At 31.5% G+C, this 72,089-nt stretch overlaps 4 protein-coding genes across 5 annotated transcripts; 3 read left to right on the top strand and 1 right to left on the bottom strand.

Moving 5' to 3' along the window:
* The first annotated feature begins 5,732 nt into the window (after positions 1–5,732).
* LOC108328695 (adenylate isopentenyltransferase 3, chloroplastic) lies at positions 5,733–7,024 on the top strand. Its single transcript, XM_017562589.2, has one exon. It carries the CDS (start codon positions 5,844–5,846, stop codon positions 6,759–6,761), a length of 918 nt encoding a protein of 305 aa, XP_017418078.1. The 5' UTR covers positions 5,733–5,843; the 3' UTR covers positions 6,762–7,024.
* Positions 7,025–21,245: 14,221 nt separating this feature from the next.
* Positions 21,246–21,973, top strand: LOC108327563 (uncharacterized). Its single transcript, XM_017561254.2, has one exon. It carries the CDS (start codon positions 21,362–21,364, stop codon positions 21,821–21,823), a length of 462 nt encoding a protein of 153 aa, XP_017416743.2. The 5' UTR covers positions 21,246–21,361; the 3' UTR covers positions 21,824–21,973.
* Positions 21,974–42,661: 20,688 nt separating this feature from the next.
* LOC108326774 (DUF21 domain-containing protein At4g14240) lies at positions 42,662–48,434 on the top strand. 2 transcript variants are annotated; one of them, XR_008246759.1, is made up of 14 exons: positions 42,662–43,048; positions 43,145–43,221; positions 44,137–44,220; positions 44,316–44,429; positions 44,811–44,894; positions 45,062–45,133; positions 45,711–45,778; positions 46,462–46,549; positions 46,639–46,712; positions 46,790–46,902; positions 46,976–47,159; positions 47,329–47,375; positions 47,483–47,579; positions 48,083–48,434. XR_008246759.1 is itself a non-coding variant. In XM_017560327.2 (13 exons), exons 1-13 carry the CDS (start codon positions 42,814–42,816, stop codon positions 48,089–48,091), a joined length of 1,419 nt encoding a protein of 472 aa, XP_017415816.1. In that variant the 5' UTR covers positions 42,663–42,813; the 3' UTR covers positions 48,092–48,434. The 2 variants fall into 2 exon arrangements, 1 of the variants encoding a protein (XP_017415816.1); XM_017560327.2 differs by having other exon boundaries at positions 42,663–43,048; positions 46,790–47,159.
* A 17,649-nt stretch (positions 48,435–66,083) lies between these two features.
* Positions 66,084–70,627, bottom strand: LOC108328907 (probable glutathione peroxidase 5). The gene is made up of 6 exons (XM_017562807.2): positions 70,389–70,627; positions 70,203–70,279; positions 70,009–70,070; positions 69,730–69,848; positions 66,549–66,716; positions 66,084–66,353 (listed from the first exon to the last, which is right to left on the bottom strand). Exons 1-6 carry the CDS (start codon positions 70,440–70,442, stop codon positions 66,321–66,323), a joined length of 513 nt encoding a protein of 170 aa, XP_017418296.1. The 5' UTR covers positions 70,443–70,627; the 3' UTR covers positions 66,084–66,320.
* Between the last annotated feature and the right edge of the window lie 1,462 nt (positions 70,628–72,089).

Raw genomic sequence — 72,089 nt, 5'->3', positions numbered from 1 at the left:
ACTATTCATGCGAATTTGAGAGCGACGATTTATTAATGCATGGTTGTTTCTTTGAGCTGAAATGAACGGATCATCGAGGACGGATTTGCGGGACGCACTCCGTTTTCATCACTCGCAAAATTGAAGAGATTTGCGTGGATTGTTGATGAAAAGTCGTGTGTGCCCCCACTTGATACGCAACACAAGGGTGGCGTAACTTGTTACAGGAGAATCGTAACCGGTTACAGAAGAATCGTAACCGGTTACAGGAGAATCGTAACCGGTTACAGGAGAATCGTAACCGGTTACAGGGGTATGAAGCACATGGGAGGGTGGCGTAACCGGTTACAGAAGCATGTAATCGGTTACATGAGCATATGAAATTTTGGTGGCATGCGTACGCGTAACCGGTTACAGGTTTTTTCTTTTTTTATATTTATTATGCAAACTTCTTTTTCAGTTTTTTTTATAATTATTTTAATATTATAATTTAAAAAAATCTACATCTTAATAAAATTAGGTATATTATATTTTTTAATTTATTAAAAATAAGTTGATTATTTAATTTTTATAATTTTTAAACATTAATTTTATAAATTATTCATAATTTTTTTTCTTTACAAACATTTTTACAATTAAATATAACATTTATAAATAACATTTTATATTATTTTTATAAATAGGGGTATTTTAGTAATCTTTAATTTCTACCAATTAAACTCATTTTTAAAATCTATCACATCAATCAAATCCTATACTAATTCTCACAAACTTTACTTCCAAATCCACTCTCAATTACTCACAAATCCACTCAAAAAAAAAAAAAACAAAAAAATTACCCTAAAATCCACTCAAATCCATTCAAACCATCTCTCTCAAATCACTCTAAACGAACAAAGCCTAATTAATGATATATACATGTAACATTATTACTATCAATTTGATGGAAGGGACGGTTTTTAATTTTTATTTTTAAACTAGATAATTAGAACATTCAAAATAATCAGATAAAATTGAAAAAACATCATTGAAATTGAAAAGAAAACTTATTTAACCTAAAATTTTATATTTATTGATTTTTTAACATTTTATAAATGTTAAATTTGTGTTTCATTTCATTAAGTGAATAATGAATATTAGTAATTATTAATTTATTTACAAAAGAATAAACTGAAATAAACTAAGTCCATTTCAATAATTTAAAATTGAGATGAGATATAACGAAAATGTTCTTAGAATTTCATGTGGATTCAATTTAAAAGGGTGATACAACTTATACCTATTTGTAGTCAATCTAAACTTTTACATATACACATACAAACACATATTTCTACTGACACACAAACTATCACCAAAACAAATGTATATATAAAATTTCTTTTATATATTTAAATATTTACTATAAATGTAATTGGTGATACGATTTATGGTTTAGAGTTCAACTAATCATATTAAAATAAGTTTTGATATAATTTTATAAAGTAAAATAAACTCTGTTAACCCTATGAATTGGATTTTCTGGATTTGTACACATTATCTTACTATTTGATTATCTTAACCTTTTAAAATATTTACACACTATCTTCCTATTTGATTATCTTAATCTTGTAAAATTGATTATTAAACAATATTAAGATAATATTATTTAAACAAACATTGTTTTGAAATTTAACGTAATTGCTTAATAAAATAAGTCTATTAAATAACTCTATGATAAAGGGTGTGTTAAAAGCTATTCTAGACGTTAAATGTTATTCAATCAGATTTTATCTAAACGCTAGTATATATAATATATTTAAATGCTTAAGAACATATAATGTTTTTAATGTCTGTACGATATAGTAATTTATTGTCTATTGTGCTATTGTGTTGTGTTCTCCTTTTCTATGCAAATTATTAAAGTAGATATTTTTACTTAAAAGTTTTGCATTGGTTCATAAGAACGTTAAGAGATAGGAAGATATGTTGGGAATTTTTTCCTAATACCTTTTATGTGACACTTTCGTACAAGCAACACAATTGGCTTTGCTAGAAGTAACATAACATCTAACTTCGCACCAAAAAGCTACACATATACAAGAAAGTCAATGTTATGAGTAATAAATCTTTTATGAAGAAGTCTAGATAAAGAGGATTGTATGAAGAAAAGATAACAAAAATCAAAAATTATTATTGTTCTCACACAATCTTTATTTTCTCTCAAGCTTACATCGTTTGGATTTTTGCTTTGCAAAAAGAAAATTTTTGCTACAAAGTTTTCAAATTTTTATTTTATTAAAATTATATCTTCTCTAAGAGAGTAATCATTTGGTCTTGTATTTCAAAAACACTATGTTAGTTTGTATATTCATAAGTGAATTAAAATACTTGTTAGTTTAATTCAGTGGAGTTAAATGATATAGTCAGTTGGATTAGTATAAAACCAGGAGTGGTGAAACTTGTATAACTAGTTAGATTAGTTTGTAAAATCAAGAGTGGTCAAATTCGTTCGTAATCTTTTAAATATTAGTAAAACCTCTTAAGAATGCTTAAAAAAGAATTGGACGTAACTTAGTTTAAAGTGAACCAATAGAAAAATGTGTTTTATCCCTGCTTTCTTTTTAAAAAGCTTTTCAAATACTTATGAAAATCTTTTAGTGTTCAACAATACTTGGAGACTTTCTAACTCTCTTAAGAGTGTCTGACACTTAGTTGGGAAAATTTTTTAAATTCTATTCAAATCTCTCATTTTAAAGTTTATACGTGTTTTGGACAATATTTGTATTCACTCACTCACTTTGTGTTATTATTTTATATGATTTTAATTCGTACAAATATTTCATAATTTTAAATTCATCATATTTTTATCTATTTTTTTATTACTTATTTTTATCCAAGTTATTTTAAATTTAAAAATTGAAAATATTAACAAATATACGTTAATAAAAATAAAAATATTTTCATTCAAATTATGTTACTCAAAATATTACTATTCGATGTAATAGATATAATAGAGTTATGTCATAGATTAAATATAAAGAAAAATTATAATTCATTTTAAAATAAATCTAATTCACGTTCTGTTTGAATTAAACTTATTTCCATTTTTTACATATTTATATAAATAAAGTTAATTAGTTATGGCTGAATATATAAGATGGTGAGAAATTGTAGCGATCTCATAGTGAAAAGTAATTTTTTAGCAAAAATATATTTAACATCGTCTGAAAAGACTCAACAAAACTATTTTAACATGAAATTTTAAGAGAAAATACTAAGTCTTTTATACAATATTTACAATCATAAAATAATAAATCTTCTCACAAGTAATATTCAAATATCAAATTTATTAAAGTGTAATGATAACATTCAAATTAACTTTTGTTTTAATAGTAATTTTCTATTTTCTTATATTAATCAATGCATAACTTTGATGAATATCCATCATAAATATTGTCAACTTTAGACCATCCCTATAAATCTAATCTTGTTGAGTAAAGAAATATGGTAACAAGTGATATGTTATGTGTTTATTTATGAAGCACTAGAAAAAGGTTATATTTTGTAGTCCATTGAGTTGTGTTTGTAACATGCACAATGATATTTAGGAGTAAAGCAATCATTTAAAAAATAAATTTTTATTTTTATAAAGAAAAAGAGAAATTAAAAGATAGTCTGAGATGAGTGTAAAAGTCTTCAGGGTGTTAAAATATCATCTTGCTTGTAACATTTTGTGCTTGTTTCCAAATCCTGCGTTTTCAAACGGGGCCTGATCTCAAGACAAGCGGTGCTACTATCTCTGTTCTTCCCCTGTTCCGGCGACAAACCATGTAACAGTTATACTCTGAGTCAAATGAAGAATATGTTTGAGGTGAGAAAATGAGTCGAAGAGAATGTTGAAGCAAACCACGTTGTTGTGTTGTTATAAACTACACTTCTGTCAGTTGGAATACTGGGGCCATCCTGAAACAATTGTGGGGCACCATGTATAGGAATGTAACATGAAAGGCTATTGTCCCAATTTAACTATTTCGGTGCCATCATGCAAAAGTTCACATCTTCACTTCGAGCCTTACACACATGTGATTATGTCCCAAAAATGTCTTGTAGACCGCAAAATTTGGTTGGAACATAAATTTGAGTAATAGTCAACTTGAAAAGAGATGCACGTAAATTTATATATAAATAAAATATTTTTATTGGTAGAAGGTTTTTTTTGAAATAGTATTAAAAAGTAAATTTGTGATAGACAATGTTTTCAGCCAAATGAATCATATATAGTCTCACGTATATCTATGTGTTGAATTTCCCGACATTAGAACCAAAGACTTGATGGTTGATGAACTTGTGGTTTCCTTGGTAACCAAAGTGCATCTCCCCGAAACAGAAAACATGTTCCACTCACATTGTCTCATTTAATACCAAAATCATGCTCACGTGCTGAATATAGAATGCAGATGGATGAATGAAGTGTGTCTTTGCCTGTAATATTTCTGCACGGATAAGTATCTGTTACTTCTTGTAAGTAGTAAAGTAATGAAATCACAGTTGCAACTGCAAAGGCTATTTAGGACTTTCTGTGTACCATTTTGATGACTAGCCTAATTGTAATCGTACTTTGATCAGAACAAAGTCTTGCAAAGGCCATTGTTTTGTTTTACAGGATCACTGACTGATCAATCAATTCAGTCATTTGTATATTAAAACTTGTTCTTAATACAGTTAATTAACTTGCATAAGCAATTTCCTGCTGCAGTAGTCATTTGGGTTTTCTCATTTTTATGAAGGAAATTCTAATTTGGTGTCTAAATTCTCTTTATATGTGAAGAGAAATTTCATTTTGTAACAATTGAGTTAACCTGGTTTAAGAATTCAATAACGTGTCTAATAGTAGCTCAATAATTGACTGGATCACTGTTCCTAATCGTTTAAAAGTTATTCAAAATATCAACGTCGTAAATGTATCATAAAAGAAACGAATGTCCTTAGATAAATATTCCATCCGTACTATTGAATTTTACTTGAAATCACTTGAGCTATAGCTAGGTTTCTTCCGACATATTCACCCAAAAAAAGTGGTAACTAAAGTATTTCTGATTTATATAAACGCACAGTGTTTTGAAGTCTATCGAATCTGTGTCGTGATCGAGTAAAAGGCCATATATTTTAAGGCTATCTCGGTATAATCTTTTGAGATAGGAGCAAGATGCTAAGCAAGCTCAAACTCCTATACGTGTATAAGAGACAAAATCTCCAGATAATAAAAGAAGCGAATAACAAGATCTTATCACAACAATTTTATGCTCTACTACTTATACAGCCCCACCCTATAGAAAGAAAGAAAAAGAACCTTGTGCTCTCACGGTCCACTCATGTTGTTTTTGCAGACACCTTAATTAGCTACCTTCCTCCTCAGAGAACATCACATTTTGTTTCGTTTCTTTCATCTCACCACAAATCAATGTCTCTCTCTCTTTGTTTTTCAAAAAACAGGAAATAAATACTTTTACCTAATAATATCAGGCTTGAAAATCTCTGACCTTATAACAACATGCAGTTGAAAAGGGAAGATATGGGTTTGACCCGAGAGACCGCGCCACGAATTTAAACATTGGAATATATTGTGATGACCACCATATCTTCACTGATAATTATTCCTAGACCTTCTTTTACAATCTTCAAAAAATCGGTGCAGAGAGTGATATTTCATCCCTTTTACACCTATAAATACAAGCAACAACCAATGTTTTCAATCTCACATTTCATGACTAGGTTTCTTTTCAAAAACTTTAAACATACGTGATATATGCAGTATAAAACTAAATAAATTTATTCTTCTTCTTTTCTCACTCTCACTTAGTTTAATTTCTGACCCTTTTACGAGCATGACTATGTCAGTGATGTGTCGACCAACACATCAGGCTCTGAAAAACGTTCCTTCCGGTGGACAAAGCCAGATGATGAGGCCAAAAGAGAAGGTGGTGCTGGTCATGGGAGCAACGGGGAGCGGGAAAACCAGGTTGTCGGTGGACTTAGCAACATGTTTTCCCTCAGAAATCATAAACTCTGACAAAATGCAAGTGTACGAAGGGCTTGAGATTGTCACCAACAAGGCCACCAAAGAGGAGCAGCGTGGGGTCCCACATCACCTCCTGGGGACGCAGAACCCCGACACCGAGTTCACGGCCTCCGACTTCTGCGACGCCGCTTCACGCGCCATCGAGTCCATAACGCGCCGCGACAAGGTTCCGATAGTGGTGGGAGGATCCAACTCGTACATGGAGGCCCTGGTGGATAGGTTCGGGCCGCGGTTCGAGTGGTGCTTTCTGTGGGTCGACGTGTCCGTGCCAGTGCTCTATTCCTACGTGGGGCAGCGCGTGGACCACATGCTCCGATGTGGAATGGTGAACGAGTTGAGACCGTTTTTCAACGTGAACGGCGATTACACGCGTGGGATAAGGAAGGCAATTGGGGTTTCTGAATTCCACCCGTACTTCCGGCGGGAGACGACGGCGAGCGGTGAGACGAGGATGAGGCTGCTGCAGGAGGCGGTGAGGGACGTGAAGGGGAACACGTGCAACTTGGCACGCAAGCAACTTGGGAGAATCCACATGCTCCGAAGTGAGGGGTGGAAGATCCACCGCGTTTGCGCCACGCCCGTGTTTCAGAAACGTGGCCGCGACGCCAATGAGGCTTGGAACAACATGGTGGCGAAACCCTGTGCCTCCATTGTTTCTCAGTTTCTCTACAGTTCTGCCAATTCTGCTTCTGGGAGAGTCGCGCCTTCTATGCAACCAAACTAATCAGTTAAACCTAATGCATCATTTTCTTTCGTCAACGTTTCAATCTTCATATTTGTGTGTACGAAGAGTATCAGTTGAAATTATTTGATAGTCTGAGATTGTCACATGTTCATGTTCTTGGTTGATCTCAACTTCACACGTAACCAAATTCATACCAGTTGATTATGTGTTTTGTTGAGATTTTCTCTGGATCATTTTAGTCATTTTTTGTCTTTGCTTCTGTATTTAATCTCAGAAAAAAGAAAAAAATACCACTTCTGTTATTTATACTCCAGATATTATTGTGTTCATAAAACATGTCAATCAATTATATAATATGGATTGAATGGTTGTCTCAAGTTATATCATCTTCCCACTCATCTGTTTTGTTTTATCTGTTGGAAAAACTCTTGTTATAATTTTTTTTAAGATAATAAATATATTTACTTTGCTTTCAGTTTCATAAATATAATTGTACTTTTGGTCTAGATCACGCATGCCATTTTAGAATCTAAGGGTGCTTTTGTTTGATGAAGGTCAAATCTATTATTCCAGGAATATAAATTTGAGAATGTAGTACTCTTTAATTTGTCTGGAGTTCTAAGAAAATATTCTTGGGTGATGGTCATTCTCGAGAAAGTGAGATTATAACAAGATTTATTTCGATTTTGTTCTCATGGTGACACTTCGTAAATTTCATTCTAGTGACTAATTATATTTTCAATGTTTTAAAATTTCAAAACATTTTTAATCTAACCAAGTAACTATTCTAAAATTTAGCTAAAAACAAAGTTTTAAATAATAACATTTTGAACACAAACATTCTCTTAGGGATAAAACTAGTCTTGAGGGTATCGAAATTAAGAAAATAGTAATTAAATAGAAGAGAAATAATAAAGAAATCAAAGAAAAGAGTAAGGAATGGATGAGTGTATAGGATATTGAAACAGGTCAGGAGTGGAAATTATGAGATAATTGAAAACTCAAAGTGTATCAAAATATTCATGAGACAAAAATTGAAGAAGTTACACAAAGGAAGAGGAAATATTAAGTAAAAGCAACTGCGGTAGGCGTGGTCATAACAGGCATAACTGATGCAACGGGATGTATTTTTTTTTTTCAATTATTCTAATTATTATGTATTTCTTTTTTATTTTATTTTGACTTAAATGTAAAAGAAATGATAGGAAAATATAAATAAGTTATTAGTTATGATAAAAAAAAGTATAACAAATTATATTTATAACAAAAATATTCTAAAAACATCACAAAGATAATGATCACAAATAGAATAATGACAACTCTAGTCATGATAATTGTAACAATTTGAGTCAAATGTTTTGGTTAATTTCTTTTATCAATTTCTTTTTTTAATTTTTGACAATTTATTTTTCTTACATTTTACCTTTTTTGAATTTATCTTTTTGGTTTACTTATTTTCTCGTTAAACATATTATGTTTTAGTTCATCTTTGACATTATTTTCATTCACATCAATTAATTATCGGTGAGAAATACATAAATTCTAAACTAATATTCATATAAAAAGACAATTTAGTGAATTAAGTATATTCTTAAAATTTTTCCATAATGTAAATAGTTTTTACACCTAAATTATGTTAATAATAAAATCTTAAATTAAAATATTCTAATTTAAAGATTAAAAAACAGTTTGTTTGCCACTTCTATTATCACAAAAATCCACATCAAAGTTATTTGGTTCACTAAAAATACACTAAACAAGCATCGAATCAAATCCTCAAAAAGTAATTATAAATTCAGATAATTAAAATTTTTTATTAACACAATTAAAACAATACGAAAATCCCATCATTTCAATATTTGATGGGTACAAATGTGATTAAGTCTTCTATAAACATCATAATAAGAAAACATCATAAAAGTATATAACATAGCGTTGATCGATAAATTTGTATATTTAAAGTTTTCTTTTTCAATTTTACTCATAATTATGAGGAAAAAAAGTGATTTAACAATCTCCTTTCGTTTTATTATTACTTCAAAAGTTAAACGAACAGACAAATAAACAGAGAAAAACACGTATGATTTAGCTTTTTAGAGGTGGAGTTAATCAACTAGTTGAGAATTTTACTCTACTTTTCCTATGTTAATTCGATGGCTTTTTCTTTAGAAAAAAAAAGATGCTGTAAATGAGAGGAAAATGTTTCGTAGCACGAAAATTAATGTATATTCATTTCGGCAAAATTCAACCTTTTTGAGTACCAAGTATGATTACTAGAATCCTGCCTGATTGGTCAAATTAATATTACAAAGTTTTCATGCAAATGTTTTTTCTTTTTTAACTAAATCATATGACATGGGAAAAGAGAAAAAATAATTTAAACTTTTCTTTTTCTTTGTTTACACTGTGATCCCGACTCTTTAATTTTTAATTTGTGAGAATTTAAGAGTCTTTAAAATTATTTTTTTCTTTTTATTTTAAGATTAATTACACTATTTATCATAACTTTAAGAAGATAAAAAAATTCAGGTTAATATTTAGAATCAACTTGACGAACCAATCGAAAATTATCCACTAAACAATATTGGGTTTAATTAATCAATCGGCATTAGACCTATTTTCACACAACCTCTTATCTTAGTCCATTATAAGGTTACAAAATAAATATATAAACCTTATAAAAAATAGATTATTTCCACTTAAAGAATTTAAAATGTTACCCATCTATTAATTATGAAATTTCACTAGTTGAAACACCCATCAATGTTTCATAATATACATAATAAAGTTATAATACTAACCTTATAATATTTTTTTAACCAACAAGTTTTGTATCTTGAAAATTCTTGAATTAATTGTCTTAAACATCTTGATCAAATTTGGAAGAAAAACACAATTTTTTGTCTCTAAAAAATGTGTTGCATCTTATTGAGAATCTTTACAAGTAACTATCGAAAGTTTCACTTGAATTTCACAAGTAAAGTTACACTCTGCTTAGATCCTTTGTCATAACATTAACAAAGTTTAACATTCATCATTAACTTCATGACCCAATTGAAAATGATCCTAATAGACTAAACAACATTGGCTTAATGAACTACCACATTGAAATAAACAATTTTCTATCAGTTTATAAGTTTTATTCTTTATTTACATTTTTTTATATATTTATAACAATTTGATGAGTCTTTTCCAAAGTTGAGAAAAGAATAATATACAAGAGGTTAAGTTTCCAACACGCTTTGGAAAATGTTTTCTAAGGTGTTTCAATCATATAGCTTACATTTCAAACAAGTCAGGGAAAGTTTAGTCTTTATTTTGAATTACCAATAAAATAGATGTTGGAAAGGTTTTTACAATCGGTAAAAAGGTATATTTAGAAGAAAAGTTAGAAAAGAAGTTCTGTCACAGAATACTTTTAGACTTAAATGTACGCTCCAACATTGATAGTATAGCATGCATGTAACTTAAAGCAACAAAATGGGTAAAAAAGTAATAAAAGAAGAAACAAAGAAATCGGCGTGGATTATTGTTAGGCCCATTACTGATGAAGAACCTCAAGGCCCAACACAGGATCAAGAAAACGTGGACAGAGGAGAATTACCCAAAAGAATCAGAAGGAAACCCACACACCTCAACGACTACGTGACTAATTGATGATTTGACAGTATTATGGTTCTAGAAGGATTTAGGATCATAACTAACTTTATTCCTTTTGCCATTTTTACTTTTTCGTGTAGTATGTATGCTGTTATATAGAGGTACACTAATGATTGGAAAGGCAGCGAATATACAACAAAATTCTGTTTTCCTCTAGAATTCTATTATTCTCTCTGTCTGAGCATTAATCTTCTCTCTTTTCTGTTGAGATATCTTTCAATTATCTACCGCAGCTGACCATTGACCACTTTCTGTTTTTCTTATTCTTCTTATATTTAGTTATTAATTTACATTCAAATGTAATTTACAGTAAATAATTCTAATTATCCTCAATTTGTTAAATTTATTCATACAAAGTTATTCTTTTTTAGCATTACACTAATTTTCCATATTAGAAAACATACCATGTGTCGTGATTAAGGAAAGTCCGAGTTTTTTTATCAACAAATATATAATAATAATAACTATTACTATTATTTTATTTTACATTTTTTTACACCCCAACGTATGTATAAATCAATCTAAAAATATTGTATACATATAAGATTGTTATCTTCTTCAGAGATATCCTTCAAGTATGAACTTTGAAAGTAAGGATTTTGATGCACATTTCATCTACTTATCATAACATGCTTGTATATGTGGTGGGTTGTGTAAATAGTATGTTAATGGTATGATGTGTATGATTTATGTGTATCATATTATATGATAATTCTTTCTAAATTATTTCATCTCTTTATGTGTTTGTGCGAACTGTTATATTCCTATATGCGATATAGGAAGAGATAATTTTAGAGGTTGTAGTGAAGAGTTTTTTCTTTTTATTTTTTAGGCCATCATTTTAGAAACTTTTATATTTTAGTGTTGTGTAATATAAATTGTGTATGTAAATGATGTATGATATGGTGTATACCCACTAGTGTCACACAAAATACAGGCAAATATATCTTAGTCTAAAAATTAAAGTCAACTTAATACGATCAGTTTATATATGAATATTTAATTTTGGAAACTAAAAAGAAGTTTTTAATTTTAATTTGGCTCTCTTGATGTTGATAGTCATAATTAATAGCAATATGTTATGGTATATAACTGCCACTTCTTGTGTATATGAATCTTGTGCTGGAACATGTGCTTGATTCAAATATTGTAATTTTAATGAATTCTTTTTCCAATAAAAAAATACCTCGAACTGTTTTCTCTTATGAGTTGAAGAGTAAATATAAAATAATTTAATAATATTTTAATTAAAACGTATTTATTTACAAAATAGAAAAAAAAGGCCTGCAAATATATGGGGTTTTAATCTGATATTAGTTATTTCTACACTGCAAAAGGTTACAAAAATTCATTCTTTTCAACGGAAATAATTACACCTGATTTATTTTTCAAAACATTAAAACTGAATTTATGTTTACCTAAACAATTAATTTTTAAGGCCTAATATATATTCTGTGTTGAAATTTGACCGAATGTAAAGGTTTTGTTTTTAAATGTTTGTTTCATAATAGACCAAGTACATCATAGTAATAATTAACATGTGAACAAAAACATTATTATTAAGATTTAAATTCATCAACCCACAAAAACTTAAAAATTAATTACTCTTTTAACTGATCAACAAAGGTAAATCAAAGGTGTCTTTGTCTCCCAGGTCATAGATATAAAAGGTGACTAAAGGTACATCTGTTTATGGAAAAGGATTTTTAACTGGGTGACAAATTTATGTGTTTTGGGACACATGAAGGTAAATTTGTTTTATTTTTCCACCGGGTGAAGCTTTGAGTATTTTGGAATTAAAATGAAGAAACATGCATCTTTTTGTTCCTTTTACCAGTTTAGTATAAAGTGGCTAACTGGTTACATGTTATGATGTTGATGTCCCAAAACTGCTTTAACTATACGTCTGGTTTAGGTAGTGGTACCTGAAATATGATGTTACTTTTGTGGTTACTATAATTTCGACGAATTAAGATAGAGAGAATATATGTCAAAGTATTTTGTACATACAATCAAGATGATTATTACTTGATTACTCTTGACTTTCTTTTTTTTCATAAATTGTGACTCTTGACTGAATATAAAGAAGATTGATTATTGTGTAGTTGAATTATGTATGATTCATTCACTTTTTTTCTTTAATTTAGATGATGAAAAGTGAGAAAATAAAAATTAAAACAAGAAAAATTGTAGTGTAGGTGGTCAAATATCCCTCAACCCTATTAACTATGACCTTAATATGATTGACTAACCAAATACATATCAAATACTTCATGTTGAATATCCTATACGAGATACTTTATATTCAATAAAGGTCGCATGCTGGTTACCAAATACTCTGTAAAGGATAAGCTTACTATTGAAGACGAGGAACTTCACTTTAAAAGAGTAAGCTCAATATGTCTTATAGCGGGTATCGATGGACACCGAGTGTCAGGTTCTCAACCCAAGACTAGGTGTCATCCGCTGATAGACGCGCTTCTCACTGGAGTCGAGTGTTGGCTACCGATACCTATCTCTGCCTGCAAAGACATCAACATACCACGTAACTTAGTCAAAACTGACTGTAGAACGCCACAAGTAAAATGACCATTGGAACAATGGGCCCATATTCAAGACTCATCCAAGTAAAGGTCCATGGTCAGTGAAATATTCTTATAAATATTATTTTAATCAAGTTTTGACTTCATTATTTTCATTAATCATACTTTAACTCCAAACACTGATTTAAGCATAAAAAAATCTTATGTGAGCACTCTACCTACTCATCTTATAGAGGACAAGTAAGGAAGAACGAAGAAAGTTTGTAAGATAATATTGAGTAAGAAAAGTTTGTGACTTTAACGAACGAGTACCAAGATAACGAGGAAAGTTTGAAGGACTAATACTGAGTACGATAAGTTTGTAAAATGAAAAAAAAAATCTTTACAGAATACCTTTTGTAAGTAAAAAATAATTATAATAAAAATTAAAATTGTTTAGGTTAAATAAATAAAAAAGAAAATTAAAATAGTTCATTCATTATTGGATATTGATTTTAATTATTAATTATCATTACTATAATAATATAAAAGGTGATTACTTATGTGTTCATTAGTAGGGGTTTTAAAATTCATCTTAGAGCGGTGCTCCCTGCACTTCACTTGTCTCGCCCTACACCTCTCAATTCACAGTTTTGTCCTTCTTCATTTAATAAAATAATAATTGTGAAAATCCTCCACCCCTTTCTCTTCTCATCTCCTCTTTGTCGCATTTCATCTCTGAAAACCTATACCCCCTTTTTTTTTCTCTCTACTGGGGCTTCTCCCTTCCTCCCCTCTCCCTCATTTTTTACCATTTCTTTTTATGGTTATTGAGTCAGACATATGGAAAACTACTACTCTGTCGTTAACTTGTTGCAGTGTTTTTTCTTTGTGGCATTTTGAAGACAATTAAAATGTTTTGTTAAAGGTGAGATTTTTTTGGAACAGGTTATGAGGGCGGGGTGCCGGAGAGAGGCGGTAGAGTTGGAGGAGGAGAATAGGGCATTGATGGAGATGCGGATTCAACCCGTGTCGCTGCGGTTGGAGTAGAGGGTGTCAGCAGAGATCGAGCTATTAGGTGGCGTGTAGGAAAGTGCGGTTAAGAGGGCTGCGGTTCGTCTTCGCTGCACGTGGAGCTGTGATTCATCCTCTCCTTCTCCACACTTGGAGTTGTGGTCTGTCTTCCACTTGAAGCTACTCCACACTTGGAGCTACTAATGGGATTGGGATTTTGGGTTTTTTATTGCTTTTCTTTTTTTTTACTTTGTTATATTTAATTAAATTTTTATTTGATTTGTTTTAAATTTAGAATTTATATTTTAGATATTATATATTATTTAGTATTTTTTATATTTATTTTTAATATTAAATTTGTTTAAAAAATATATGTATGAAATACTATTTTAGTATATTAAATTTAATTTTGTTAATAAGATGAGATGCATATAGGAATTAAAATAGAGTTAAGGATAGTTGATGGTTGAAAAATTATTATTTTATTAAATGGAGAAGGATAAAACTGTCATTTGGGAGGTGCATTTAATATAGTTGAGATATAGGGAGCAACGATCTTCTTATGTAACGTATGAGAGATTGTCTTTGGAGCAAAGCAGTGATGACATAGGTCTCTTCCGGGGATGGGAGGTCATCTGCACACTGCATCCACTTCCGTGCCGCTAAGTTGATCCATCTTCTGACGCCACCAACACGGCGTTGACTTGCCGCTGAACTTACAAACCGCTCTGTCACAAAATTTTCATCTTAATTCTAAGAAATTAATCTTTACATAATTACATTTATATTCTTCTTAGAGATAAATAAATAAATAGAGTGAAAGTGTAAAATGATTACAAATGACATTCGATGAATAAATACACGTAAAGAGGATTTTAAAACATTTTCTAAAAGGGCCCCAAAAAGTAATGTTAATCAATTATAAGATATAATGAATTATGATTATATATATAGTGAATTATGTTAATCCCATTGTTAACACTTTTTACGCATTTCTTTTATATTTTCTGCAAAAAGTTTTGGTGTCTCTCTTTCTTGTTTTATAAGCTTATGTTTCACGAAACCAAACAAGAATGCCTCAACTTCTCCGAGTTTTTTGTTCTTCTAACATGAACTTTGAAGGGATGCAATTTTTTTATGTAAAGTCTGAAAAAAATGTATAATATGTATCACTCGTGTAATAATAGTCTTAATAATTTCTATAGTTTTTAGTTTGTTAGTTTCATTATAATGAATAATGAGAATGTTGGTTGATTATTTTAATTAGAGATGACAATGGTATGATAGTGTCCATATGTTACCTGATTCGTAAAAAAAAATTAATATATTACCAAATATTTTATTTATTAGAATATTCTTTAATTTTTTAAAAACATAAATATATGTAGATATTTGTAAATATTTAAAAAATATATTTTATAAATTTTTAAAATAAAATATAAATGAAATTAAAAAATATAAAATATAATATAAATTATATTTAATCTAATAAAATATAAATTAACTTTTAATTTTAATTAAATTTAACTTAATAAATTTAAATTAAATTTTAATTTATATTTTTATGGGGAACAAATATCTATAGTACAAATAATATGATACTACTCTAATACATCCATTAATCGATATTAAAATATTTATTATTCACATATGATATATCCACGACTATTCACCACAAATGTTATCTAAACGAAAAGATGAGTAATTTTGTCTACTTTAGTTTTTTCTTTTTTTCTAGATAATTTCTTTTGTTATAATATAAAATTGATATTAGTGATTATTTTAATATTATTTTATTATTATCTAAATTATTAAAGGTATATATATATATATATATTGTATAATAAAAATATATATTTTAAGATAACCTAATATAAAAAATATTTTGTGTTCACCACGGTAATCAACGTATGATCGGTAGTATTTTTGTAAATAAATATTAATTATGTATTAAAATTTATATTTTTCAACTTCATATGATTAATAAGCGTCAGAATTCCCAATTTCCGACAATATGATGTTGAAACCCTTAGTTTTAGAAATAAAACTAGATTACATTTATTGGTTTTATGTTTTTCAGGTTTGATAAAACTGATTTATTTATTAAAAAAAACAAATGAAAATGATGTGGAAGTGCCTTTCTGGACTTCATTTAGCATCTAAAATAATAATTTTGAAACGTTAATTAACATAAAAAATAAACATTTTCAGACGATAATTAACATCAAAGATAATCATTTTTCGACGTTTATAAATAGTTATTTTCAACCGTTAATATCTCAAAATAGTCATTTTAATATTAACTAACGACTTTCGATGAGTAATTTTTGGACATTAAAAATAAAATTACCAATGTGATAGCCATTTTGTATTTTATATTATATATCTCATTAACTAAAAATATGATAAAATTATATAATATAATTAAAATCCAGAGGTTAATAATATTAATTTATAAATTATTTTTAAAATTAAGTTAAATTTAAAATCCAGACATTAATAATATAATAAATTTAGAACAAAATTTGATGTGGTCAAACATTACTGCTATTCTTGGAGGACTTTGACCAAGATAACTGCATTTTTTTGTAGACAACGAATGATGGTGAAGAAGAAAAGAAACGAAAGAGAATTGGAAACAATTGAAACCAAACAGGATCTATTTAAGATTACGAGCCACCACTGCTTTACACCTTTGTCATCATCAAAGCTGCAAAAGGAAAAACGCCATATTAATGTAAACAGAGGTAATTAATGTTGTTGTGTCGACCTCATAATTGTAAAATGGTTGTCGGTGTAATTTCATAAATGCTTGAAACGCAAACGAATTAAGCGGATAGTATGGGAATGTTGTTGCTAAAGTGCCAACCAGCTTTTGGAATTTTTGTTAATTGTACTCCTTAGTATTATTACTCCTTTTTTTTAGACTTAAGCAAGTTCTTTTAGATATTTTGATTTATTCACATGGGAATGTTCTAAGCAACAAAAGGGCTTGCCGACTGTTGACTACGGAGAGGGTAATGGGCGGTGGGTGCAAGTGACTCTCAACTTTCAAGAAATTTTAAGAAAATAAATCAAAATCTTAACCACCATCTTTAGATTCTACTCATTTCTAACTTAATTGATTAATGAGACTATTTAGATTGACTTTAATAAAAGGCCAAACTCGTATTCTAGGATATCTTAGCATTCAGATTGAGGTAATAATACTTATCATCAACACTTTAAAATAGAAGAAACCAAAAGATACACTAAAAAATGGCTCACACAATCAAGGAGAGATTTTTATCTTAATTAACACTTATTAATTTAATAAGTCAAACATAATAACCAAGTTTTTATATTGTTCTATTCCATTATTATTCAACTATACATGCATCATTAGCCACTTCTATAATTATTTGTTTGAAGGAAAAGATATTTGTTGATTTTGTTTGTTAGAATAACGTGAAAAACAAAATAAATATTTATGTGTATGTCAACACCTAAATTACATTTTCAAGACTTACAATGTAAAACATACAAATAAGAATAAAAAATTACGATAAATTATATATATTAATTTATATTCTTTTTCTGTAATCACTGATTTAAATATGATAAAGTGGGTTACTAGTCACTGACTGATATGTCATCTCATTCAAATTTGACTAGTCAAGATGACATTTTTAACTTCAGTACATTTAAACTTGTCTAATATATTAAATCTAGACGACTTATCTATTTGTTTTAAAAATTAAAAATTAAAATAATATTGTATATCATATTTTTAAATTTATAAATATAATTTTATAATTTAAATCTTAAATAACTACGAATTTATTAATTATAGTATAATATTTTAATATTTAACTTATTTTAGTAGAGAAATTAATTTAATAATTAAAAATTTAGAAAATATTTATGTGATGAAATATATTTTTAATATATATATATATATATATATATATATATATATATATATATATATATATATATAGTGTATGTATAAATTCTAACATTAAAAAGTAAAAAAGAAAAGGCTTGGTGTCAGCCCATCCTATTTTTATCGTCCGGACCAGCTCCTACCCCTAAATTTGTTATTGTTAACAATTAATTAATATCATATTTAGTTTTTTTTTAGAATAAGCAAATCGGTTTGGATTGGATGAGATTAAGTTACATTAGAAATTCATGAAAATAAGTAAGAAAGTATTATTATTTCAAGAAGAGACATATACCTTTACATTAATTTCGTAACTCATTTTAAGTCACGAGTATTTAGGGAAAAAGAAATCATTGCCCTACAATGACAATTAATAATATGAAAAAAAAAACTTTAGAACTTAGTAATATGCGGTGCGCAGTTGAAGTTGGTGCAAAGTTAGCATTGTTTAATTTATTTTTCTTTTATAATCAGAAAAGTTTGAAAATGTTTATTTTATAGGTTAAAGTTACTCTCAAGATAAACATAACACTAAAAAAATACATTCTATACAGTCAATAATTGATGTATAATATATACTTTATATATTTATTGTGGGTATAATAATTATAGACTGCAGATGATATGCATTTTTCTTTCGGAAATAATTCAATATCAATTATGTACTTAATCGATGTAGAATATCTATATTATTAAACAATATGAAGTGAATGAAAAAAAGGTGTTCATAAGTTACTTGCATAATTTTATTCTAGAAGAACTAATAAGATGTTTAATTTTAAGGTAAAAAAAAAAAAAAAAAGAGCAGGCCGGCCTGCAGACCCACGAGTCAGAGCTATACGGGACAAACTAGAAAATTGAGTTCGCTTTTTCTAAGTAGGAGAGACCAGTCCAACCTGTTTTTTTAGGTCAAATATAAAAAAACTTAAACAGAACGGGCCGGATTGACTGCATTGCAACCCTTAATTATTGTAGTACACCACCACTACTGCTAGTGTCATCAATGCTTCCATTACCACGTCTGTTTCCAAAATTATTTCAGGTGTTTTGAAAAGCTCTTTCCAACATGAAATTTGTTCCAAAATATATGCGTTTCATAAAGTTTGTTCTAGAAATTTCATTTATTCCGAATTGCACTTCATGTGTTTTGAAAATTCTATTCCAAAAGTCACATTCTGAAAATTTCAAAACACTTGTTCATGTAATTTAGAAATCACTTTTACCAATGACCGATTTGAATATTTGAGGAGGTGCACGAAAAATTTGTTGAGATGGAGATGTAAATGTTTTGAATAACAATATAATTACTTTTATATTTACTTCTATTTAAGGATACATATGATTCGTAGTTGACTCGTTAAAAATGAGTCGGTCCATAAACAAAGCTAGTTGAAGACTAAAGTCCTTCTTGCAACTAAGCGAGCTATTCGGCTAACTCGTCAATTCTTTCATTTTTAATATGTGGCTTCTTCATACACTTTATTATTTTATTCTTACACCTATATATTTTCTTATCCTTCCCATTTTACCCTTTCAAATTATACATTAAATAATGTAATATATATATATATATATATATATATATATATATATATATATATATATATATGTAGGTAACTGAATTTTAGAATCCAGTAAGCAATTATCGAATCTAGATATACACTCTGAGTTGTGAAATCTGGTGGCTACACCATCAAATTCACACAAACTGGATTTCTAAATTGAAGTTGAGCCACGTGAGGAAACCCCTTTTGCAAAAACGTTGGAGCATTAATGCATGAGGTTGAGCAACCCAAGAAATCCCTCCCAAGAAGGAAAGGTCAAGTGTTGTGTACCAGACAAGGGACTGAGTTGAGAAGAAAATCCTCCATAGAAGGAAACTCTTATGGCCGAGCACCAAAAGTTGGGTTGAGCACCATCCAAACTTTTTTTATAAATAAAGACATAATCTCCTTATAACATGCATGAAATGGATACTCAAATATGAAGACAGAGTAGAAATAGGTGTGTGAGGCTAGAGAGAGATGTTCTTATTATAAATTTATCTGTAAATGTTGTTAGAGTTGTTATTCTATAAGTAGCTGAATTATCTTTTGTTGAGTTTAGATATAACAAAATTCTACTTCTTTACTCCTACTTCTTAGGTACTTTTGTGATTTGATTTATACTTAATGATGAATTTACAACTCATTCATTTAATTAGTTTAAAATGAGTTGGAAAATTGGTTTCAAATTGTGGTCGAATCAAATCATCACATTCTAGCTAGACGCTTCCACATAATCTAGAGGGTATGATGAGTGAAAGAGTCTTGCACATTAAGTAAGAATTCATTCAACCAAGAGTGGAGGAATCACACTAGATTTGAAGTCTTTAGGTTCTAGGCTACAAGAATAAGCCTATATCTACCTCTAAGAGTTCTCTCAAAATATTGAATGATTTGCATATTAAGTAAACAAGATAATAGTGGTATAGTAGATGAGGTGAAATCCAATCACATTTTCTACTTCACTGAGTCTATAATATTTGCTATATATATTTACATGTACTCTATATTTAAAAAATCCAAAAACCAAAAAATTAATTGTAAATATACTTATTAAATTCTCGTGGATTCGACTTTTGTTAATATTATATATTATCAATGCACTTTCTAAAAATTGATTGTTAAGAAAATATTATTAAGTTTTCGACGTCGTTGTCAGATATCTATAGGTCAAGTATTTGGTAGTTCTAAGTCGTCTTTTTGTAAATATATACATATGTTCTAAAGATAGAGTTTGTATATTTGTAAAGTTTGGTTCTGTATTTTTGTAAAGTTTTATTCTCCATTTTCTATTTTGCTTTCACACATATCTCAAGAGGTAAGTTAAAAAGATACACATTTTTTTAGAATTTTGTGTTTTATTCCGTTAAAAGGAGAACTCACAAAGGATACAATAGGGTCATCAATCCTATGAAAATATGCAGAACAGTTCTTCATAAATTTATGTTGATTGAAGGAAGAATTTTGTACATAAAATCCGCTCCTCAATGTAGAAATTGAAATCTCACAAATCTGACATCTACTAATATGAAAAATCTGACTTATAAATGATTTAGAATTACTTCCCTCAAATCCTAAATAGTTTTTCTCGTTATGTATTCTTTACATATCTACATATTTGCAACTCCTTTTTGTTATCTCATTAATTTTGCATGTTGATTCTTCGTGCATATTAATTATCACAAGCACCTTTTAACACACAACAGTATAAGATTAACTAATCAAAAAATTGTCCAGGAAGAAGGTAGGTGGGTAATTGGAGTAACCATTGCCCTGTCACCTACAAACTTGATGATCACACAAAAGACATGATAAACTTGAAACAAGGACAACACTCTTGGAGAACACATTTTATAATAGCAACACCAAAAGTAAAACAACCCGTCAGAAACAAGCACAAAAGATCCTAGGAACACCACAGTATATATATAAGCACCTTCCAAGGGTTCGTATCATATCACATGAACATTCGACATGATGGAGATTCTCAACCTAATAACAGTGGCTCTGCTCTTGCTAACGTTAGTGACAAAGACGGAGAGCCAACTAAAACCCCCACTCATTCCTGTGGCAAAGGCTCCACGCCCACTCTGTGGATCACAATTTGCACTGGTGAACTATGCATGTTCCAGGTTGCCGTTCCGCCATGGAGCGCCACCAGCTGATTCTCCTCCATCCCCAGACGGCGAAGATGGTGACGGAGAGAGGCACCATAGTCACAGTCACAGACATAACCACAGACATGGACACGGTCACCGACACCACCAGACCCCTGAAGAAGATAACTGTTGCCGGTGGGCCAAGGAAGTGGACAGCCAATGTGTGTGTGAACTTCTGCTTCGCTTGCCACCCTTCCTTGTCCGACCTGTGCACCAGTACACACTCAACGTTGGAGACGCCTGTAACATCACCTACTCTTGTGGTTCACCAATCTGAGTCATTGTCTCAGTCAAATCTTGTCTTGTCTTGTGTTTTCTCGACTTTTTAAGGATTGATACTATATTTATGCTTTCTTTGTTTCTGGTTTTAGTTTGTGTGTTCTGGAAAACATTGTTTTTTTAATAAGATTTAATATTATTATTGGGAGCTTCTACAGAGCCAAAAAGCTTGGTTTTTGAGCAAATTGATGATAATAATAGTAATAATAATTTTAATTATATAAAATAAATATGTAAAAATATTAATATTTTCAAATATATCAATAATTATAATGTTTCTATAATTAACTGGCACACAATTAATATTAAATGTCTTTTGGTGAAAAGAACCCATAATAATTTGAAAATATTGGATTAAAAAAAAAAATCCGCCAATTCTAGTTTTCATTTTTTCTGAAATTATAGTTTTTCCCTTGTCCAAAATTTTTTATGAACACCTAAGAACTTTGGGACATTTTAGTTTTTCCCCACTTTTTGTCATTTTCCCACACTCACATCACTTTCGTGTGTCCTACAAATGAATGCACCCCCATAAAATCTAATAACCCAATTTTACCCTCATTAAATGGACAATAAACAACAAGGTGGACATACTCTTTAAGAGGGATTAGAAAATTATAACTCATGGGAATTAAAGCGCTCCAGGCAATTTATTGTAGTATGAAGGAAACGAAAATTTGAGAGAGAGAATTTTTTTTAGAAATTACTCATTTATATTTTTTTAATCAAACACTACTAAATTATATAAATATTATGACTATTAATATTTATTATAATTACTAATATGTTTAAATATTTATTTTACATAACTAAAATTATTATTAATATTATTTTAATTTATTCAATTTTTTATTTTAATATTTATTTTACTATTTTATAAATAAAATTTAAGTCTAACCTAATTTAATAAAATCGATTTATAAAATGAAATTTACATTTATTTATATATTATAAATTTATTTTTTGTGAATTTAAATAAATAATAAAATTAAAAAATATTGATGGAAACAATAAATCATACCAAGAAATTAAAATAAAAAAACGTACAGAAACAACAAAAACAAAAGTGTAATATATGCAAACAATAAATATAAAAAATGAAACAATGATGAAAATAACCATGTTTTTGGCTTATCAAATTGTCGCAGAAAAGTGGAAAACACGATAGCGAAAATAAATATTTAGAATCAAGCTTAAAAAGAAGAAATAGATTTAAAAACAAAACGAAAAAAAAAAATAGGAACAAAGAATGTAAACAAAATTTGAGAAACAAACAAAAATATAAATGAAAAGTAAAATATAATTAAGATGTATGAAAACTATTGAAAGTGAAGTCTCAAGTTTCAAGTCAAAATGTTTTGACAGTGATTGAGAGATTGATTGAGAGATGAAGATGTGGATTATGTGTTTTAGAGTTTTTCTGTAATTGATCAAATAGATCCTAAGAGATTTTAAACCAGTATAACTGAGTATCCATTTTTAATGAAATAAACCAGTTAATATATTAAGTGTTTTTAATGTTTTTAAAATTTTAACCGATTATAATATTTCATAATTGATTAAATAAACTTACATCATTAAATGAATAAAGAATTCAATCAATTAGATATATGCTCCTTGATTAATTAAAATGAAAGCTTTGTAATTATTTTTACAAATATATGAGTTGATTATATGCTTGATAGAATAAACAAAAGTGTCATTTCTTATTTTAAATAAGCGTTTTCAAACCCTTGTTAGTAGATATTCAATCTAGATATTTCAAATAACTTTGTTAATCAATTTGAACAAATTATATCATGATTAACAAAGTTGTTTCATAAAAGTTGTTTCATATTTTCAAAAGTATTTTTAAGCTTCTAATAATTAAAGATTGCATGGAGTTCTAAAATTTTTGTGATCGTTTTTGTTTTGTTTTTATAATTCTTTTTAATTAGTTATTACTAATTTTTTCAATATTGTCTTATGGTGGTTGTACCAAGAGTTGATCTTATATTTTCTTTAAGATAATATTCTCTTTAGTGTTTCAATGTTGATTGTTATATTGAGTTTGTAATTATTATTCGTTTTCTACAAACTTCGTTTGATAGCATAACCATTTTTTTTAGATGAGAAACTAAGAATTAATATAAGACTAATTAACCTGAATCAATATAAATATTTTGTGTAATCTTTTTTATTGGTTTATCTTTGTATTTATTTTGCTTTCTAGTTCTTATATCTATATATACAATGCAATAAAGTTATGGAGATAATATGAAGTTGAGATTATTTAGGTAGTCGAGTTACACCCATTCAAAGTAACAGTAATCTAATGCTAACTTAATACTATCACTTAATGATACAATTAAACAATATTATGTTTAAACAACCAAAATTATGATTTGTAGACATTTTGGTATTTTTTCGTAATCTGTGCACGTAAAAGTCCATTAAGAGTAGTATAAATAATTGAACATCCCAAGCTTAAAAGATTGACTTTTCTTATATATAATGTTTATAGAACTAACCTTTAACCTTTTTGAGATACTAATTTGATTTTTGGAGTCACTTCATGAGTACCATACTTCCAAAGACTAAGAAGACTAAATACCAAGAAGACAAGATGTAAGGACCTCATTTTCTTAGTAGTGGGGACACCCACTTCTTGCATGATTAGGAGTGCATTATTGGAGTGCAATTAGAAAGGAAAGGGAGAAAAGGAGAGGAGCATTTTACGGGGGAAGCTTGGCAAAAGAAGGGTCTCATTTTGGTACGGGGAGGGAAAGTTCACAGGAGAGGAACCCATTCTTCCTCACTCTAAAAACTGCATCTCCAAAATCCTCTCGTTTATTCTCTTCACGGGGGAGGAACTATTTGGTCACGGATGCTTGTTGGTATGTGGGGGTGATCCAGAGAAAAGAAAAGGGAGGTATCAGCAGGAGAAAAAGGAGGAGACCTGAAAGAGAAAGGAAGGTAGAATAATGTATTGAAGACTTGGAGGAGCACTGGAAGTTGGGACTGAGAGGAAGGCCAGGAGGAAGCAGCAATCAGAAGGAGAAAGGAAAAGGGAAAAAGGGAACCAGAGAAGAAGGGAGATTCCACCGGAAAAGAACCAAAGAGAGAACCTGTGATGGAAGATCAAGTTCTTGAAGGAAGTCTGCAAGAGGTAAGGGGAGCTAGATTTTTCTGTTTAATTGTTGAATTTTACTGTCTTTGAAGCAAATCTGGGAAATTTGGGGATGAAAATTTGGGTTTCTGGTTTTCTGGGTTTCTGAATTCGCGATCCTGCAGAATTCTGCAGATCGCGCGTTCGTCCAAATTGATGAGCCAAATTGGACGTTCGTCCAAGTTGCTCGTCCTTTATTTGTTGAGCGTTCGTCCTTAGGTATCCAGTTGAGCGTTCGTCCTTAAGTATTCAGTTGAGCGATCGTCCTTAAGTTAATAGTATGAGCGTTCGTCCTTAGGTATCCAGTTGAGCGTTCGTCCTTAAGTATTCAGTTGAACGTTCGTCCTTAAGTATTCAGTATGAGCGTTCGTCCTTAAGTATTCATAGAGCGTTCGTCCTTAAGATATTGAATAGAGCGTTCGTCCTTAAATATTGAATAGAGCGTTCGCCCTTAAATCTTAAATTGAGCGTTCGTCCTGTCGAGTGTAGCGTTCGTCCAAGTGAGTGTTCGTCCCAGTGAGCGTTCGTTCCAGTGAGCGTTCGTTCCAGTGAGCGTTCGTCCCAGTTAGCGTTCGTCCCAGTGAGCGTTCGTCCCCGTAAGCGTTCGTCCCAGTGAGCGTTCTTCACAGTGAGCGTTCGTTCCAGTGAGCGTTCGTCCAAGTGTTCATCCAAAGTGTATTCAGGTGAATGAGCGTTCGGCCTGGTGTGGAAAATAGCGTTCGTTTAGTAACGTTCGTCCAACAGTGTTCAGTGAATAGTACTCGTCCAAATAGTATTTTACAAATATGTTGAATTTTAAGTTCCTTTGCTTTTGGATTGAATTATGTGTACCAATGTTTGGAATATTATCTATGACATGAATTATGTGAAAATATGTGAATGTATGAAATATGTTGGAATTGTTGGGATAATATGGTGGTATCTGATTATTCATAATTGAGGTTAAGGTTCAAAGTAACACTATAATTCATGGACGTAATTCCATGAATCTCAAGGGAGATTACATGGTGGTGCCCTATTTTATTGGACGTAATTCCATGATCTTCAAGGAGAGGATACATGGTGGTGCCCTTATTGTGTGTGGGATGATTTGCATGGGAGCTCAGTCTTGGGGGTTATCCTGAAACTCCAATGGTCTGTCATTCTCAATTAGAGAGGATTGATTCATGTGGTGAGGAGTAGCAGGAGGTCCTAGTCTTGGAGGCTTCCAGTATGCTCCAAGGTGAGTAATAACGGACTAACCTCGTGAGTGTGGTAGGGTGAAACCCATTGGCAATGGCTTTGCAAAGCAGTAGAGGCCACCACGAGTGCACGACCCACCATAGCTCGACAATCATTCTAGTCCGGACGAGTCGGTTTATAAAGCAACAAGTCGGGGTATAAAGTAATAAGTCTAGTGATGTGAGTTTACTAGGTTTGGATGACTTTTACATGTTGTATGAGTGAGTGGAATTATGGTTTAATGAACATGCTCTAATTGTTCTTTTATACGAATCTAAGTATGATTATATGAATTACCTATGCTATATGTATAACATGCTTTTATATCTAGCTCACCCTTGCATTGTTTTCGTTATGTGTTGTTTGGGTATGTTTCTTTGGCGATGTGGGAGCAGATCTTGTCGTGGAGTTTCCTTGGATCAAGAGCTGGAGGTTGCTGATGTTGCGGAGTAGTCTTCTTAGAGTTTTCTGATTAAACATTTGTAGTGTTTAATCCTCTCAACTGTTCAAGTTTAAATTTTCAGTTTCTGTTATTGATGAATGACTGTAATTTCATATTTAATTACCGTCATACTCCGACTGTTCTCTATATTTGGATGTTAACGTCTTTATTATATAATATTGGTTATTGTATAATCGGGATGTTACACAAGATATTGAGAAGATCATAGATCGAGAATACTAGATACCCATAAGGCCCAAGAACTCCCACCTAAATGTTGGGATAAACTTAAATTTTAGGGATTCATTAAAATCTTATTTTATTAGTTTTGGGTTTAGTAATATTTGATTTGATTTTGATAGAGATAAAATAGATATAGGCAGTTTTGATTTTCCATTTATTTAGGAGATTATTATTTTATTTTATTGATATAAGATAGAGATAGATTAGGTAGATTTTATTTTAAGTTAGTTGATATTCTATTGTTAGTTTTTATTATTTGTACTTGGCCCAAGGCCCTATTGTTGTGACTTTGGCAAGTGTACCAAATCGTTCAAGTAATAAAACCGGTAAGACCGGATATCGTTTCCCAAGAGACTCGTGTCCTAGACAATCGTATAATATCTAACTAATTTAGACTAAAGAATGATTCCATGTTTTTGGGCTTTTCATGCAATTAAAGTAAAGATAAAAAGTAAATGGTAAAAGTGATCTTTGATAACGCAAACACTTAGAAATGGAAAGATTAGAAATGATATGGAATGATATTGTTGGGGGTTGATTTCACCTACTTCACTCTTATGTATAGAAAATCACTTCCCCTTCATTAATTAGCCAATGTCAATCTTCTAATTTACTCAAACCCAATCCCTTGGTAGAGAGAGCCTAGACTTACTTCTTAAACTCCAATCCCTTGGAAAACCTAACAAGTTCATCCGCTTTAAGAATTGAGATTCAAGACAACCAAAGGTCCTAGTTCTATCCCTAGATACAATTTCCTTTAGGTGTTTAATCCAGTTCTAGATTCACCCAATATTTCCCAATATCAAGCAAACCCTAAAATCATGATATGGTTGAATTACTCATACAAGCTTTAAGTAGAGGAATTAAACACTAACAATCAATGAAAGAGGCATATAATCATTCAAAACAACTGTAATTACATAAGAGATCCGTGGTTACATCAATCCCCAACAAGAATGAAACTAGCTCTCCATGAATGGAGAGCTTGAGCTTACAACAATGGTGGAAATGGAAGAAGGAGGAGGACCCAAGGATGAAGAAGGGCTGTTCCCACAGCTCCTAGCTCGCCTCTGGACGCTCCAATTGAGAGAATTTGTGTCTGGGATGCCAAAGATGCAAACCCCTTTGCGTTCCAGAACTAAATAAGTTGTTTCTGCCAGATCAGCAAAGGTGACGCCCGGCGGCCCGACAGACAGGCGCCAGGCGCGTCCTCGGTCAGCATTGTCACGCCCGGCGCCGCCTAGGTCAGTAGGCGCCTGGCGTGACTCTCTGCAGCAACCTGGGTTCTTCATCTTTTCAGCTACTCTTCTCTCTTTTCTTGGGTTTTGGCAATGTTCTTTGGTGAGTATCTTCTCCCAGCTTCTTTGAATGGGGATTAGCCATCAAAAGGGCTAATTACAACTTATGATGTAATCACTTACAAATACAAGAAATTGAGTTAAACAAGACTAAAAGTAAAGGAAGAGTTGACAAATTCCATCAATTTGATGTTGGATAATGAAGTAAAATTGGTCATTATCAACTCCCCCAAACTTAGAACCTTGCTTGTCCTCAAGCAAAAGGTAAACTATTCTAGAATACAATCATTTAAATGCATTGGTTTCAAATTTGAGATAACCTTTAAGTTCAAGAAGTGAAAATCTTGCGTTAGCATCTAATAGAAAGAACATAATGGATATATACAGCTGTCATCAATCAAGCACAACAGAGGTGTTCACCTATCAACAATTATGATCACAATGCAAAGGGTGCAAAAGAAATCAACAACCATGACAGAGTGTTTCACTTGATGTATGGAATCAATCCTCACCTGGAAAGTGTTTCACTCTAATGCACTGGTGTATAGGGGTGTATAACGCTCACTCTACAATCATATTATCACACAATTTAACTTTGCCTTTCGTTTCAATCAATTCAAAACAATTTACACGCAAGTTGATGTCACAAGGACTTTGATTGGCTTGTGTTGTGGTTGGGCTAAGAAAGAATCATGGTTTTTCTGGAGATCAACGGTTCTTGAGCTGAGAAATTACCTAATTCACTTCATGCATATAAGCTTCTCCTTTGCTCCTCATGTATCATAACCAATTTCAAACTTACACCCAACTGTTTTTCATTCAGTACTTTTCTTTTTCTCTTTTTCTTACTTTTCCATCTTTGTCTTTTTCTCAATACACCATCATTTCCCCCAAACTTGGATTATTCTGTTATAATGCAGATGCATGTTCTATTCAGCTCAAGGTAAAAGGTTCAGGGAATTTTCAATAAGCTTAAGGTACAAAGAGGAAAGATCTTTTTACAATTATGGTTGAATGGCTAATGTGTATGTAAGGTGAGAAAAGAATACCTTGATCAAATTCAACAAGCAAGTAGATAGTTCAAATTATAGAAACTCAGGCAAAGTCAATTGTGATCTAGCATGATAGCAATCACACAGCAAAAGAATATGAGGCACTAAATCTCACCCTGTTAATTACGATTCCATACTCTGCTAAACACAATGTCATGAATTTTGACTGCAATCGACTCCCCAAGCATTAGCATAACTCAGTGAACACATCACAATCAATGCTCAATCAAATAAGCTATTTCCACACGTTCAATCACGTACAGAAAGCATAACAACCAGATTTTCACACAACAACTCATACTGTCAAACCAAGTGCATAAAAGATGTTTATGAACCTAAACGTAAAATAAAGACTGAAAACAGAAGAAAAAATAAAGAAAAAACGACTCCTGCTGTGATGGCTATCAGTCAGTCTGAGTTCTCGTCCTCGTCTACCTCGTCATCGTCATCATCCTCCTCCTCGTCGTCATCGTCATCCTCATCCATAGCAGCAGTGCCAGCCTGAGGTCTACCCCCCCCAGCAGGAAAGGACTGGTCCCCAGGCCAAGCAACGAAGGCGCTGTATTGATCCGATGTCATGAAACCTGGATGGGATGCTGCATAAACATGCCTCATCATCTCTGCATGCGCCTGGCCAATCCGATTTACCGCCTCCAACTTTGCATTAATCAATGCAAGGCTCAAGTCTGGCATCTGTGAAGGATCAGCTGGAGGTGATGGTGGTGGCGGAGGACGTCGGGGAATAGGTCGCTGTCTGACATGTCTCCTCGGCGATCTCGGTAGTGGACTGGCAACTCCATCATCTGCATCCAAACAAAATTGGGTATAATACCCCATATCAATAGGTCTCCTAGGATGCTCGAATGGTGGAATAGTGATGTCCACTCCTTCTTGTTTACAGAGATGGGTGATAAGAGAGGGATGTCCAAGGGGAGCTTTTGTGGAATTCGCACAGTTGCGTATCTCATTTGCGATTAGCTTCCCCAAGTTCACAGAGCGTCCAGTGAGAATGGCATAAAGGATGACCGCTCTGTTGACCGTGACGTCAGAGACATGCGTGCATGGTGAAATGTTGGAATGCACTAGAGGCATCCATAGGCGGCTGAGAGAATGCAGGTGCACTCTCTTGATATGAAGAGGTTGCTGCTGCCTATTTCTTTGAAATGATCCTCCTGCAATACATAGGGTCTGTTCAATCTCTTCATGATCTAACTCAGTCGCCATCAGCTCGGCGTACCCGCATAGCTCATCATCATCTTCCCACTCTGTGTTTAGGAACTCATTAATAGCGTCAGCACTAAATGAGATCCGCTGACCACGCACATAGCTCCAGAAAGGTTCTGAGTCCGGAGAGAAGGATTTTGCATTGGCATAAAACTCCTGGACAACTGCAATATTGGCGGGCTCTGGGTACGTGCATAAGGAGCTCCATTGCCTCTCCAAAATCTCATTGGAGAATTCTGGCACATCTTGAGGGAGGAGGGTTACTTTTCTCTCCATTAAGAGTTTTCTGCTATGAACATTGGAGAAGTGCTTCTTATGTTCTGGGGTTAAGAAGATAGCAGAATATATCTTCTCCTTCCTTTTGTTTTCCCTAAGACCAGCAGTAGTCTTGGTTCGCTTAAACCCAGATGAAGAAGCCATAGCTGCAAAATAAGGTAGAGTTCAAGAGGATAAATGTGTTTAGATTCATGAGTAAATTCATCATTAGCTTACATCATGATGTACCAAATGCTTTCAATGGTATGCACACAAACCATACAGTCAAAACATATCAAAGAAAAGCCCTGATCAGTGAAGAAATGAAGCCAAAGCAGCAAAACCACAAAAATTCTGGTTGCTGTCAGAGGTGGTCACGCCGGGCGCCGCACAGGTCAGTAGGCGCCGGGCGTGACAGCATTTTATGCAGATTCTAGCTTTATGGCTTCTCAGCTGCTGGCTCAGTTTGATTGTATGAGATTAAGTTTAGATGATGTAATGATGCATAACTCAGTGAAAACAAATCATCAATAGCCAAGGCACAAGCAAAACTCCATGAATCAACACACTTTTGCTACTTTAATATAGGTCAAACTCAGATATAATCACAGCTCAATCAAAAATTCATCAAAAACAACATTTAAACAACAAACAAAAGCTGCAGGACACAACACAACAAAGTTCCAAACTTGGGCAGAGGGAGTCGCGCTCGGCGCCGCACCAGTCAGCAGGCGCCTAGCGCGACATGCAGAATTGGGGCAAACCCAGATTCTGCATTCCAGCCACTGTGATTGTGTGTGTGTGTTCGAATTTGTCTATGAAAGCAAGAAGTTGAATCCTAACCAGCAGCTATCACATACAACACTCAAATAGAACTGAAATTAAACTACCCTAGGTCAAATTCAAACCATGTACATGATGAACAACCAAGGCTAAGCATTGTGAAGGAATAAACAATAGAAAAGAGTGAAAAGCTTACTTGATGCACAGAGAATGTGATTAGGTTGGTGTGTGGGTTTTTGAATTGGGAGAGTGCTTGGGTGGAGATGGACCGAGAGTGAGTAAAGAAAGAATGAAGGGGTTCAAATGGTGGTGGCAGCAGCAATGTGGTGTGTGGGCTGGAATTTTGTGAGAAGGAAGTTGATTTAGGTGAATTGGAGTGGAGAAGAGTGAAAAACGTGAAGTGGAGAGAAATTAGATGGAATGATAGTGTGTGTGAGGAGTTTCTGAACTGAGAGGAGTGTTAGGGTGAGTGTGGGGTGAAAAGAATTTGATGGTCCAAGCCCACTGTGCACTCAGATTTAAATGAAAAAAATCTGCTGCAGAAGTCGCGCCGGGCGCCTGTTAGGTCATGCGGCGCCGGGCGTGGGATCGTGACCCAGCCAGATGCTGAATCTGAGAAGTGATGGTTAGAGTGGACGAGCAGGCGCCAGGCGCCCTCTAGTGTAGGAGGCGCCGGGCGTGAGTTTCTGCAGAATTATGTAGAAACTGATTTCCAAGCTACCTAACTCGGGTTTTTGTGAATTTGAACTTCAAATCACTTGAGATGCTCCAGAATTATATATTATCATTAAACAAACTTGTTCAAAACCCAAGGAATTGAATTTGAGCACTCAAGTTGGAAATTGAAGTCGTTCTTTCAAAGTTTTGAAATTCCACAAGTTAGGCAACATTTTTGGCTATTGGCTTAAGAAAGGCACTTTGAAAACAAGTTAAAACAGCCCAGAAAACAGCCAAAACAGTTTCACAACTCTAATTCACATCAATGCACGATATCCTTCAACAATCTAACAATCAACTCAAAAATTCACCTTGGTTGTTCTTCACACAAGCATGGTTCAAAACAAAGACAACACACTACACATAAAAACATACAATCAAACAATCAAACAACACTCAAAAATTAAAAACAAACAAGAGAAAAGGGGAGAAAGCTGGGTTGCCTCCCAGTAAGCGCTTGTTTAACGTCATTAGCTTGACACCATTAAGCTCAAGTTTGATTTTTGATGTTGGAATGCTTCTTCTTGTCATGACACCAACATCCTCTCAACAATTTCCTAGTCACCACCTTGACTCTCCTAGAATATGGAGCCTCTATCTCAAGCACTCCATTTATCTTTATGTTCTTGATGACCCACAACCTATTCTTGAATCTCACTGGTTTGCCAGGTTTGGGCTCATCGCTTGCCATCACAGGATTTTGGTGAACTAGTTCCTCTTCCTTTTCTTCTTCTTCTTCCTTTACTCTTGGAGATAAACAACTAAGGCTCCTCTTTACCAACTTGGCAGCTTGCTCCGTTAGACTAGTAATTGATAGAAGTTCATCTGTAGCTTCAAGACTAGTCTCTTTTTCATGATTTTGCTGCTCAACCCCAAAGACGTTGAAAGTCACCTCCTCATCTTGGTCTTTCAATTTCACTGTTCCTTCTTCTACATGAATGACAACCTTAGCTGTCTTCATGAAAGGTCTTCCAAGGATGAGTGGTACATCTGCAGATTCCTCCATGTCCATAACTACAAAGTCCACTGGGAATTGGAGTTTGTCTATTTTGACCACCACATCTTCCACAACACCATAGGGATACTTGATGGATCTATCCGCCAGCTGCAGCATCATTCTCGTAGGCTTGACTTCAAGACCACCAATCTTCTTAAGCATAGATAGGGGTATCATATTGATACTAGCCCCCAAGTCAACGAGAGCTCTACCTATCTCCTGGTTTCCAATAGTGCATGGAATGGTGAAACTCCCTGGATCTTTAAATTTTGGAGGAAGAGTCTTCTGCATGATGGCACTGCAATTTCCCTGCACTTCAATTGTTTCCTCATCTAAATACTTATTCTTTTTGTTGAGGATTTGCTTCATGTACTTTGCGTAGGCAGGAATTTGTTGTAGTGCTTCGGTCAATGGCATGGTAATCTCAAGTTGATCAAATATTTGCTTAAACCGAGCCAATTGTTTCTCCTTTCCTTTAGCAGATGGGATTTTTGGGTAAGGAAGGTGTTTCACAATCTCTTTCTCTTTTTGATTTTTTTCTTTTTCTTTCTTTTTATTCTCTTCTCCACCTTCAACAATCTCTTCTTCAATTATTTCTTGATCTTCCTCTTCATTCTTTTCTTGTTCTTTTTCTTCTGGCTTTTCTTTTTCTTCTTCTTTTCTTCCAACCTCTTTCCCACTTCTTGTGAATATTACATTACATTCTTCCTTGGGGTTGACTTGCGTATTTGCAGTAAATTGTCCACCCTGTTGGTTTGCTAATTGCTTTGCCAATTGACCAACTTGCACTTCCAGATTCTTTATAGATGCATCAGTGTTTTTCTGGTTTTGGATGGACTGCTGTATGAACATTTGCAAGGTATCTTCTAGCTTTGAAGTCCGATCATTTTGAGGTTGATAATGTTGGGCAGGTTGATACGGATTTTTACTGCTAGAAGCTTCTTGATTTTGTCTCCACCCTTGATTGGAAGGATTAGGGAAATGATTGTTGAAGAAGTGTTGTCGTCCTTGATTTCCCATATAGTTGACTTCTTCAGGTTGGGACGTACTAGGACTTTGACAATGACCGTTGGGATGGTTATCTCCACAAAAATCACATCTCATTACTTGATTATGTGGTTGAGCTTGAGCTTGCATTGCTTGTAACTGCTGAGGAAGCTTGGCCATATGTTGAGTCAGGAGCTCCATTTGTTGGGCAAGACGCTTATTTTGTGCAAGTAATGCATCCTGAGCACCAAGTTCATAAACTCCTCTCCTTTGTACTTGCATTCTCCCATGTTGACTCCGCATGTCGGTAGAAGCCATATTTTCTATGACAGCAATGGCTTCATCAGCAGTCTTGAAAAGTACTGAACCACCAAAAGATGCGTCTAGTATCATCTTAGTATGAGGTTGCAAACCATTACAGAAAGTTTGCACTTGCATTTCTAGACTGAATCCATGGCTGGGACACTTTCTCAATAAAGACTTGAATCTTTCCCAGGCTTCACATAGTGGTTCCTCTACTCCTTGTACGAAGGTAGCAATGGCAGCTTTCACCTCTGTGCTCTTTGATGGTGGAAAGAAGCGTGCTAGAAATTTGTATTCCACATCCTCCCAGCTTGTAAGACTTTGGTTAGGCTGTGACTGGAGCCAAGCCTTTGCTTTGCCATTCAGAGAAAATGGGAAGAGTCTCATGTACAATGCTTCTTCATCCTCCCCTTGTACACCCATAGTACCACATAGCTCATAGAAAGTGACCAAATGAGCATGGGGGTCTTCATTGTCCAGGCCAGAAAATTGGTTTGAACTGATGAGCTGGAGTAAAGCAGGCTTCATTTCTGCCAGCTTGTCACTCATAGTGGGCCTCACAATGCTTGAGAAATTTCTCGGGCTTGTGTAGGTTATTGAGTCCCCTATGGTTCTCCTTGGAGGTGGTCCTGCGCCAGCCATCCCGTTCACAGAAGAAGAATCAAAAGATTCTATTTCTTGATTGTTGAAAGAAGATGAAGATTGCGGGGCAGCTTGTTGACTCAGAGCTCGCTGTCTCCTGGTGTCACTATTGTTTCTACGAGCTGTTTTCTCGATCTCAGGGTCCACAAGGAGTGGTTCAGATGACACAGTCCTCCTTGTACGAATGTTTCCCTGCATACACTAGAAAACAACCAAACTCGTGCCACAAATCAGCCCAAAAATAAAGATAATAATTACAAAAAAAATTAGAAAATTATACACAAAAAGATAAAGCCTAAATCGGTTAAAAATCACACAAAAGTCTAGTTTTAACACGGGTCCCCGGCAACGGCGCCAAAAACTTGTTGTGACTTTGGCAAGTGTACCCAATCGTTCAAGTAATAAAACCGGTAAGACCGGATATCGTTTCCCAAGAGACTCGTGTCCTAGACAATCGTATAATATCTAACTAATTTAGACTAAAGAATGATTCCATGTTTTTGGGCTTTTCATGCAATTAAAGTAAAGATAAAAAGTAAATGGTAAAAGTGATCTTTGATAACGCAAACACTTAGAAATGGAAAGATTAGAAATGATATGGAATGATATTGTTGGGGGTTGATTTCACCTACTTCACTCTTATGTATAGAAAATCACTTCCCCTTCATTAATTAGCCAATGTCAATCTTCTAATTTACTCAAACCCAATCCCTTGGTAGAGAGAGCCTAGACTTACTTCTTAAACTCCAATCCCTTGGAAAACCTAACAAGTTCATCCGCTTTAAGAATTGAGATTCAAGACAACCAAAGGTCCTAGTTCTATCCCTAGATACAATTTCCTTTAGGTGTTTAATCCAGTTCTAGATTCACCCAATATTTCCCAATATCAAGCAAACCCTAAAATCATGATATGGTTGAATTACTCATACAAGCTTTAAGTAGAGGAATTAAACACTAACAATCAATGAAAGAGGCATATAATCATTCAAAACAACTGTAATTACATAAGAGATCCGTGGTTACATCAATCCCCAACAAGAATGAAACTAGCTCTCCATGAATGGAGAGCTTGAGCTTACAACAATGGTGGAAATGGAAGAAGGAGGAGGACCCAAGGATGAAGAAGGGCTGTTCCCACAGCTCCTAGCTCGCCTCTGGACGCTCCAATTGAGAGAATTTGTGTCTGGGATGCCAAAGATGCAAACCCCTTTGCGTTCCAGAACTAAATAAGCTGTTTCTGCCAGATCAGCAAAGGTGACGCCCGGCGGCCCGACAGACAGGCGCCAGGCGCGTCCTCGGTCAGCATTGTCACGCCCGGCGCCGCCTAGGTCAGTAGGCGCCTGGCGTGACTCTCTGCAGCAGCCTGGGTTCTTCATCTTTTCAGCTACTCTTCTCTCTTTTCTTGGGTTTTGGCAATGTTCTTTGGTGAGTATCTTCTCCCAGCTTCTTTGAATGGGGATTAGCCATCAAAAGGGCTAATTACAACTTATGATGTAATCACTTACAAATACAAGAAATTGAGTTAAACAAGACTAAAAGTAAAGGAAGAGTTGACAAATTCCATCAATTTGATGTTGGATAATGAAGTAAAATTGGTCATTATCACCTATTTGCACCTATTTAAAGGTTGCCAAGGTTCAATGAAAAATAACCCCAGTGAATTGAAGAGTATTATTATTTATGTGGGTCACGTTTTTCCCAACACTAAAGACCATCCTAGAGAAAAAATATGACAGAGATGTTCGCAACCACAAAAGAGGTCATCCTAGAGAAGAGAGAAAAAGAGTCAACCACAAAGAGAAAAGACAATGCCAAAAAGGAAAGGAACATGCTCTTAAAAGGTGTTATTAACATTATATTAGGAAGATTTGTGAAGTAAGGAGCATCAAACTCTATTAGGAAGAAACACTTGATGACATTTTTATCTTTTAAGGACCAAGCGAAGTATGTTGATCATCATCTTTACAAATGAAGACTTCCAAGCCATTAACCCATGGTGTTGAACTCGCCAATTTTGCAGTAGTGAAAATGTTGGTGGACTAAGGTAGCTTGGTTGACATATTGTATTGGTAAACTTTCTAGCGATTAGGATTTTACTTTCTCGGAAGAGCAAGTAAAAACTAAAGGTCACAAGTTTGACGAAGAAACCATAAGATACAAAATTGTCAAAGTGTGATATGAGATTGTTTATTAACACCTTATACAACGTCTTGTTAGGAGAACATTTGTTTAACAAGCTTAGGAGATAACGTTGATTCCACATTTAACCATGAAGTTCCTGTCATAGAATGGAGAAATTATTACCATTCATGTTGAGTACAAGACGACATAAGAATGCTACATCATTAGCTTGAAGATAGAATCTACACCAACTGAACCGAATCGATGTTGACACAATGAAGAATGAATTGTTGCTATGATTGACCTAAAATCATGAGTAAACGATAACATAAGAACAAAACCTAAGAAAGACATTACCAACTAGGAGAAAGAGAGTAGGACACAATTGAGAGGAAGTTTGAAAATTGATGACATGAGAATCATAACCGAAGTGTTAACAAAAAAATTGAGACTTATTCCCTTGGACAACCACTAACATGGCCAAAAGACAATTTGCAAGTAATATCTTATAAGCATTCAATGTATAAAGAGACAAGACCAATCTCTTAATAAAATAAAGACTCATAAAAGAAAGAAGACGGATCACGAAACATGACACTATGATACATAAATACGATACAAGTATCAAATATGACATTATTTAATACGACGATTCATCACTTATTGAGTTTAGGGAGAAGTACATTAATAAGTTTATTGATTTAATTGTAGTATCAATTGTCATATTGATAAAGATTTGATAAAATTTTATTAGATTTTGTAATGTTATTCGGATATGTAATTAAAACAATTTGATGGTAAAATATGGTGATCGAAAAATTTAGAGTTAAAACCAAATTATTCAATAATAAAAGATGAAATGAGATTAGACTTCACTGCTATGTTACCATGCAAAGTTACTCTATCATTAAATTAACAAGGTATGCATTTGATTTTTACACTGAAAATATCAGCGAGTTATCATAATAAAACTGCCACATCAATTAGCGAAGAGTCCAAACTCCGGCGAGATGAAATTTAATTAACAAATTTTCAATCTAAAGCCCAAATTTTCTGTCCCAGCAATTGTCAGCAAGCAAAGAGCAGCAGAACCCTCTCAGCTTCTTGTATCTGCAACATGAATTTCATGAAGAGTTTACCGTCCAGAACCCACAAAAAAAATACTGAGATTATTTTACAACATTTTTAAAGAACAGACAAGTATATTTTTCTATTAATTCATTATTTATTTATTATTATGCTAATTTATAACAAAATAATACCTGTATTATATTAAAATATTATAAAAAAAATCTGTGTTAATATATTATTGTCTTTCATCAAATATATTTTAAGGAATAAATATATTTTAAGGAAGATTTTTATCTAAAATAATAAAATGCCAGAAAATTCATTTTTTTCAGATTTTTTTATAATATTTTAAATCAATATACATATCATTTTATTATTAGATTTAAAATATGTCATTATAACAATAAATAAATAGTAAATTATTAAGAAAATAATATATTTAGAATGTTGTAAAAAATCTGTGTAAAAATATTTTTATTGATGAAGTCAAAAACTCTCAAGAGAATACACTTTTGCCCCTAGACTAAGCAAACCTAACCCACCTAATGCCTTTGAACTTTTATTGAGAAAGCGTGGGCCAAATACTCCCTTTTGGATATATTCTATAATGAAAAATAAGAAAGCACATGATGAATAATGAATGCAAAAGTTTATGCATTTGACTATAAAAACAATTGCTTTATTTTATTCAAGAATACTACGAACCTTGTATGGGATGAAATTAGGTTTAATCAATAGTTTCTATTTATATTAGATTTTCTTAAATAGATTCTTTTTTCAAATTTTTTTAATTGAGTTCTAAAAGGACAAAATCAATGTAATTGAGTTTCTGCTATTAAATTGGGTTAAAAATGTTATATTTTTGAAAGTTGAATTTTAGAGTGACAAAATTAGAATTTTTGAAAATCAAATTGAGGATGAGATTTTTGAAAACTAAATTAGGGTTCTTGAAATTAGGAACGAGATTTCTGAAAACGAAATTGGGAATGAGATTTCTATGATTTTGGTTGTTGCGATTTGGGATTTTTTATGTTTATGAACTTTCTCTTTGCAGGTCCGCGAAGAATGTGAAGAGATTTGGGTTTTCATAGAGTCTGCGATTTGGATGTGCAAATTAGAGAATGTGATTAGGGTTCATGGTTTCGCTTTCTGGTGTGCTTTGCCTGCTGGTTTGAGTCACAATGAAGTGCGAGTTGTTCACGGTAGCCAGAGTTTTGGGCTCTAAGCTTCGTCGTGGTTGTTGCGAGTGATTCGATCTTATGCAATGATGGATTGACTTATGATTATGGCGTCGCGATTGAGTTTTTGGTATCTGGGCTTTTGTTTTCTGAATTAGGATTCGTGATGATGATGATTGCGTTTAAGGGTTGATGTTTTTTTGGATTTTTTGGGTGTTGGATCTAATTTCTTTGTAGGTTTTCATGGCGGCGTGAGGTGGTTGATGCAATGGGAGTAGAGAAAACTCACTATTTTTGGTTATTTTTGAGGAAAATGGTTTTGGGGTAGTAGTGGTGGTTGTGTGGGACGCATAGAAATTAATGATGATGTTTTTCGATGACTGTTATGAATTGTTAGGATTTTTTATTTAGAGGAAAGGTTGAAGACGATGATATTACATAATGAAATAACAACTAAGCTTAACGTTACAATCCACCTTCATTCTAAATTCATTAACAATCCACCTTCATTCTAAATTCATTAACCCTGAATGGCGGGATCCAATTATATTGATTTTGCACATGAATCTAATTAAAAAAATAATAATCTATTTGTGGAAACCAAACCATAATTGATAAAACCTTATTTTTATAAATAGTGGTTGGTTCCCATTCTATAGACTTTATCGTTACAAAATATAATATTATTTTATTCAAACTACTATAACACTCGTCATTTAATATATTATATAAACGGCATTTGAAAATTGTAAGAGCATAGTTAAAATCAAGGACGGATCATCATGGTGACTGAGGGGACCTTGGTCCCTCAATTTTCTTTTTTATATTCATATAAATTAATATATAATTTAAATTAGTCTTTTTAAATTTTAATATATTTGATATTTTTCAATTTTTTTATATATTTATATACCCTTAACAAATATTTTTTGAAAATTCATCACAGTGATAAAAGTTATCATATATATTTTTATTTGAAAACAATTTCAATACAAATAACATGCCTGTAAATATAATTATCTTCATTACACTAAAATGAAATAAAAATTATTTAATTGTTGTAATTTGAATACAAAATTATTTCAACTTCTTCATAATCTCATTATGTAATAATTATATTTTTCATAAAATCAAAATTACTACTAAAACAATATAATAATAGATATTCACCAATATTTTCATTCATAGTTCATATTTAAAAAGTTTATATTATCCATGATATCTATTTTAATAAAAGGATAAATCTTAACTAATGAATAAATCTTAACTTCTAATTGTTATTTCTAACTTTTGTTGTTTAAAGCTATGAAATGAGATGTTATGAAGTTGCATGAGTATTTAGAATAAATGGTTTAAAATATAGCTTTAGTGAAGACATATTTTGAAAGTTTATGTGTTCGTGAATGTGTTTCATGTTAGTTAGAGAGGTTAATCAAAAGAGTGATATGTTTCATTAGTTGAAGTTATTTTCTTGAAAGAATAATGACTTTTATTAGTTTAGGAGATTGTTTGAAAGAGTGTTATGTTCCACCCTAATCAGGGAGACTGCTTAGAAGAATATTATGTTCCACCATAGTCGGAAAGACTATTTGAAAGAATGACGGGTTTCATTAGTCGAAGAAGCTGCTCGAAAGAGCATTTTGTTCCACCATGGTTGAAGAGACTAATTTGTGAAGGTCATATATTTCACTTATGACTGAGAAGATTGTTATTTAAGAATGTTTTGTACCATCATAACAGAAAAGGTTGTCTATTGAGTCAATTGTTTTACTTTTGGCTAGAGAGATTGTTCTTTTAGAGTGTTGTATGCATTTGTGTAAAAATAATTTATTTATTTATTTGTTTTGTTGGAATATTAATGAAATGGTTAATGAGACTTTTTTATTTAAAAAAAAATTTGGTTTTACTATAGTTCACCGTTCTATTTGGTGGTTGTGATTTCATATATAATAATTTTTTTTTATAAAAAACAAATAACTGGACATATATTAAAAAAATGTAACACTAGAAAAAGTAATTAGTATCAGATGTTTGAGATAATTTTTATTTTTATGTTTTATTAATAAAGTCTATTTATAAAACAATATACATTAAGATTTTAAATAAAAACAATTATTCTAAATTAAGTAATTTCTATTAATTGTAAATTTTAAAAAGGAAAAAAAATTAGAATTACAATCTATTCTACAAAACAGAAGTCAAATGTTTTCTTCGTATATAACTTATCCACGTCCAAAAGAGAAATTACACACTTTGTCAATCAACATTAAATATTAAATATTAAATATTAATTGTTTCTTGTCTTCTAAGAAACTGCAAATCCTTCTCAATACCTAATAAAGACGTTTGACCATACAGTTTGAACATAACATTTTTGAGAAAGACATGGAATCCATTGGTTAGCTATCACACTGTATCTAGCAAAGTGTGGTATTCTAGACTTTTTCATAACCGTAACATCTATCTTCAACTCATCAAGATATTTTCACACTATATCAACGTAATAAAAAAGAGGAACATAATATCTTTGGTGTTCGAGAAGTCTCTCCTTGTTAACCAAATAGCATAAGATTAGAACATCGACGTTGTTGCATATTAAATCTTATCAATATGCACTTCTAGAATACTTCCTAATGGGTAGAAAATAATATCTCAATCGAAGTGATTCTTAATTATTGTTACAAAATTACTAATTATTTTTCTTTTCTATTTATGTTTCTTCTTCTAGCATAACATTAGGATGATATTAACTTGTATTATTCCATTGTTCAGTGGCATATAATAGCCATCAAAGTTCCCCTCCAACTACTCTCTACTATTTCTAAATCAATAGCAACCAAATTAAACTCATTCAGAATTATCAATTTAATTTAATTTTTATATAAAACGATTTGTTAGATATAGAATGAAACAGGATTTATTACAGGTATCAACTCAAAGTTTTGAAAAATGAAATATTTTCTCTCTCTATTTACTATGGGTGAGTTAATGCAGTGACTCCATTTAGCAAAAACAAAAACGTTGAACAAAAACGGACTACTCTAACACAATCCACAATAAACTTGGTCTGGGCCCAACACAATAAAACGTACCTAAGTTACAGTGACCACCGATACCGACAGATTCTATTTACGTAACAAATGGCACTATCAAAATGATATAGAATGGCAGGTCCATTTATGTTTTCTTAAATATTATTATTACTATGGTCCTCGTGATGGTGCGTGTGCTCTTTGTTTTGTTTCTTCGAGGGAAGTGTGAATTGTTGTTACTTTTTTTGCTTTCCTGAGGTGTAAGCAACAGAGTATGTTGCATGAGCAGAGGGTGGGTATGATGGAGTTCCGACCAGGGAATTTCGTCTACGATGCTGAGGATATTCCATTTGGGACTCTCTGGTGGTTCTTTTATGCTGGAATTTCTTGTTTGCTTGTTCTCTTCGCTGGGATTATGTCTGGTCTTACTCTTGGATTAATGTCTCTGGGTCTCGTTGACCTTGAGATTCTCCAGCAGAGTGGTTCTTCCACCGAGAAGAAACAAGCTGGTACCACCCTAACTAACATTCTCAACCAAATATTATATTATGGTAATTTCGTTCTTTTCTTGTTTCTCTCTTTGACCTTTTGGTTCACTCTTGCAGCTGCTATTTTGCCCGTTGTTCAGAAGCAGCATCAGTTGCTTGTCACCTTGCTTCTTTGTAACGCCTGTGCCATGGAGGTATTCGCAACTTGGTTTTGGGAATTCTAATCCTTGATCAAATGGGTTTGCTTTCTTTGTAAAACTAATTGCTGTCTGATTACCCTGCATAATTTGTTTCTTACTGATCAACGGAAGTAAATATGTTCGTATGGTAAATTTTTTTATCCTGGTTGTTTTCTTGAAGAAATTGTATTGCTTGATCATTTTCATTGTTGGTCATTTCTTTAGAGGGTTTAATTTAATAGTTCAATTGAATCAAGCAACCATCCAACCAACCATCCAACCAACCTACCAACCAATCAACAATTGTCTATTCTTTCAATAATCAAAAAGGCAAAAAGGTACATGATATGGTACAGTACCTTGAATTTAGAAATCGGACATGTTTTGTTGGCTTGATTTCCCCATTGGAGAATTCTAGGGATTTCATTTTGCACTTCAGTTTGGTGTTCAAAGTGTTACACCCACACTGCTTCTAAATTATATAAGGGTAATTATTTAAAAAAGATGGTAACTTTTCTACAAAATCATTTTTTGTTTAACTGAGTCAAGGTCATCATATTTATCTGTACAACTCTTACAAAAATACAATGTTAATTAAGTGAGAACTTAGGCTGAAGAAATTGAGAGAAATCTCTGTTCTGAGTTTTTGGATCAGTTTTAGAATAAACCTATAATTAATTTGAAAATTCCTGACAATGAACAAGTTTATACTGTAGTCAAGTTGAAATTGATGGCACCTTCATTTCCCCTTGGTCAACAAGAATGATGATCCCAAAAGAGTAAAGAGCTAAAAAAGCCAATTATAACAGATGTCACAGAACCAATAATTTATGTTAACATTGCTTTTGGGTAGCTGATGTTATAACAACAAATGATTATTTGTGGATCCTTCGTTTCATGTTTTCCTTTCCTGCCCTTTTGATTTTGCAGGCACTTCCAATTTACCTTGACAAAATTTTTCATCCGTTTGTAGCAGTACTGTTATCTGTGACTTTTGTTCTCGCTTTTGGAGAGGTACAATATTTTTCCAATCCAGATTTCAGGCATCATACACTAGTATTTAAGCAGAAAATTACACTGACTGTTGTTACAATGTCATTTTGGAATAGGTTATCCCACAAGCTATATGCACGAGATATGGGCTCTATGTTGGTGCTAATTTTGTGGGGCTTGTACGTGTTCTGATGATAATCTGTTATCCAATTGCTTTTCCTATTGGAAAGGTAAGGCCTATGCTTGTCTAAATTATAATTTTAATTGAAGAAATTATATGCAAATCATATCATTCTCCAAGCCCAATATGCTGTAAAGGTGATACACAACTTCACCTACCCATTACAATACTACTTATTGTTTTTATGACTCTGATTAAGTAGGATATGCTCAAATAGATTTTTCTTTCAGTTATCCCAATTACTAACCTTATGCCCTATAGTAAAAGGGCTTCTGACAATTTGGATTAGGTTATCTAAGGTTGAACCATTCAGTAGTCATATTAAGCTGTTTTTTTTTTCTGAAGACATATGCTATATAGTTCGTAACAGCGGACATTTTTATTCAAAATAAATTGTGGCTTTTGTAGATCTTTACATTTATGCTTCCAGGTTCTGGATATTTTACTTGGTCATAGTCATGCATTATTTAGACGAGCACAGTTGAAAGCCCTTGTCTCAATCCATAGCCAAGAGGTAATTTTTTAATTATGACCATTTTGTATACTTTTTAATTTATTACTATGTTAAAAAACAACTTTGATACATTTTATAAAGGAATGCTTATTATTTCTCCATGATGAATTTTCAATTTCTTCAATTGCTTCTGTTTCCCTTGACTTCTTTTTCTTTTACCATTGAAGGCTGGTAAAGGTGGTGAACTCACTCATGACGAGGCAACGATTATCAGCGGAGCATTAGATCTCACGGAGAAGGTAGCTACTGTTGACTTGGAGAAGGCATTCTGATAGTTCTATCTCTTGCCATCTATATGTAACAAAGAGTTTGACAGTTGTCATTTCTTTAAAGACTCCCTACATCAGAATATATGAATGGCGTGAAATTTGCTCCTGATATACCTGAAAAAGTAAAAATATACTGTGCCAACGAGACAATTTATGCCTCTAAATGTATGACATTTTGGCTCTGTGTTTAAAGCTGTAGAATAAGACTATCATGAGTGCCTAATGTAGGAGAGCATGTTTTTCTGGCAAAGAAGTAACTGTCATATGACTTTTCAAATTTCAAATCTACATTTGTATGTATGGTCCTTGCTTCATCATCCATGCCAGTTCCTTTGCTTAGCAACTGGACATGTTCTGAAAAGCTTTAGCTGGGCTCTCTTTATTGTTTTACGGTAACAATCTCAGTAATAGTAGTCTATGGATGTTATAATTTACCCACTCTTTCAGGACAATCCTCTGTTTCAGTTTCAAGATAAATCCGAACCTAGATATATCTATTATATTGGCTTGATTTTATAATAGAAAACATTTCTACATCATTATGCAGACTGCTGAGGAGGCCATGACACCAATTGAATCTACATTTTCCTTGGATGTGGCTTCCAAATTGGACTGGTGCGTTTTTTTCTATTGGCTTTTCTGGTCAGATCGATGTAGGAATCTCAGAGGGCATAATTATTTCAAACCAAATTATTGTGGAATGTGGACTACTTGATGTCACTTACCCGACACAGTTTTTCCTCACTTTATCGGTCTATTATTAACCTGAACTCGTGTATTTGAATTGCATGCGTGAATATTTTTTTCATTCTTTTTATTTTGCCATGATTTACATTGAAATGGCAGTAGCATGTAAATCAATGAATGAGTTTGTAAAAGCAAGATAAGCAAGATATGCAGCACTCCAGTACGGACAGAAATTTATCTGTTGTCTGGAATATGTGCTGTGGCATTTCTGTGTTATTAACTAATGATTACGCAGACACTCTTGATTTTCTTATGCATATGATATATATTTGTACTTCATAAATGCATTGCTGATTCTGGGATATCACATTCCTTATTTCTTTGGACTGATTAAAAAAGGCTATTCTTTTAGTAGAGTAGTTAGTGTGGGAGAAAGGTCATCTAATTGAAAGTCAGATTAACTTCTACTGAACCGTTTTTTGAGTAAGTTAAGGTAATTTATTTTTTGAACAACATTCCCAAAAGTAAGGGAGAAAGTTCATCTAGTTACCTTTACCTTGTTATTTGACCTATATATTTTGAGCTGAAGATTTTTTTCTGCTTAATCACAGGGAAGCAATTGGGAAAATTCTTTCACGAGGTCATAGTCGTGTTCCTGTATACAGTGGAAACCCCAAAAATATAATTGGCCTCTTACTAGTGAGTTTTTACACAGTGATTCAGAAATGCTTAAAAAAATGTTTTTCTAGAACTAACTGCTAACAACGTTTTACCACTCAATTTGCTAGGTAAAGAACCTTCTTACTGTAAGAGCTGAAACAGAGACCCCAGTCAGTGCTGTTTCCATCCGGAGAATTCCAAGGTTTGACCGATGGTGACCTTATACTTCGTCTATCTAACTCATTCATTCTACTAAACTGTTGTTCATTACTAATCCAGAGTTCCAGCAGATATGCCTCTCTATGATATCCTCAACGAGTTTCAAAAAGGAAGCAGTCATATGGCAGCTGTAGTCAAGGTTAAACGAGAGACAAAGTACCCTCTGGCAACTGGTAACATTGAGAAATCCAAGGATAAAGAAGTCATAAAGCAGAGTTCTCAACTAACTATGCCATTACTAGCCAGGTTTTACGAGAAATCAGAAAAGGTTGTCAATATTGACAAACTCTCTAAGCATGCTGCAGAACAACAATTTCAGAAGGATGTCACTGCAACAAATGGTTCCCACCACTCTCTTGACAATGTTGACGATGGGGATGAAGTTATTGGAATCATTACCTTGGAAGACGTGTTTGAAGAACTCCTTCAGGTAGCCTCCACTTGTACTAATCACAGCTCGGTTATTCACTTTTGTTATCGTCCCTTTAAGATTACCTTAGTCACATGGCATTGTTGTGCATTATTGGTGCATCAAAAACAAAGTACAATTTGTTTTCCTTAGAATGAAGAAATTTTTCTAATAATTTTCATCCTTGCAGGAAGAAATTGTGGACGAGACTGATGTGTATATTGATGTACATAGAAGGTGATATAAACTTTCTAGCTTGTTTTTCTTCATCTCTATTTCCCATTGCTTTTCTTTTTAAGTGGAAATTGAATATGAGAATAAGGAATGCATGATGAATTTGGCAGAATACGTGTGGCTGCTGTAGCAGCTGCTACATCTGTGGCACGGGTTCCTTCTGGCCGAAAGTTGGCAGGTCAAAAGCCTGTAGCAATTCAGAATCAGGTTCATGGTTTCTATCTCTCTAAACTTTAGGTTGGAATGGAAAGATGACAATTTTGGACTATTTCTACTGAGTTTGGTAGAACTTTGAAAGAATTAATATATTTTTAAAATAACGTAAAAAATGGCTTTGCATTTGGAAATGGTATTTTAAAAGTGAGTTTAAATAATTTTTTAAAAGTAAATATATCCATGCTTATAAAACATGTAGCAAGTCTCAGATGAAATTAATCCTACAAATTTTGAAAGGTATAACGTCATCCGAATACAAAATTAAAAGTGAGCCTACTACGAAGTCAATTTTCTAGCCTCTCATGCCAATCTTCAGGAAAAATTTACTTTCCATGCCAAGTCATTTCAAGATATTTTAATGAAAGATCATTGAAAATACACTTGAAACATTTATGCTAGATGCTTCCATTGATACAGTTCAGATTACAGTTATAGCACTATTATTTGATGTATTATTTAGATATCTTGTATTGAAATAACGTTTCTTTACCTAGGGGAATTGAGCGATCAAGAGAAAGTTGGAAGAAGTTTGTGAAGGATGATTTAAATTAAAGAAGAATATCATTTGAAGATCTTTTGAATCAGACCACCCTTCCTGTATATAGTTGTGGCCATTGGTGTCTTTGATGGTATAACACAGGAAGGAGATGTTGGTCATACGGAGTCTTTTTATGAACATGTAGGTCCAATAGTATCCAAGGAAATATTATTATCTTTTACACTTTTGTTTTCTTAGCAATTTTGTATAATTAATTGTTAGGAATAATCAAAGTGTAACTCTAAGTTTCACATTCGATAGAAATAACAAACAAAGTTATATAACATATGAGATAACAGATTCATAAACCCAATGTCTTGGGGTTTTGTGATAAAAGTGATGTTAGTTCTTATGCCAGTTTGGCTCATGTCAACCATATATAATTTCTCTTCTAAAGGAATCTTCTCAGAGAGAAAAAAAGAAAAAACTCATCATAAATCACACTTCTCGCCTGTCATATGGCTGGGTTCCTTTCATGCTGAGCTGAAATTGTTGCATCTAATTAATTTTCTGTATGACTTCATTGCTGCTGTATTGTCTGTCACTAAGCTTTTGTTGTTGGAGCCGGATATAGTATGACAAAGATGATGATTATGGTGGGAAAAGAAAATTAGGATATGAAAAATGCTTGTTTCTCTTAACAGACATATACCAGTATCTTGGCTTTGGCTGTCTCTTCGTTTATTAGAAGAAAATTGTTATGTCGCTTTCTGTTCACGTGAACTGTTCTATACATCATTCAGCCACTTGGATACAAGTAGGCTTACCTTTCAAATCTTTTTCTCTGCATAGAACAAGTCTTTGTACACTCCTCTCATATTTATTAAAGTAAGCCTATTGGAGGTGGACATTTTCAATCTCCCAAAAAATGACTTTGTCATTCAAGTGTTTTGAGTTTGGAGTTATTCAATTGAGTAATGGAGAAAAAATTATGAGATAATTGGGATGATAATATGTTAGGTTTTATAATAAAGAAACATTGGAGATATTAGACAACAGTAAATGGTGAACAAATTTATTAAGATATCATATTAACACAGTTAATCAATAATCTTAAAACAATTTTTTTACGAATCTTTTTATTTATATATTGTTTATCTTATTTATTTATTTTCTAACTAATATAGTTCTTATTACTCACCTTAGATTTATGTTATAATATATACTAGGCATAGAATTTGTTTCCATAAATTGGGGTGTGGGTGTGGGTGTGGTTGGTCGAGTGCAGTGCTAAGATTGCGACCAAACACGATGTTGTCTTCTTTTAGACGAAAAATGTCTGACAAAAAAAGGGCTTCGATTCAATTCAATACTCAACTTCCTTATACTGTGCAAGATTTTGTTCTACATTTTAACGGTACACACGTCACCACGCATCTCGTTAGAATCATAGCCTAAAAATTTATATTCTTTATTTATTTTTTTAATTTCAAGTTCAGCATGTGATTGCCTTTTGCCACTGTGGAATGTCACTTTAATTCCACTTTTTCTGTGTGGATGTAAATAAGTTGCACCACAAATTATTCTTCATATACTTTACATTCAACTCAATTATATATATATATATATATGCATTCAAATATATAAGAATGGGAATTCTGCTCAAATTGTACTATAAATTAGGCTTAATTAAATGTTTTGCGCTGTTATTTATATGTTTTATGATCAATTTTTTTTATTTAGTTTTAATCAAATTCTTTAATTTTTAAAGTTATGATACTGTGACTCTTTGGTATGTTAAATCAATATCATTGAGTTCTCAAATTATTATGAAACCGTTACTGTTTATTTGTTAGCAATTTTATTGCTAATTTAATGAAAAGTAGTTATTATGTTATGTTTTAAAAAATTTAAAAGACTATATTAACATGTTATAAATAGTAAAACAAAATAGTAAATTGAGTCTTAAAATTATATTACGTGGTTATCATGTATTAAATATAATTATCGTATTATTTATTAGAAATATTATATTATTTTATGTTACTGAAAGATCATTCATTATTTTGGAAATTTACTTTTTCAAGTTAATGAGGAGTTTTTACTTTTATAAGTCAATGTCCTGCTCTACTATATACACACACGTGTATATATATATATATATATATATATATATATATATATATATATATATATATATATATATATATATATATATATATATATATATATATATGTGTGTGTGTGTGTGTGTGTGTGGATTAATCCTAATTAAATATTTTTAACGACAGAAATCTTATTCCAATCAAACGATAAAATCTTAAAATAATATTTGTGAAACGTCTCTTAAATAAGTTTAAATTTCATAAATTGTCTTCTTTTTTTTCAAAATTTATCTCTCTACAACTTGGATCAATATATTAACTATCTATGAAGTTAGTAGAATAGTATGACAATATGATGTATCATTTTTGTGTCACAATACATTATTTGTTCAAGAAAGGAATACTCACCGAATTAAATTTTCTAAATATCAAATTCAGACATTAACTATATCCAACAACTCAAAAAATAAAGTAGACAACAGGTAGAACTACTCCTACCGTCAACATTCTATCTTTCATCATTATTGAATCCATCCTATCATGCAACTTTTGTTATCACCCAATTCAAATTTAACATTCACTTATGCTTAACAAACAAATTGGAAATAGGAAATAATATCTAATGCATTAATACAGTAAAATATAATAAACTATGAAAAGAATTATATATGTCATGATATTACTTTGAAGATAATAAAATTATAGATATAATCCATATTATATTTGTTTCATTTTGTTTCTAATATTACTTATGGCTCTTTAAGAAAAGAAATATTTAATATAGTGAAATTATAAATCTTTCACTTTATGTTTTTTAATTGGATGTAATCTCATTTTAACCCAAGGTAATAAATTTATGGATTTTTTTTATATATATTGTTTCATTTTTTATTTATTTATTATAATACTTGAATTAATATTATATTTTTAATATAAGTGAAAATAAATCTTATCTTATAAATCAATTTTATAAGATTGAGATAGATTCTTCTTAAAATAGTAATAGAGTTATGAATTAAAATCTATTTTAATAAAGTTGGTTGTTTGTTAAATCAATTATTTTATATATTATCAGATATTCATTAATAGTTAATCTCATTTTCAAGATCGATATATAAGGATACAAAAGTGTATTAGAAACTTTACATTAACTACAAAACCAATTTACAACATTATACAATTATACGAGTGGTTGCAAATTTAAACCAAGTTACTTACAATTGGATTCTGCAAGAATGGAAACAAAAGAATGTAAGTCAAAACATTATTTCTTGTCACACTCAACGACGGAAAGCACTACAATCACTTAAAATCTAAAACAACAAACAGAAGGCAACAGCATGATCCTTCCTCTCGTTGCATTATAGCTTCTCGAAGTATAACCACATTAAATAAAATAAAATAAAAATCTTAACACGATGAGAGAAAAATTTAAAACGATTAAAATATAGAATAAATTTTGAAATAATAAAGTAACTAGTAAACAATGCTTATTAATCCTACTACCCTTTGTATTCTAAAATCTGAAACTGCCCAAAAGGAGCTAGATGATTCCCTTGTATACATTAAATTATTCAGATAGATAACTTTATATAAAGGAAGCCATGTCCAACACTCTGTTTTCCAGAAGCATTCCAGAAACATCAGTGGATCATAAATTCATAACGTTATAGCGTCGAAATTGAACCCCTGACCTTAATAAAACCAAAATGCTACTACAGACAAGTTAAAATGCGAGTGTCATGTCAAAACTATAATCAATGAAACTGGGGCCAGAGGCCGATTTTACAATCACTTCACCTTAGAATCATTGACTCCTTTTTCTTCATACATATTCTAATTTACACATTAATCACTAGGTACCCTGCTTCATTCATCTACTTTCACCACATACAAACCAAAAACACGATGAATTGATCAGCAAAATTTGGAACCCCAAACCGAAGCATGCAGTGGCACCAAGCAGCGACATCATAGTCTGTAACAAAACGAAATTACTCATGCCAGCACAAGAGTAACACAGTGCATCTCCAAATGATGTAAAGCCTGGTCCTCTGTTGCCGAATGTACTTAGAACACCGCCCCCAAGGTCGAAGCTTTGAAGCCCTCAGCGATGAGAACATGGCAGAAGTTGCTGTCATTGAAACTTGGCAAGGTGGGTGTCGAAGTTGAAGATGAGGTTGTGGTCCCAATGGCGAGAATTTAAGCATGTATATATATATATATATATATATATATATATATATATATATATATATATATATATATATATATATATATATATATATAGGGAAAGAGGTTGAAAGGTTGAAGATATGAGTGAAGGAAATTTGTGGTGGATTGCATATTGTGGCCCGTGGGTGTGGAAATAGGACATGTCCCACTGTCCACCTAAGATATCTAAGTGACACCTATGACCTTGTCTCCTTATCGCCAAACCCATTTGAGAAGGACTTCTCATCCACTTCTGCTAAGTAAGACTCTTCCTTGTCCCCCTCCATAATCGCTTTCCCTTAACTTTTCTACCGTGCTTCTATTCACCTACTGTACTCTTCCTACCACACTGTTTCTATATTTATCTTCTTCCTTCTTTTCTTATTTTTCCTTCCATTAATTCAGATGTCCTCACACACTTATCATTTCTCTTTTTTCTGTGTTACAACTGTTCATCAACTTTCTTATTCATAATTCCAGCTTCTCATCATTGATGGAATATCTCTTTCTCAATATGTTTTCCATTTGTGGTATCAAAATCTAAGACCGTATTCGAAAAATCTTGCTCTAGTTTAACTGAAAAACAACCAGAAATTGGTTTAGGCCATACAGTTGTCAACAGGTAATCAACATATATATATTTATTCTTGCTGAGTGTAAAGGACTCAGATATGTTAAGTTTGTGATATCTTGGTTCAATCATGCATGCAGATGAAAATTACGTATATTATTGAGAGGGTTTGATGAGATTAATTAATAGCAGAGTGAGTTTTGAGAAACTGTTTGTTCATCTGTCACATGATTCAATGTGTGGAGAGGGGACAGAGGGGATAAAGATTATCTAAAGACTTCAATTATGGTTTGAGAGAAATAAGCATTCAAACTTTATGTAAGAAGAATATGATTTTTTTATGTTTTGGAATGAAAGTCTGAAAAATATAGAGCTGATATAGATGGGTTAATATCTCTTGATCCAAGTTTTTTCAGTTTATATATTTTTATTTCAAATAATCTCTTAAAGAAGCTTTCACTTTCTCATTTTTCATGTGTTTTTCTAAGCCAATTCTACAAACCATTTGGTTCTTTAAAGCAAACTATTTATCACGTTAAATGTCATTAAAAACTTGAAATATGTTTTTGAGAAAATATTATATGGAGGAATAGTTAGATGGTAGTTTAAAAATTGAGTACATAATTAAGATTGTTTTCTTGAAAGGATCAAATATAAGTTTTTGGGATGGTTGCAATTAGCAGGAAATTTGATGTTTAAGAGTTATTGGTAGGTTAAAAAAATGGTTAAATAAGTTTCTTTTTCTCTAATCTATAATAAAAAATTTGTTTTTTTTTTCTAAATTACATTAAAAAAATATTTTGTACCAGAACATTTTATGAAAGTTATATAAATCATTCTTCCTATATATATATATATATATATATATATATATATATATATATATATATATATATATATATATATATATATATATATGTAAAGATTATATTGTAACTTATTATGATTCATTTACTCACATTAAAAACATTCTACATATCCTCTATTAAAAAATATATTTTATATTACTTTAATAAAATACTAAATATTTTATAATTTAATTTAAAAATAAAACATTTATTATAATAATTTAAAGATTAAAAATATATTTAACTCATTAAAAATACATATAAACAACAATTACCGGAAGATAATATCTTCTAATTTGTATATCTCAGTTTTAGCTTATTTAAAAATAAAATAGTGAAGTAGCTTATAAATATATGGTGGCCATGAGTCGTGAGCTAAAGAGATCTTTAGGTAAATAATTAAGAGTCTTTTGTAATGTTACGGAAAAAAAAAACAAAAAATGTTTAGCAATTATATAATATTATGAAACGACAATAGAACTTTTTTTTAGTATTCAAGATATTTACACCGGCAATTGTTGCATGTACATCAGTACCTTTAAATTTCAACTTTTTAATATTTCAAAAACAATAAAAGATTATTGCAAAACTTTATCTTATAATTATTGTTAAAAAGAAAAATTGAAAAGAATGGAGGAGCTTCATCAATTATTCGAAAGCATAAACTACTAAAGAAAACTATAAGTATGTATAAAACAGATAAAATTGATTAAGTTAAAAGATCTCCGTGATATTTAATTTTTCTTCCTGTATTCTTTTATTTATGGTATTTATCTCTCACTTTACATTTTTGTAATCTTTTAAATTTTGCTTTATTTTACCTTTAATCGCTTTTATCATATGGTATTTAGATGTAGATTTATATTTATGTTCGTTTGCTTTTGAGACAATTTTTATTGCTTTGAAATTACTCTGATGCTAGTTATAATTTCACAAATTACTTCATGAAATTCGTTACATTACGATTACATATATTTCCTTACAATTATTGTTCTTCAAACCAAGTTATTTCAATTAGTATTTATCATTTTGTACTTTTTTTTCTTTAATTCCTGAAAGATTTTTGTAAAAAAAATGATAAATCGACAAATATAGTTAATTTTGATTTATACCTTTTTAATCAAGATGATGAAATTCTAATTATAAGTTCTAATTCTTATAAAATGAATTGAATACTAAACTGTTGATTATGTTATTTTTAATCTATAAAAGTGGGACTTACAAAAATCGTTTTGGTGAGTAGTTATTTTCACCCAAAATAAATTGATAAGTCTTTTAGGACTATTATAACACATGGTAAAGAAAAAGGTAATTTTAACTGAAAAAATTATATTTAGTATGATTATTTTGGAGAGGTTATAAAAACTCTCCACAAATTAATATGATTCAAAATAATATCATCGATCGTCTAAAATAATATTAATATTGAGATTTTTAATTGTTTTTTTAAAAAGTTTATAACCTACCTAAATTATAATACATTTGTTATCTTTACTTTTTTTTTCCCCTTTGTTCCTTAAACCTTCACCATTTCTCCCTCTTTCGATGGAACTCTCTTGAAGATGTTTGATGAGGAGTCCTAGAGTAACTCTACGGAAGACATAAATTGATGAAGGAAGTGCTTGATGAAGAGTGACTTGGGATAGTTTTTTGAAGGAAGTTCGGTCAATCTTATAAGAGAGAGCTAGATTTTAGAGAAAGTGAGACATCAATTTGGCAAAGTTTCACTATATTCAATTCCAAGATGAATTTATAATGGGAGGAGTTCTCCTTTTACAGGAGAAGGGGAACCCTCTAGAAAAGAAAAGAGTTCATGTATCTATAAAGATGCTTTGAACTTTAAAAAAGGTTCTAGAAACTTCCTTTGTCCAAGGGGAGTGAATGAGAGCATTTCCCTTCACCAACCATCCAAGGGGATGCATGAGAGCCTTTCCCTTAAATGATCGGTCAATGAGGGTGTTCCTCCACTCTTCTAAGTCCAAATGATTCTTCAAGGCCTAAGACAAGCCCAAATGAGGCGTTAATCAAATTCCAAGACCCAAATGTGGTGTTAATCCCCTTTGACTTGAGATAATATACTCAATCAACACTAAACAAGGTTCTTGGCCCAAATACAAGGCATAAAAGAAAAATATGTACAAGTTTTGCAAACGATGTTACGAGAAATGAAGAGATTAATAAATAATCCACCACAGAAGTAGGGTTCTTTGAGGTCCATCTTCCTCTTTCATTCTCTTTGCCATTGCTTTAGCATAGGTTCAATGTGTCCTCTAGATGGTCCTCCATCATCTTTTGTGTTTTTCTCTCACATATTTGTTTAATATATTTTTGCCCTAACTCGCAAAATCATCGGTTGTAGCTCGTCAACTATGGAAGAAGACTAAGTAGGTACGTTCCATTTTTAATCTTGCCTTTTCGAATGGTCTACCGGTGTAATGTGATTCTAACTATTCACTTTTTTTTTCATTTTTTAATGGAGCGATTATGGGTTCTCACTATCTATCTTCTTTTTCAATTTTAATTTTGCAAATTTTTTGTTGGTGATTTTTCACTTATCGAATAAATTTCAGAATGAGAAACTTAAGGCCAACTATAGTTAATAATCCAAATCCATCTTGTTGCCTACCATGACAAGTATATGTCATTTATTTGTTCTTAGGTTGTTTGATTCTCTGTTTCTCAATTAATGTGGAAGGATTTTAAAATTGGGTGAGTGTCATATTTTTTTTTATCTAAAACTTCAACAATAAGATATCTAGATGAAATAGAAGTTTTGAAGGTAATTTGAATTCATTTGGAAACAAGTATTCTATTTTTTTAATTCAATTGTTGTTTTTTCTATATATTCCACGATTTTTTTTTGTTTTTGATGACTTCTTAGTATTGAGTTGGCATGGCTAATATGAGTATTGTAGCTATAATTTATTATTAGTATAGTTTTGGTTGAAACCATGATCCTCATATTTGTATGTATAAGAATCTTAATTCAGTCCTCTAGTTTTAAGTTGTCTCAATTGGGTCCTTAATTTTGAAAATGTGTAACAAATAAGTCTTTTCTATTAAGTGGTAAGAAACAACATTATGACGTGTTGAGCTGTAATATTTAGTGAAGGACGTGTCATTGTTGATTAATTTCATAGACTGTAGTGTTTGCCTTAACATTATTTTGCTTGTCCTAACATTTAAAGAGGTTGTTTTAGCTGGAATGTCTTGTTCTTATTTGTCTTGTGAAAGAAGTGGTTGTCGAAGGTGGAACTCGAATATTGTTTAGCTGAGGAATGTCTTGTTCTTCTTCGTATTGCACATGAAATGGTTGGGGGATACAACATAATAGTAGCGCCGCAAGGAGGTTGGGTGTAAAACCCATTTGCCAGAACCAAAATGTAAAACTCATTTCCTATCCCCAAAATCAAAACGCAACCCACAACCAACCACTAATTCAAACTTACCTCAACTGTCGTGAAACTTTGTTCCCTAACTGTTTTGAAATTCCTAGTTGATTGTCTTTGTCTTTTATCCCATTGATCTTTAAATCTCTATCACAATGTGTTTGTCTTCTATTTGCAAATCCCTCTTTCGAAATCCCTAAATCCCTTTTCGATATCCCTCTTTCGAAATCCCTAAATTCCTTTTCGATATCCCTCTTTCAAAATCCCTAAATCCTTTTTCAATATTCCTCTTTCGAAATTCCAAATCTGTAGTTTCAAAATTTGTAATATGTACTGCACCAAATCCCTAACTTTGTTTCCTAACCACGTTCACCAATTAAACAATTTCACGTCAAAAATTAAACCTCAATTCCACGTCATAATTTAAACCCTTATTCCACGTAATAAAATCATTCACATCAACATGTCTATTGTGCACCACATTAGCAAGTCTTGACGTAATTTCTTACAACTTAACGGAAAAGACTTATTTGTTACACATTTTCCAAATTGAGGACCCAATCGAGACAACTTAAAATGAGAAGATTGAGATTCTTGTACTAATATGAAGACCATCAAAGGATTTTAACCTATAATTTTTCTTTTCATGTATTAGTGTATTTTATAAAATATCATTGTTATTTTATTTAAGTATCTTTTTGAATGGATAAATATTGGATTGCTAAGCCTCAAAATACAGTTGAATTCTTAATTGATTTAAAAAAAAATCTTAGATTTTTCTTTTGAGAATTCGTTAATGGAGATACAATTTGATGTCCATGTCCCAAATGTGGGTTTATGAAATGGAAAACTAGAGGCATTGTTTAGGAGCACTTGATTTTAACATTATTTCCTAAAAGTTATGTTATATGGAATCTTCATGGTGAGAAACAATTGTGAATATTTCTGAAAGTGAAGATGATATACAAGAGACATTTCATTTTGAAAATCCAATGGAAACAATGATAAATTAAGCATTTAGGGATTGTAGGCAAGAATGTATTAATATAGGTAGATCACAGCCTTGAGTATAGATGTTGTTTCGAATGAAAGGCTATCATAATGACTTTAATAAATTTCTCAATGATGAAAATCAAACATTGTGTGATGGAAGCAAGTACATAAAATTAGAGTTTGTCTACTTATAATTTTGATGCAGAACCTTGTTTCCTTCGTTAGTAAGAAGTGGTGTTTTATGGGACATCGTCATTTTTTTAAATAGAAACCATAAATTTAAATATAATCGTGTTCACTTTAATGGACCACTTAATAACATAATATGTCACTAAAATTTATCAGGATTAAAGTGTAAGGGGGTTAAATAACATGTCATTAATTATATAAATTAGATTTCAACCATCAATAAATAATAGTGTATGTTAGAATTAGTATTTTTTAGAAAACATATTACATAAGTATGTATAATTCTAAAGGCATACTATAATTACTAATGAAAAAACACTTGATGTCTTTTCTTATTTACCTATTTATCTCTCACTATACATTAGTTTCTCGATCATTTAAAATTATTCACTTTATTTCATTTTATACCTATTATTCCATCACATTTATTTATATTTGGTTATTCAAAAGTACATGTTATGCATCAATGTATTCTTTATATTTTTATTCATTTGTTTTTCAAACTATTTTAATGTTTTCAATCTACTCTATCCAAGATCTTTCGTTTGTTATATTACTTTAAATTTACATTTATTTCATTATAATCAGTATCATCAAGTCAAGTTATTTCAATTAATCTTTATCATTTTGTATTATTGTTTTATTTTTTCAATTAAATTTTCTTTAATTTTTTAAACTATCATAAAAACAACAACAAAAATTAAATTTTATTTTTATCTTGTTAATAAAGACGATAGAATTCTTATAATCATACATATAAATTTTAAGTCTGATGATGGTAATAAATTAAGTACACAAATTAATTATTCTGAAGATGCCAATTCTGTAGAAAAAATTATCATGTAAGTTAAAAAATTATAGATAGTTAATTAACCGATAATAAAAACTTTATAACCATATTTAATTCACATTGTCACCGAAAACACTTCTATAATATACAAGATTTACCACATTTAGTAAACTATCTAATATGAAAGCCCAAAGAGTCATTAGAATGAAGGATCCTACTATACTTTAAAGTAGACTTTAATAGAATGCCTTGTTTGTATATATCAGTGGCATGGTACTAGTTATTTATAAAGTCATATGTGAAAATGATATATAATAATCAGATTTATAGCTTACATACTTCTTCTTTCAACACAAGAATATGACTTGATATTGTTAATAATTAAGAAATTTATAATTTTTTAGTAATGTTCACATGTAAAGTAAAAATGGTCCAATAAACATGCAAAAAGAAAGAGAAAGTCAACTAACTAAGTTATCTTAAAATGTGTACAAAACAAACTCTAATAATTTTATACAGAAATTATATATTAAAATATTTTTTTAAAATTATTGATTACGATCCACTAATATTTATGCTAATATGTAATCTAATGCACTATTATGAAAAAAAAAAGTTAATACCTAGTATGTATGCTTCAAAATGAAACTTTGTTCCTTTTGTAAAATTAGGTAACACTAGGTTACCGTTCCTTAAAAAAAATTGTGTAATGTTATTGTTCTAAGTTTGGACATTTTATTTAGGATATTTATTGAAAAACTCTATTAAATAAGATTGATGACACTTGTTAAAATTAAATGTCATAAAGTTCTTTTTTATAGATTATGTGTACAAACTAAAGATATTAGGAGATTTATGCAATTTCCTTGGCTTATAAACATGCATTTTGAATGGAATAAACCATAAATAAGATCCTACACTCTTCTAAAATTATTAAAATATAAATATTAAAAATAAATAAATTAAATTATTATACACTCTCTTCTTTTGTCAAATACTTTAAAAACCGCTGACTTTTTGTTTATAATTTTTTAACAAAGGGTTTTGATATAATAGTATGAAGCAATTGATTATCGTACTGCAATAGCTTAAACGAATATATAATATAAAAATCAAAAGAAGTGTGAAAGCAATTGAAACCGAAGCATTTATCCGACAAACCAACAATTATTGTGTTTGAAGAATTCTTTTTGTCCCCTTCAATATTCTAGAACCTCTGCCTTTAGACTTACATCAAAACATACCATAATTTGTTTGTAAGAATTTTTCAAATATTTTTACTTTACATTAGTTGATTTCAATTTCTAAAATGTTTTATTCAATTTTCTTTTCTTGTTTCTCAATGCCCTAAAAACCTTACATTGTATAGAAATTTTTTTTAAACATAATCGCCTTATACTATATCCCTACTTTTGTACTAAGATATAGTATACTTAAGAGATTGAAAACTTTGACAAGTTCCAATTTCATTACCATTTTACTAAAATTCTTTTTTTTTTCTTTACTTCTTTTTAACAAACATTATTACTTCTCATTTATCTTACCTCGCTTGTTTTTATCTAATTTCAACAATTATGTTTATCACTTATTTATTCTTCATGTCATTCAACATAGTGTCTTGATTATGTCGGAGAGATTAATAGAGAATAAATAAATTCAAAAAGAAAAACAAGTAAATATTTGTAATTGCTACATTACAACAATAGGTAAGAAAAAGAAGCACTTTTTTAAAAGTTGCATAACATGATTGATTTGACAAGATAAGAATAAAATTAAACAAAAAACTAATACAAGTAAACCCCACAAATTTTCAAAACCATTTTTTTCTGTTTTCTCTTCACATATTACACATCATATTAATCTATAAATTTATTTTCCTCGTCGTTCAGTCCAGTCAAACAAAGGAAGCCACAAATAAAATTTGATTAATTCTTTTTGTTGAATTTTTATGATTTTTTTTGTTAAATATAATTTTAATTTTAAAATTTTAGTTCAAAATTCAAATTCTTTTATATTTAATTTTTAATATAATTTAAACATCAAATTTTAAAAATAAATAAGTATAATCCTTTTAATTTAAAAATACTAAATTTTTTTTATCACAATATTTTAGAACTGTATTTAAGTTTAATCAAACAGGATAAAGAGTTCTAGTATTAGTCTAAAACATTATTTGATATATCAAATTAACACAATTAAACAGAATAATTTTATTTATTTATTTTTAAAGCTTGAAAATAAAATTATATCAAAAATTTGAAACAGAAGTTAATTTTAATTTCACATCAAAATTAAAAACTACAAATATATTTAATTTTTCTTTTAACTTACATCCCAAATATAAAATATACATAAATGGAGACAGTGTAAGTTAAAGACAGTAGATGTGAGTTTTTTGAGAAATAAAGATGAACATAGTAGAAAGTTGAAACGAAGAAACTTATAGACTTAAGTAGTGGTAAGTGAGAAAATAAAATCTTGACAAGACATGAATGTGTGGACGGAAGAAGAGAATCTTGGACAGAGAGAAACCAATGATAATGAAACAAATATCGACCGATCGCATGATGCTCATGTTACTGTTGAATGTGACTGTGAGAAGACACATGCATTCTGATTTCCACACGAGGCCAGAATATAAGTAAGAATCATGATTCTAAGTCATTCATGAAATCTACTTATGCATATGCATGCCCACAGTCACGTGTACTGTGTCGTTGCATGTCACAGCCAAAACCTTGTCACTGTCAAAACAGCTTGCTGGCAGCCATGACATCACGACCAGGCTTTCATTTCAACCCTTCTTTTCATCTCTCCAGGAGTGTTTCATCCTACACCTCCAAATTCTCATTCTGCACCTCCAAAAATTCCAATTTTAACCTTCTAACATTTCATTCTTATCCTACACCTCAAACTTTTTCAAAACTTTCATTTTTAACTTTAAAAAATATCTTTTCATTTTTTTCTTTTTCTTATTAAAAACACTCTACACCACCTTAATAATAATTAAATTTAAAATTCAAATATTATTTAATATAATTTTATATTTTAATAATTATTAATGATTTATATTATAATATTAGTTATATTAAAATTATAAAAATAAAATAATAAAAATAAAAATAATAACAATAAATAAAAAATTAAATTAAATAAAATATTTAATATATTTAAATATATTAAATTATATTAAAATACTAAAATAAATTAAATACTTATTAAAATTTAAATAAAAGACAAAATTTTAAAAATAATTATTTATTTAAAATCAAATAAAATTATATTAAATAAAATAATTAAATACATTAAAATTATATTAAAATATTAAATTAAATTAAATAATTATTAAAATTTAAATAAAAAATAAATTTCTAAAAACAATTGTTGATCGGATATGGATATCCGTAATATTACTTATCGGATATGCATATCCGATTAACAAATCTTTTCAAAATTTTGTTTTTTTAACTTTAATAATTATTGGATTTAATTTAATATTTTAATATAATTTAATATAATTTAATATATTTAAATACATTATTATAAATATTTTTTTTATTATTATTAATTTTATTTTTATTATTTTATTTATAAGTTTTTAATACAATTATTATTATAATATAAATTATATTTTAATAATTATTAAAATATAAAATTATATTAAATAATATTTAAATTTTAAACTAAATTAAATTATTATTAAAGTGGTGAATAAGAAAGAAAAGAAAATGAAAAAATATTCATTAAAGTTGAAAATGAAAATTTTGAAAAAATTAAAGGTGTAGGATGAAATGTTAGAAGGTTAAAAATGTAATTTTTGGAGGTGCAGGATGATATCTTGGAGGTGTAGGATGAAACACTCTCTCTCCAGTTCAAGCTTCAAATTGTAAACTGGGTTCTCACCTCTGTTTTATTGCAGGTCCCACATCGATTTGTGCCAAACTAGTATGGTATACGCTTTTACTCCCTGCACCCCCATAATTTCTTTCTGCATCTCTTCAAACTTTTGAAATAATCATTTTGTTATCTGAAAAAGCTATTTTTAGATTACATATTTGAGTCATTCTCCCTGCACCTCACCACCCTCGTCCTGCACCTCCAAAAAAAAATTTAATTTCAAAGTGTGCTCTTGTCACAGTCAACGAGGAGAGAGAAAATTTAAAAAGTTTAGTTAAATTTTAACTCCCCTTCTTCCCTACCGCATCTCACACAGTGAAACTCTAACCTACACCCTCTCCTTCCTCCCTCTTTTTCTCTCCGTGTTGTCTCTGCCATCCCAAGCTGCTCGCGTTCCTCCGTTTTCCTCACAGATCTGAGCTGGCGTCCAGGTTAGTAGCTTGCATCTACTATATTTGTTTGCTGTAATATGTGGTTGGTTCGGTTGCTGGGTCGTGTTCGGAGCTCGTTGGAGGTGCACGGATCAGAACCGCATTTCGATATGCGGCAAGGATAAACGCATTTCGAACTGCGGTAAGCACGAACCGCAGTTCGATCTGCGGCACACATACACAGCGCCGCGTTTCGATGTGCGGCAAAGAAGAACTGCGTTTTGCGTTTTTTAAATGTCGTTTTGAACCTTCGTTTTGAAACTTAGTTTTTTTAATTAAATATCTCTATATGTATGTGATCTGATATGTATGTGATCTAATATCCAGTTTAGAGAATAATAGGCTTTTGACACTAGTTTGTTTATTTGAATTGAATGTGTGGTTGAAATCTTTTGATGTTATGATTTTTTTTCAATTTTTATTGACACTATATCTACTGTAAAATGGTTTTTTTATATGAGTAGATACTAATGTAAAATTGTTTTTTTATACTAGTAGATACTAATGTAAAATGGTTTATTGACACTATATAGCCACTAGATACTAATGTGAACCAGTAGATACTAATAATAATAATGTATTTAATTTTATTTAACTTTTTTAATTTTTTTTAAATTGAAATAATAAATAAATTTTTTATTGAAATAAATAATAATTATTATTTTGAATTTATTTGTAATAATTTAATTATTATATATGTAATTTTTTTAAATTTTTATATTATTTTTTATTTGTTTGAATATTTTTTATTACATTATTAATTATTTTTTTGTATATAATATGTTAATAATACAATTGTAGTAATATAACTATAAATATAACTATAACTATAAATAATTAATAATGTAGTAATATAACTATAAATAAAAAAAATGCATCAAATAAACAAAAAAAGATTAAATAAAATAAAATAAGCATGCAAATAAAAAAAACACATAACCGCACTTCAAAGTGCGGCCCTCAAAATAGAAAACACACTTCGAAGTGCGGCTGGGTCTTTCCGCACCTCGAAGTGCGGTTGCGTACCTGTGTTCTTCACCGGACCTCACAGTGTCTTCTTCCTCTTCCTCCTGCACAGTATATCTCCAAATCTTTCAACAGCACTATTACCACCCCGACCGAGAATTTTAACCATAACTCAATCCAATTCAATACACAATACAGTAAACCAGTGAAGTGCTACAGTGCAAAACGAAGAACAGGGCACCTCAGGGTTTATAACCAACAAATATTTTTGTGGTTGGGAGTTAGGAAAATAGTTGGGGTTAAAAAAATTAAATTCATTAATTACCGTTTTGACTTTTTATTAAATAAAGGACAAACAGGTAAATTTGGGGATGCAGGATGAACTGAGTGAGGTGTAGGAAGAATCACTCTACATATTTTGAAAGCTTTTTGAAACAAAATTACCAAAACAGAATTCCTGAAACAAAATTCTCATAACATAATTTTCAGAGCGTATGAATTATATTCCGGAATATATTTTTCAGAACGGGAATGTTGAAAAAAATAATCCCGGAACTCATTAAATACCTTTCAAAATGATTTTTTTCAGAATACCCATACATGAAATGTGGTTTAAAAGTATTTTTGAAACACATGAAATACGTTCTGGAAAAACTTTTTAAAATGAATTTTTTTCTGCTTTTCATATTTTCTTCTTTACGCTGTTCTTCCTCTCTTCTTTTTCTGTAGCAGCGGTGCGATGGTGGAAGCAGTGACAGTGGTGAAGTTAGTAATTGTGGTGGTGCGGGAAACAATAACCTATGATTTATAGGGTTCAGTCCAGTACAATGCAAGGTGGGCTTCTTTCGTGGGGCGGCCGAGCCCATGTTCTGACTATTCCTTTCTTCACCTCATACTTCATAGGTGCACTTATTACTATAATTCAAGAAAGCAAATGATGATATCCTTACACTTTCTAGAAAATATGTATTTTCGATGATATCCGAAATATGATTTCTAAGAATATCTCCAGAAACATGTGTTTCAGAAGTTTTTTTAATATATCCTAAAAAGTGTAAATGTTTGAAATTATATTGTAAAATTGACTACAAAACCTTGCTAGAGTAAGTTAAAGAAATAGTTATTTTGATGAATATGGCCGAAACTGTTAAAATAGAATATATAGATATAATATCTTGAGTTCTCATTAACAAGGTATGAAATGATTGAGTGATTGTCATAATGGTCACATGGTTCAGGTGTAGCCATTGTAATATATATCTTAATCAATGAGATGGTTCACTCACTATCATAATTGCTTTATTCTTTTTAACTTACCTTAACCTTTTGGAAATTATTTAGGGAGGTTTATCTGAATGGGATTTTATCATAGAAGATAAGATGCTAGGGTCCCATTTTTCATTTCATATTTACTTTTCTTTTTACTATCCAATAAAATCCATGTAAGATTCATTCATTATTAGTGTTCAATATATGGCTCAGATGAAATGCACCAAATAATAGTGTTCATTATTAACATCTCTCTTTCAATACTTACCTTCCCATAATGGAGTCAACACCAGAAAGAAAATTATAATGGATGGTGATGAGAATATATGGAAATTTCTGCCAAATAACACCATAGTCCAAGTCAAAGAGAGATCATTTTTAGGTCACAATCATCAAAACAAACAACTCAAACTAATGTTCATTAATCAGTTTAAGTAACGATTTACATCATAAAACCAAAACAGAATTCTAAAGCCCTAGACATGAAATATATAAGAAATCAACACTAGAAGAAACATCTACAAATATACATTCCTTGTGTTTCAATCATCTTCAACAAGAGAGCACCAATTTGAAGTGATTGTAGAGTCTTTCAAGCCTCCCCCAATGCCCTCTTGATGTCCTTCTGTAAAGGCAAACGAGAATAATTTCAAGTTTCAAGAGCCACACATATCTACATTTTTCACACAAAATATCATTGTATATTCTTAGAGTGCCCTGTGAGATTGCATAATCTTATATAAGAGAGAGAGAGAGAGAGAGAGAGAGAGAGAGAGAGAGAGAGAGAGAGAGAGAGAGAGAGAGAGAGAGAGAGTAATACTTCAATGGACAGCGGTGAGGTGGTTGGACCATAACGCTTTAGGACTTTCCCTTCCTTGTCAACCAGAAACTTGGTGAAATTCCACTTTATCCTAGAACCCAAAAATCCTGATTTATTTGCTTTAAGGAATTTGTAGACAGGTGCTGTGTTAGGTCCATTGACACGTACCTGCAAATAAAAAGGAATTTAATATATGTAGTTAACAACATGATGCTAAATAATGGAATTTACAACCATATGTAGTAATTAATATAGCAATAGCAAATATGCATAACTCACCAAGAAACAAGTCAACAATAATTAGCTAAATCTAGACTGTAAGAGTATTACTAAATTGTCATTTGTAAACATAACCACACTGCCAACATGCTTTTCATTTGGCATCTATCATTGCTTTAAAAAACTAAATGCCAAGTCTCAACACAAGAACAGATTTTCCTATCTCTTTTCCTTCACCAATACATTTTATGAGGCTCATTTGACAGTACTTAGTATTAACCTTTTTCTAATATAAACAAAGAGTTTAAGAGAAACACACAAAATTGGAGGATAAGAAATCCTCAGGGGAAAATTGATAACTGAGAAGGGTCAAAGGAGAAAAAGGCCAAAAATGAAAATATCACAAAAACAAACCATGCAACAAAACATGTTAATCTCTCAAGATCCAAGGTAGACAATCCCCTGAAAAGATCTTTAGCAGAACACCACAAGGAAGCTAAACAATATACTCTCAATCCCTAATAAGCTCAAAAAACCCTCCCCTGAAAATTCTAGCATCTATTTCCAACCATGTACACCAATGGACTGCAAACAGTGCAGTGCCAAAGCTTTTTGGCGCAGCCTTGCCTTTATTTAATAGAAGAAAACTGTACTCTAGACCTGTCCCTCATGGTTCTAGACCAACGCTTTAATGTTAAATGACATGATTTCCAAATAACAGTACAATTCAAATAAGTAAAAAACATAGCACATTGTCTCAATGCTCATTTGGATTTTATTTCAAGACAAGTCTTACCTAACATAAGGTATATGGCACTTACAACGTCCCTATTTTAAGGAGACAGCCCTTTTTTTTCTCGAGTTTAATCTCCAAAAAAACAGGGTATTTCTGGCACAAATAACACCTTGATAACAGCAAACCCAAAACTCTACCAAGTCAATTTGCTGCACTTATTCCTTTGATACAACGATGATGTGAGATTTTTAACCTATGACCTCTTGCAAAGTATTAGTTGGAAGTCTCATATTGATTAGAAATAAAACCAATTTATAGTACATAAGTGGGTGCAAACCTCAAGCTAATTTTGTAAGGTTGAATTAAACTTAAGATCTACTTTTTAACATGTTATCAGAATCATACTTAATGCACATTAAACAAGGCTCTATATTTTACAGTAAAAATAGACTAATGCCTAGTCATCTAAACCAGTTACAAGTTCAACAAAGGCACACTCACAATATTGAGCGACAGGAAAACAATAATTGGGGCTTGACTTTCCGAGACCCTGTCAAATCCTACCTAGTATTAGAAGCGCAGTGTATTTCTACTTTGGCACAACCTGACTCCACAAACATGATTAATATCCCATCAAAGTAGCATTGCCCAAACCATTAGATATATGATGTTTACCTAGCCAACATTTAGATCTTGCTCTACCTAAATTTTTTTGGTTTATTCCAACATTTCCCACTTATCCAACTGTTGCCGAACAGTTTTTGGATATCAAATGAACCTTCCCAGAGGCTAATTTTAATGTGACCGATTTCCCCTCTTTTATTATTAGTTTTGCTACAACACCAGCTGCTCTAGCTAATTGTCCACCCTTTTCAAGCATATATTGATACATTTACTTTTAACTTCTTTGGTTCCTTATCATTTTCTTTACATCTTCCTAGTGTTCGTGTGAATTAATGCAGACCATGTCTAAGACAAACATATAACAGGCATGGCGACTAATTAGTAATTCTAAGTCCAGGCAGATTGCAAATTGTAGATTTATTTCTAATCCAGATACCTTTTTATTATTTTCCTTTTAATCCTTAATCCTGGTCATATATTTAGCTTCAGAGTAGTAACCCCTCAAACTTCCATCGGAAAGCATACCAAGGAAATCCTGTCATCGCTTCAATCTGCACTACTCATGGCACTGCATTAAGCAAAGTATTGCAACAATACCTCCCACTGCCAAAAGTGCCAAAAGTTTACTAATGTAGTCCGTGTTGCCAACTTGTCATAGTAGCATTTGCATGCTCAAATCCCAATCATGTCTCTCAGCCTACAGCGAAATATTTATCTCATTGTTTTGTTACTTAGCTAATACCATTAAGCAATCCTTTACATGAAACTCCACAGCAGCAGCTCACGTCTCAAGAACTCAGAATTATTTAGAGTTGCCTACCTCTATCACACACCTTTTCACTCCATTAACCAAATTATTCGTCTGTTCTCCAGGCCTAATAAATAATAAAAATAACACAGAACTAGATGTCTAGATCACAGTTTTAACTTTTAAAGGATCTTGTAAGGAAGAAAAATAGTGCTGAGTCGGCTACTAATGCAAATGCTGAAAGGGATGCCCACATGGAAGGTCTAGTGCACAATGAGACAAATTCAAAGTTAGTTACATGGAGGGGACGGGTGGCAACCAATCCTGGAATCATGGAACCAAGAAAAAGCAGCAGGAGGAGAGTCTCAAATACTCGCTATGTCACTTTGTCTGGAAGAAAAATTGTGTTGTCAAGCAAATGGAGTGCAACGGTGGCTGCAACCTCGTTATTGTCACAGCTTAATTCTTATTTTAGAAAAGTATAATTGTTTGGTGAAGCCATTTACGTTCTGCTACTTTTACCGGTTTAGTGTTACAATTGTTTTGAACCTTATTTCACTATCAATACCATCAACGGGTGCAGACCGTTCTCTAGTATTAGGAATTAACAACTAACAGATCCTAAGTTGTATTTAGTGGACTCAAGCAATAGGGCTTGTTATTCCTTCCCATTTGAAAAATACTAATGACTACCAACTTAAAGCTACTGCACCAATCGGCATTTGATTACAAAATAAAATTAGAACAGCAAACCAAAAAATCAATGTATCGTTTTTCTATTCAAACATCTAGGGCACAAAATCAAGCATTAGAGCAGCCAAATGCCTTACACAGACAACCAGTATCATACATACCTTTCCAAAAATGGGATACTCGGCCTTGTACCTTGTACAGGCAAATTGCTCTGCCTCCAGGCTATTCCCCGGCTGTTGCTTCAAAAACTGATTGCATGGAAATGCCAGTATCTCAAGACCTGAGATCAACCAACAAAACACTCTCAAGTATGATCAGTTAAAGAGATTCCTTTTCAAGCCCTTCAATCTAACCAAGTTCAAAAGTAATTGGTCACTGAAAATACACAAATTTAGGATCCACGAACATGCAAGCCCAACAACTAAACCAAAAAACAGTACCTTTGGCTTTGTATCTGCCGTAAAGCTCAGTTAACTGGGTGTAATTAGAATTCGTAAATCCACTGCAATTCACACCCACAGAGTTAATCAGTTAACCCAGGAGCAATAAAAGGAAAAGGAGAAAGAAAGGTTGAATTTTTATACCAAACACAAAGAAAATCGAGTTAGAATAAAGAGGGTGCGTAAAAAAATACCATTTTGAAGCAACGTTAACTACAAGCAGAACCTTCCCCTTGTAGGTGGTGAGGTTCACGTCTCTTCCCTTGGGATCCTGTGCCAACCATGAACCATATGGTAAGAGATTTCTATAATTGTTTCCAAAATCAAATAATAAAAAAATAAGGGTTTTCTGATGTTGAGATTCTGAGTATCTCCTCTACCTTGACCGAGAATTCATGGATGGAATTTTCCGAGACTGATTCCGCAGCACCCATTTCTGAAAAGTTCACAACTTTCTCTATCTCTTTGCTTTCTTAATTTAGACGGTGTACACTCTGTATATGCTAATATTTGGGTTTACCAATTTGTACTCTCTTTAACTCTTTCACTTTAGATTTCATTCATTAGGTTAACTGTCCTCCAACCATGGCAGGTGGACCACTTTTGCGTTTTTCCCATGATTAAAGTTCAGTTGACAACCTTTTCCATATTCAACGGTTTCTAATTGATTGGTAACTCCACAGTTATCAATATTTTCCTTTTTTCTTTTTCTTTTTTTCTAACTGTCATCTTCTTACTTTAGAAACTATAAAAATCATAATAATGAAATAGTTATATTTTATTAAATTTTATAATGTGTAATTCTTCCTAATAAAATTAATTACTTTTATAAAAATAAACATAGTAAAAGTAGTTGTGTTGACAGAAAGAGAAAAAGAAATGTATATAGCAAAGAGCAGTTATATGTATTGTAGTGTGTACAATTAATTTTAATATTTGAATATTTTTAATTCTAAAATATAATTAAAAGTAATATAGAAATATAATTTGTATAAATTAAATGAGAGAATCTTCTTTATATATCTTTATAGATTACACTTTCCTTTATTTTTCTTTTACACAAATTTGTAATGTATATTTTCTTACAATATTTTTCTTTCATATTATAAATTAAAATGTAAAATATAAAAAGTAATAATCCAGGTACTTTATTTAAATAAATTTATTAAATCTACAGAAAATGAGAATTAAAAATGGTGATGAAAATTTCAACCTCTTTAGTTTTATGTTTTATTAAATAATATATAAGTTAATTAAAAATGGATAAAAAGAAAAGGAGTACAATTATTATTGCTTGAAACTAATATTTAATTCTTTTCAGTCTCTCTTTATCATCTCAGATTATACAATATTCATTTAAGGTTTAAACTCTCGTTTGGTCCTCGTATTTGTGTGCAAATCTTAAGTGGGTCTTCGTTCTTTTTTCGGTCTCAATCGAGTCCATAAACTTCTTAAAATGAGTCAATTAAGTCTTCTCCATTAATTTATCAGTAACGTTGTTTGCCTATGTTGAGTTGTAATTTGTTTTAGTTGACGAGGCATTGTTTATTAAATTTGATTGGTGTTGTGTTGTGTGAATAGATTGCCATGTGTGATGTTGTTAGCCCTAAAACTTAATATTTAGAGCAACCCTGATTTCCAAAGTGTTTAACATCTCTGTTTTCGTTAGGAAGAGTTCTGGAAGCACTATTGAAGTGACGAAATATCTGGTTCTTCTTCTTCTTGCGAATGCACAGGTTGGGGCTTTCAACATAGTTCTGCCAGTGGGAGCAGGTTGGGTGTAAAACCCAGTTGCTTTTGTGGTCGGCCTGCAGTCTTTCGCGTTGCCAAAACCTTTAAAAACAAGGGCAAAAGATTTTGGGGTTGCCCTAACTAGTAAACAACATATGCAATGGGCATAATTTGTTCATTTCCATCTCTTCCAATTGTTGTTAGTAACTCTCCTCCATACTTGCCTTTCAAACATACATAAATTCTATTGAATATACACTCATCATTACTATTTTCAACCTTTATTTTGACTGTTGAACCTGGATTTGCTCTGAGAAGTTCATGACCATAATCATAAATTCTTCTATATT

Source organism: Vigna angularis, chromosome 2, assembly GCF_016808095.1.
Source record: "Vigna angularis cultivar LongXiaoDou No.4 chromosome 2, ASM1680809v1, whole genome shotgun sequence".
Lineage (NCBI taxonomy): Eukaryota > Viridiplantae > Streptophyta > Magnoliopsida > Fabales > Fabaceae > Vigna > Vigna angularis.
The sequence above is the reverse complement of the archived record's forward strand: the minus strand, read 5'-3'. Positions and strand labels throughout refer to the sequence as shown.

Coding starts and splice junctions, on each gene's coding strand:
- LOC108326774 (XM_017560327.2), top strand. CDS start 42,814: ATGTTGCATGAGCAGAGGGTGGGTATGATGGAGTTCCGACCAGGGAAT. Junction 44,221..44,315: donor TTGTTCTCGCTTTTGGAGAG/GTACAATATTTT, acceptor ATTTTGGAATAG/GTTATCCCACAAGCTATATG. Junction 47,160..47,328: donor TGTTTGAAGAACTCCTTCAG/GTAGCCTCCACT, acceptor TCATCCTTGCAG/GAAGAAATTGTGGACGAGAC.
- LOC108328695 (XM_017562589.2), top strand. CDS start 5,844: ATGACTATGTCAGTGATGTGTCGACCAACACATCAGGCTCTGAAAAAC.
- LOC108328907 (XM_017562807.2), bottom strand. CDS start 70,442: ATGGGTGCTGCGGAATCAGTCTCGGAAAATTCCATCCATGAATTCTCG. Junction 69,849..70,008: donor CGGCAGATACAAAGCCAAAG/GTACTGTTTTTT, acceptor GGTTGATCTCAG/GTCTTGAGATACTGGCATTT. Junction 66,717..69,729: donor AGTATCCCATTTTTGGAAAG/GTATGTATGATA, acceptor TTTTATTTGCAG/GTACGTGTCAATGGACCTAA.
- LOC108327563 (XM_017561254.2), top strand. CDS start 21,362: ATGATGGAGATTCTCAACCTAATAACAGTGGCTCTGCTCTTGCTAACG.